Raw genomic sequence first — 72089 nt, 5'->3', positions numbered from 1 at the left:
GAGACACACAGCGTGGGCACCCCGGTATGCTGGCCTGCTTCTGGTGAGTGTGGCTGCGGCGTTACGTGGCAAAAGATATCTTCTTATTTCGTCTTTGATGCAGGTTGTTCAGAACGGAGGTTCTGGTGTCAGAGGTGTCCCTTAAATCTTATATTTAGGGGAGTTTAGGGTGTGGGAACCAGTAGCAAATGGGCTGCTAGTCCCTGTAGCTTGTCCGCCCCTTAGGTGACCACATCCGGGGGATGAACCCACTATCCTGCCATTTCTAAAGATAGCAGTAATCTAATTTTATTGTGTAGACCAGCCTGCCCACCCTAGAAGTGTTGCTAGCTGTCTGGGGTGCACACCTCCTTGACTAACCAATTTTCCACCTGTCTGGGTACAAATGTGCCTGGGGCATGGGGTAGGTTGTTTCCTGCTCTGGGAGTCTGCCCTAATGCATATCAGAGGCAGCGCAGCCTTTGGAGCTCACCACCTCGATGTGCCACTTCACTAGTCTGCTTAGGAGGAGGGAGGTGTGACCTTCTTCCTGCCCAAACCTTTATCCCTGATGACTGGGAGTGATTACACTGCCTGGCGGGAGGTCAGAATCCTGTTGTGGTGGCCGCAAATTGGTAAAAGGGGCTTGCCAGCCAAAGCACAGGGAAGCTGGGGCAACCAAGTGGGCAACCTCTAAGGTAGCCACCTGGGTACATGCCCCTTCACTCACCAAACAGGATTCATGTAAGGGATGAGAAGGCACATTGTTTGATACCAAACATGACATATTTGGGCGGTACTATAATAGAGCTGCTGACCTCGGGCTTGTCAAGGTGCCAGCCCATGTTATCGTATGGACTCTCTATCATTTATAGTGTCCTTTAATGGTAAAGGGCACTATCTGATCATATAAGATTGCCCTTATATGTCCACACCTTTTATATAAATCACCCTGCCTCCTGGGCTTTAGGAGGCCTTCATTAGGGGTGACTGGCACATTCCAGAGATTGTGCATTGCCTTTGCCACACGAGTAAAGCTCAAGCAGTTTGCACTGCTCCTGCAGTCTGCAATGCCAGGCCTGCTGTCAGTGGTTTATTTAGGTCACTCAGGGTGGCACAAACAGTACTGCAAACCCTTGGGACCCCTTTACCACCCTTGCCGTGGGCACCACTGCTACCATGTACTAGGGACTTATAAGGGGGGTAAAGTCCTTGTCAATTGGGATTGACAATTCACATATAATAGTTTTAGGGAGAAAGCACTGGCACTTGGGTCTGGCTCGTGGACTCCAATGGACTATCTGAGTCATAACCATCAGCATTGGAGCAAAAATGTTTGTGGGGGGTGACCATACAAAATGGGCACTTTCCTACTGGTCCCACAAATGGTTCTGACTGGTCTGTGTGAATGTAATGTGTGCTGTAGTTGTTTCTCAGCTGAATATTTCTCTATGCTCTCTTGTTTTACTAAAAGTATGCAGTGAGTGCAAATGCAAGTATGAATCTTAAATAGGTACAAGGGGACGGGTTTTTGAGGCTAAGGGGTCGATTATGATATGACCCGTAAATTAAACCTGCCGATCATTCCGGCCGGATTCCGACAGGCTTAGAGAGCCCGACCGCCAGTCGAAAGGTGGTAAGTAATCTCAAGGGCAGGTCTTTCTGCCCTTGAGATTACAATCATGCTTTCCGACATGGTTTCCATGCCGTCCTGTCCGGCAATGAAACCATGTTGGAAGGGTTGTTTGGGGGCCCCCAGTACGGCCCCCTTTGGTGCATGGCCTCCAGTTGGGGCCCGAGGGGACACCTATGGTGCCCCCCAGTTGATCCCTGCACCTTGGGGCAGGCACAATGAGGTGCCTGACACGGGGTGCAGGGATGAACCACACCTCCCATTTCACTATGGGAGCATGCATTACGGCGGGCTTACGGCCGTAATGCATGCTCCCATAGTGAAATATAGGAATGCGACTGAACAATGTTCGGTCGCATCCTAATGTGGTGGTCGGGACCACCGACAAGTTTTCAGTCAGTCTCATGACCGAGTCAGTGTCGGCCAAAAGTAATTCCACCCAACATCGGGGAAAAAAATGTTGTATTTATTGTACAGCAGCTGTCGATCTTGCATAAGCACTCTGGGTAGTGGATATGTAGACTATCCAATGACGACAACTGCAGTGAGCCCTTCTTTGTCTGTCTGTTAGGCTCTGCTTGTGTGATCTGAGTCACACTGTAAAAAATCCTTATTTTGAATCATCCATTAAGGCTTTGGTCTGCACTTTCTTATTTTGCTTTGGTGCCAATTATGCATCAATCCACTTATCTATCTATCTATGGATTTATAAAGTGCATGGCTAACCTAATGGGGTTCCCCAGTGAGAGGTAAGAAACAGGCTGGCAGAAGCATTGTTAGAACAGTCAAGTCTTCAGCAGCTTGCGAAACTCCAAAAAGGAGGCGCATTGCAGCAGCGTTAGAGTCCATAAAGTGGGGACAAGCAAGGAGAAAGACCTGCCGCCTAGCCAAAAATGTTTACATGTGGAACCCTGGCAAGATGAAAGCTGCTGGAATGAAGGATGTGATTGGGTACATAAGGATGCATCAGTGAGCTCAAATAACTGGGACCGTAGCCACACCAAGCTTTGTACATATAGCACAGCATTTTAAAATAAATACTTTTGGCAGCCAGTGAAGAGCATGTAAATGAGCGGTGAACAAAGTAGATTTGGGAGCATGGCTGAATAGATGGGCTGCCGCATTTTGCACAATCTGAAGCCTGTTCATCGACTTTCTGTTGGCTTCTTGATACAGAACATTTTCATAGTCGAGCCTAGAGATAATCAAGGACGTAGAATGGTTATTTGAGCAGGGAAAGGAAGATGCCAGAGAATTTATCTTAAACATTTAAGGAGACCCAAGCAGCATGCTGCAGATTTATTAAAGTGATGATCCATAGTGAGTCTGGCATCTAAAAAGAAGCCCAGATTCCTGACCACAGAGTTGGGGATGGGCAGTGATCCTAGGTCAGCCGGCCACCACTGTGGACCCCATAATGCCAACTACTAGTACCTCTGTCTTATTTGTGTTCAAATTGAGGTAGTTATTCTTCATCCAACCTGCTACCTAAGTAAGACAGGCAGAGATTAGTTGGCTTCGATTCATCATGCTCCTGCAAGGGCACAATGATTTGCGTGTCATCGGCATAAGAAAAGGTCAGGCTATTCGCCTTTACGATGTCGGCCAGAGGCTGAACATAAGTATTGAAGAGGAGCCCTGTGGCACCCCGCAAGGAAGCTGCAATACTTCGGTACCATGAGACGTAGAGAATACCTGGACCAAACAATGTTGGAGGAAGGAACTCAACCAGACTAGAGCAGAATCCTGGATTTCAATGTCAGCTGATTTCGGTATCTGTTAGACACTGTATCGAAAGCCAAGCTTAAGTCCAGTCAGTTCAGGGCAGCAGAAAATGCACTGCCCAGCTGCCATTTTAGATGCTCCACACCGCCCAGTAAATTAATGCAGGTTCGGTGCTGAATCCAGAGTAGAAACCTTACTGGGTAGCATGTAGAGAATCATGGTCCTCCAGAAAAGAAGACAGTTGATGGTTAATATGTTTTTCTAGGACCTTTGTGCAGAAAGGCAAAAGTAATGTAGAGCAATAATTAGGCCATTCTGTGGTATCCAAAATACATTTCATTAACAGGAGAGAAACCATGGCATGTATCCATACTGCGGGGACCTTATCATCTACCACAGAAGCATTCAGTAGCCGAAGAATGTGAGGAACCAGCAACAGATCCACCTTACTGATAAGGCCTGGTGGAAGACGATCACATGGAGAATGCAACTTGATGGATACTAGCAGATCTAAAATCAGTAGTCATCAGCCGTGTTACAAAATGGTAGACTGGCTGAGAGGGAGGTAGGTGCACTGCAGCAGCAGAGAGACATTGATTTAAAGTGCCATTCCATAGATGTAATTTTAGCAAAGATTGGGTTGGTTGTTCTCAGGAGATGTCAAACTGCTTTGACCGCAATCTCATACTTGATTTTACATTCCTATTAATAAAATCTAATTTCAAAGACGCACGTGAAGTGTTAAAGCTGACGTTCAAAACGGGCAAACATGTGACCTATACAAAAAGATAGGTGCCTTAGATTTACATAGCATGTTTATTGATGTTTGATTCTTTAAAAATATAATTTGCTGTTAATCAATCCTGGAAGCTGTGCCCTAAATTTGGCTGCTTCAAGGTTTATTAGTGCAGTTTTACAAACAATGTTGTTTATGCTTGTGGTTTGATATGCACATTTGCCAGTCCCATCCAAGTTCCTTTCAAACAACCTTGCATGCAGAGTAATCATAGCACTAGGTTTATTTATTTGTATTTATTATGTAGCTACTTGAGGTCGGGCAAGACAAAGTTTCCAGTTATGATGATTTACAGCTGATACATATGAAAAAAATTACATTCTTTTTAGATCTTGCCTGCACAGCATTTGCGCTGTGCTTGTGAAATCTTTTGTAATAAAAAAGAAATAAAAATCTTAAAAGGGACTTACAAACAGCCCACAGTTCACCCATTAGTTTTCATTCATAGACCTCGCCAGTCACTCTCCTTCACTTGCTTCTCACTGGTCAGTAGCAGCTTCTCAAGTCATCAGGTTGCTCTTCCTCTCTTCTTTCCTCGGCTGTTCCCTGGAGCGTGGACTAAGTACCCTTTCCGGTTGGTGGTCAGTGGCTGGTAGCTGGTGTTCTTCCACTAGCCACACACAATCACGAGGTACTTTATTTTTAATTTCATCCCCAGACTCCATATGAGTGCATGTGTTAGTGTTTCCACTGGCCATTGTGTTGTGCTCCCTTTAACCTCTGCTGTTGTTTCCCACACTCCCTTTTGTTTGTTTACCACGCTCCTCCAGCTGTTTGTTCTTTTTTTCCATTTTTAGTTAGCGCGAACTTGACGTGAAGTTACCGGAGCACTTTCTGCTCTCCAGTCACATCTCCCACCTTTGGATTGATCACCCTGCCCCTCCTCCTGATTTAGGTGTGTGTCCGCCCACAGTAACACCTGCAGGGCCAGAAACCTACTGATGTGCAGTAAAATCCTTTCTATGAGTGTCCTACATTGACCTCCGACCTGACCCCTGAACCCTTCTGACCTGCATCTTTGTTCCTTTGACCCAATCGTGGTCAGATTGATGCGTCATTGTGTAGGCATGTCAACACTTCTCCGGCCCCGCCCCTTTACCTTTTTGCGCTTTATTTTTTTAGGCTCATCCCCTACTTTCTCGTTTTTACCAGACCACCTGATTGAGGAAGGACGCCTCCTAAAGTAAGTTATGCTTTGGGTCCTTGGTGGACCTGCCGCCCAGCAGTCAGCTGCTTGTGGCTAGCTCAGCCCTTTCCCATTCAGCAGCGTCTGTTTTCCTCGGGGCTCCAGCAATCGAGTGAGCTCTGCCCCAGCCCCCCAGCCAGTTCATAGCAAAAAAGAGAAAGGGTAGATGCAGGGCTTTAAGTGGGCCGGGTCTTACCAGCGCTGAGCACCAGCACTTTTTTAAAGTGGGCCTCGAAACGGATCTCTATCGGGATCTGTTTTGTGCCCTGGCACAGGCGGTCCGTTTTTTCCGGACTTCAGTAACAGCAGGGCTTTAAGTGGAAGCTCTTTCAATATTATATACAAGCCATAGTTGCTGCTTATTTATCTTATGCAACTAACAACCATTGACAAAGCCAATAGTCCTGACTTGTTGTAGGTATGATATTAGTTGTTGTATTGTATATCTGGATGCAATTACAGAAACAGCAAAATACAAGTCGGGCGACACAATATGCCAAGCACAGATTTTTAGCTTGGGTATTTTAAGCCACGCCCCTAATTAAATCGGCTATGTCCCTTTGACAGACCCCTCAGTTTTATCACCCCACTTAAAGCCCTGGGTACATGTACTTGTGTTTCATTTTTTGCACCACGACGCCCATTTAAAAGGAGCTGCTCTTATCTCACTTCAGCAGGTGTTGCAGTTTGAGTGGCTGGGGGACGCTTTAAGTGGCACAAGTATGTGTTATTTAAAGCAGCAACTATGTCCTTGTGTAATGTACTTGCTGTTGCTCATGTAAAGCGCTCCAATACCTCTGCGTTGAGTTCCCGCTATATATTAAAAACTATTCTCGCGGAAACCAGAACGCTCCATTTATCCCTGCTAGTTATTGCACATGTAATAAAGAGTTTTGTGTGGCTAAAGCACTGGGAAGTGATTCGCTCATCAGAATACAGCGTTATGTGGCATCTGTACTACCTTTCAACCTATATATGTCAGAATCGGGAGCGTTTGTTCATCGGTGAATTGTTGTCGTTCCCGTTTCCCTCGCCACCTGACCAGTATTTTGGAGCCTCTCTTAGCATCCAGTGAATGCGTCCAGAAATTAGAGGTGGGGAGCCAATGAAAATTCCACCAGCAACGGCACAGGTAAACACGGGGGTATGGGGCGGGGTGGGACAAGGAGGGAGTCGATAGACAAAGGAATAGGTATAAATAAATAAATAATACCTTTCCGTCGTTTGTCAGCTCCAAAATACCAAAATACCTGGTAAATCACGGCTTTTCAGCTTAAATTGTGTGATCTTAGGCAAACCATTTTATTGTGCCAAAACATCATTCTTCATTATCACATATGTAAGTACTTTCAGGTACGGGAGTTCAGATCATTTGTATAAAAACCTATTGTGTTTAATTTAATAGTCTATAATGTTGCTCTATAATAATCCTGGGCCATGTGCACACTTACATGGTAACTGGCTTTACTCTTAGTTCATTAAGGAGACTTTTTCATATTTTGCATGATGTTGTATGATTTACATTGCAAATATTTTCAGGGCTCGGCTCGTGCATGTGCTGTAAGAGCCGAGCCATGCCTCTGGCTCCGCACTTGCTCTCCCTGTTAATGTGTTGGCTCGGCCACCTCTTGTTCTGCTCCCAAAGTGGAAAAACATTGTTGGCGTGTTTGCTTCTGGCTCCCGCAGTCTGACTTGATTACTTCTGGTTCATGATCTGCAATGACCCGATGCATAAACTTTTGCAGTTTACTAGCATATGTCTCTGATTCAATCCAATTCTATTCACCCATGTGTGATTCCTCTGGAGATGATCACACCCAATACTCACCCTGCAGCAAATTTTCAACCCAGTAATTTAACTGTCTAGTTTGATGTGTCGCCATTTAGGGTAATCTAATTTTGTGATGTATGATTGGCATTTCTTTAAGTTGGTAGATTAGTGTGTGATTTGTTTTTTCGGGGTATTGAGAGCAGGATCCTTTTCTTTATTTTTGTTTTTTATTTTATTTTCCTTAGACCATTGCAAGTTATTAGAGGTAAGCATTTCCATAATGTAATGCAGGGTGTGGGATCTTGAGTTGGATTTCTAGAGCAACTTCCTTCTTCCATTGACTGATGGTGACCCCACTGGCATTCTGCCACCCAGAAACATTTCCCAATGTGTGCTTCAGGACTGATTGTTCAACATGCCTGCGGGGAAGCAAATGAACCCTGTTGTATGCTTTATGATAGATTTTAGGCACACTTACCCACAAGTTTAGATGTAAATTGCCTTTATGAAATGGAGACAGTTCCGTCTATTTGCATGCTTTGTGAACATTCTTAGGAACAACAATATGTACCTACATTTTAATGTTAGATGTGGAAGGTCAGTAGGATTATCATTGAACACTTCTCGACTCCCTCCCAGCCCCCAGAGCGCAGGTTTAGTGTTACGGAAGACTTTTGCCATCTTGAAAATTCTCATTGTGGATAGGGTTGGCACAAGGAACCCATTTGTTAGGACATGTGTAAAAGTCATTCCCTCCCGCTAGCTTGTGTCAGGCATCAATGTGACAACTCCAGGCACCCACTTCAGAACACTACTGGACCTACAAACGAATAGAAGAAGACTGGATCTGCTGTCTGTGAGTAGAAAGGAGAACTCAGGACAAAGAAGTGGATTTCAAGAGTCATAAGGCGGACCTCTTGTTCAAGCTATAGGGATATGACAAGAGGAATTTCCTGCAACTGCCCAGCTGGCCAGAAGCAATTGGACATACACTAGACCCTGCTTTTGGCCTCCGTCTGATACCCTGAGAGTCTCTAAGTGCCTCCCCCGAGGTCCTGTGGGACTTTAGAAGTGTACTCCTGTGGTTGATTGGGACTTGAAGGACTAAATCAGAAAGTAAATTCTTTGACAAGGATGAACTTGCTTGAAGTATCCGACCTGCACTCCATCACGGTAAGTCTCAAATTACGCCTGGGTCCCTGCCCACCACGACCACTGACACTTTGTGCTTCTTGGCTCCATATCTACTTTAAACTTCTGTCAGGGGCTGTCAGAGGCTGGGCTGGGCATACCCTCTTTGAAATTGATGAACGATCGTCGAAAGCGTTAGTACCTGGACATATGGTAGGCACTCCATAGTTGACATATATGTATGAAGCGGAGGGGCAGACTTAACTCTACCATTTAATATTATTTATCCCTGTGTGTACTTGAATAGAAAGTCACGTAGGGTAAGACACTTACTCGATTGAGGTCCTATGAGAATCTGGGGCTTGCATTGACTGATCATATTGTTGTGTATATTGTGTATATTGATGCGTAGGAGGGTGGGCACAACTGTTTAATAGTGAGAGATAGCAAATAATTTATAATGGGCAAAAGAAAAGCACTAACAAATGATCCACTGGTTGGGAAGGATCTTAAAAAGCCAAAAAAACAGACTTTGCTGACTTATCTGACAGGGGCGATGGGAGCAATAGAAAAACAGATCACATCGGTAGAGCAGACATTAGCCGCTGGCACATTAACTGCAATAGAGAACTTAGAACAAACAAACTCTGCCCAGGTAATCACAATAAATGATGATCGACTAGATAGCATATCTGTGAATGGCTGTATTCAAGTGGCAATAGATGAAGCAATAAACAGCGTTCCTGAGTCAACTACCTCTCCACCCAAAAAAAGGAAAAAAAGATAGCTAAGAAATCCATGGAAAAAAGTGGTAAGATAGAAACAGGAAAAATAACAGTGACCAAAGAAAGCACAGTAGGAAGATCTACATCTGTAAAGCAACATAGATCAGAAAATCACGCAACGCTTTTTACATCAGTTGCGACAGGGAACATTTTAGAGCAGTGCAAAAAGGATGATGGAGTGGAAAATCTTGCCATAGCCATAAAAAATGTAGACTTATATTTAAGAGGTGCACTTGCGAACATTGGAGACAGACTAACTCAGGTAGAGACATGGTTAGAAGGATTTCTTGCTAAGAAAGAAGTAGAAGTTAGACCACAAGTGAAAGTACAACACAATAACATCGAAGTGAGTAGTTATAGGGACCTAGGAAGAAACCAACAGCGAGAAGACTGGGTTGGGGATTCACAAAGTAACCCAAATAGAGACTATCCTAAACCACTAACTGTACCGACACTTGCTCTATCTAAAAATGTAAGCAAAAAAACTTTACCTCAAGATACATTAAAAATTATGCAACCTGATAATTTCCACCCGCAAAAATTGACCCATTTGGATCTACCACCAGCCTGTACCCCTTTTACAGTTGTCCTTGCAAATGTACCGCAGTTAGGGTTGCACGACATAGAGACATGTGAAACACTTAGAAACAAGTCATTGCACTGGTTAAGTATAAAAGTGGGCTCTACGACCAGATTGTTAGAAGAATTCAAAATGGTACGTAGGGTAGGATGGGTAGGTAAAGCTAGGAAATGCCTTGCAGGTGATTGTGTGGTACTAACATTCCGCTCACCACAATTAGAGGAAAGGATTCTGAGGGAAGGGGGAAGCAATATGCTAGAGGGAGGGATAAATATTTTACCCCTGGGCTATTTTTATCGCCCACCTCCTGAGATAGAGAAATCAAACCAGCTTGAAGGTGTGTCATGGCCTATATATAACGTACCAGTAAGCAATCAATTTAGAACACTTTCCCCTCTTGAGGAATTAGATTGACTACATCAAATGGTGACAACTGGCTTAGAGGAATTCCCAGAAAGTCAAGGCAATAGTATTCAAGGGAGGAGGCCAAACAAAACAGATCAACCTGATGACTATAGTCTATCATTTAATAGCAATGAGGAATTAAATTATATATCAAAAAAGGCCAGGATACTTGAAAATGAGGTTCCCTCACTAAAAATACTAACAGTTAACGAGGAGAGGGTAAAGATTACATTTTGGAATATAGCGGGCCTATCATCTAAACTTCATAACAACCTCTTTTTAGATTTTATAAGGAAAACCGACATTCTTTGTCTTCAGGAGACGTAGGCTTTGAGAGAAATACACATAGACGGCTTTAAAACTTATCATACATCAGCCAGCCCGTCAAATTCCGGGAGATCAAAGGGCGGCTTATGTATTTATATTTCAAATATGCTGTCAATAAAAAGAATTTAGTTTGTAATGTCTGAACCAAATTACCAAAGTGTAACACTAAGTAAGGATAGCAAAAACTTCATAATCATAGTAAATTTTTATAATAACATCGCTAAGGAAAAGGTGGAAGATACAACGAACCATTTAAGATATGCATTGCAAAAAACTCAGAATTCAAACTCAGGGACTGCCCAGATTGTATGGGGCGGGGATTTTAATACCAACATATGCCCACATAATAATGATCCGACATGTGGTTTGATGGACGAGGAAACTCGTAATTTAATTCATTTTCCGCACAATGTCTATGGTAACGCTTTAAATGAGAACATATTTATGTTGGATCTGGGCTTCGCTAACACATTAGTTTCACCACCTATCACTTTTTCGCAAGCATTTAATGGGAGAGGTTTGAGTTCCATTATAGATTTTATTTTATCCTCGAACCACCTCTCACATAGTGTAATAGGATTTAAAGTGCACAATATAGCTATCAGTGATCACTTCCCACAAACTGTAACAATATCATTTAAAAACTCTAAAAAATACTCTAAAAAAGATCTTAACCATGCATGTAATATTTGGAGATTGATAGAATAAATGGATACTCACTGAAGTGGGAAGGGGTTGACCCTGATAAAATAACAAAATTAGTGGTCGGTAAGGCACTGGATCCAATAATGAATTGTCTAAATGAAAATATGTTACAGGAGATGGTCTTAGAAAATTTTCAATACATCACAACAATAATAAAAAACAGCCTAACGGTAGAGTCAAAAAGGGGAGCTATTAAGAAAAAAGGGTGGTTTAACACTGACTGCACAAAAGCCCACCGTGCACTTAAAAAAGCAATACATAATAGCGAAAAAGATAAGACAGAAATACAACGAGCTAGGAAAGCATATAACCAGGCGATAAAATCACGGAAAAGGGAGATTAAAAATTCTATTTGGGAAGATATGCAAAGGGCTAGCGTTTTAAAAGATAGCAGGGCATTCTGGAGAGTAGTTAGATCCCCTTTTTTTAGCCCTGAGGCTAAACCCTCAATTGAGATTGCGATGAAAATTAGTGGGTGAGTCACTTTTCTAAAATCTTTGGACAAGTGGAGGTGTCTGTAGGCAGACAAGACGTAACACCACCTCCGGCCAATGATTTGGTAAACTACCCTATAGATGTACTCTTCTCCCTAAAAGAAGTACAAATAGCACTGACTGAAAGCAAAGGAAGTAAAGCCCCCGGACCTGATGGGGTTCCGGTTGATATATATAAGCACAATCTAGACCTCTGGGCTCCACTATTAACCTGTGTGCTTAACGCTGCCACCACGAGGGGACTAATTGAAACCTGGTCTGAGTCTATTATGGTCCCCATCTATAAAAAAGAAGACAGGCAGGATCCATCTTGCTATAGACCAATCTCCTTATTGGATTCGCTGGGAAGGTAGCGGGCAGGATACTGTTAAATCGCCTACAAAAATGGGCGGAGGAGAAGAATATACTCTCGGATTTACAGTTCGGTTTTAGGGAAGGGTTGAGTACAATCGATCAAGAGCTCAACTTGTCTATACTAATGGGTAAATACACGAAGGCAAGGAGGGGGAAATTATATCTGGCGTTTGTCGACCTCTCCGCTGCCTTCGATTGTGTTTCCCACGAGAAACTGTGGAGTATTTTAATGAAAATGGGGGTAGAGGCATCTTTAATCGACTTTTTGAAAGCCCTATATGCTAAAGCTAAAGCACGTGTACGCTATGGGTCCAAAGGAGAATGTACAACATCGTTCCAGGTGAGAAGAGGCGTAAGACAGGGGTGCGTCTTGGCACCCTTCCTTTTTACATTATATACAAACGGCCTAGAAAAGGCAATGCTAGAGGGGTGCCGGGATCTACCCCAACTGGAAAGAAGACCAATACCCGTACCACTTTATGCGGATGATGCCGTTATTATGGCTAGGACCACATTGGCGTTGCAAAGGGCATTAGAATCCTACAATGTTTTTATGAAAAACCTTGATTAACAAATAAACGCCACAAAAACATACGTAATGCATTGTGGCAGAGGCGGTAAGAAACAGAAGGACATCTTTTTAAATGGGAGGAAGTTGGCAAAAACCTCTACCTATCCCTATTTAGGGATATTAATAGACGATAAGGGTTCTTGGGGTCAAGCCATTAATACCAGGAAGCTCTTATTTATGAGAACCATGCCAGCCCTTGTTAATTTTTCACAAAAATTAGGCAAGAGGCCCCCAATCGAACTAATCAAGATTTACAAAGCCAAATGTATAAGTGTAGCACTATACGGGGCAGGGATATGGGGCCATCGAAACGTATCAGAAATACAGAAAGTGGAGAATGCGTTTCTTAGATATTTACTAGCAGTGCCCAGAACCACATCTACCTATATTTGTCACGCGGAGTTAGGTGTCCCCTATATTTCGGACATTATAAAAATTCAACCAGTCATTCTGTGGCACCGGAACTGGAAGTCACAAAATAACAAATTTAATCAGATGGTTCTGCAGGATGCTTTAAAATTAGAATACCTTAGAGATAGAATGGATGAGATATATAAGGGATTTCATGATTGACCTAGGAAAACCAGAATATTATCATAACCCTCAGGCAATCTGCCCTATCCCAGGAAAAGAATTTAAAAAACAGTGTATACAGCACATGGAGAATATAAGATTTGTGAATGAGGCGACAAAATCTACAGTCCAATCAAATCTAATGATAACTTCTTCTCTCAGCATGCAACCATATCTCCAAAACACCTTAAAGGGATACGAAAGATTTGTCCTTACCCGTTTTAGGTTGAATATTTTTCATAGATTGGTTAGCTTTCCAATGGTCAATGATTGGTCTAAAAACGTATCAATTTGTCCGTGTGACAATGTATCCTTACAATCAACGATGCATGTTATCCTGTTTTGCAAATTCTATAATGAATTGAGGAAAAAGTGGATAAAACCGATTTTAAAAATATGGGGTCTCCGACAATGCCGCCCAGCTTATATTGCTCTTCAATTTCTTGACAATGAATGTTTAATAATAAATGTCGCCTCATTTCTAAAGAAAATAATTAAGTGCAGGAAACAACTTGATTTAGATTCTCCTGTTAGTAACAATAGGGCGTCTTTGTAATTCCTTTCTGCAGAATGTTATTTACCTGGAATGCAAATATGAGGGTCTAACTTAATGTTTCGTACCATAATCTTGGTTTATTGATCTCATAATTTTTAACAAACAATGTACTGTATAAGTGATTTTATAAGTGTTTTAATATCTTCATAGAATTTTTGATAATATTTTTATAATGGTTTTGGATTATTGAAAACAAAAATTAATTGATAATTGTATAAATGGATATGTAAGCATTTATGATTTTTAGGTGACAAAAATCGAATAAAGCACTTTTTTATTTTGATTTGATTTGACTTTATAATTGTTTTTGCACTGCATAAATATTTTACACATTGCCTGTCTGCTCTGTGCCCTAGCTATCAGAGGGTTTAGTTGAGGTTAATTTATTGGCTTTGGGGGTTCACTCTGACAAGGGTTGTGATTATTCCTTGAGGTAGGTAGTCACCCAACCCAATTAATTATCCAATTTCATATACTGTCGTTCTAGAAATAAAAACAGGCTGGCAATCTGCTGGCTCTAAATTGTAGTCTACCAAGGCAGCCTTGTTTTTCGAAAGCCTTACTATCACCACAATCACAGCAACCGTCACCGCAACTGGTCTGGGCGTTCTTTCTACCACTGGTTTTCTTGCTCTGATTGAAGAACCTACTACCCTTAAGTTTTCATCCCTGAAGGTAGACCTGGAATGATGATGACCATTCTGCAAAAGCTTCTGTTCATTCTGCTGAAGTTCTTTTTCACAACTAGCTTAGTCAGCTATTGGCACTGCCCATCCTGCCCTGCCTTGTTTTGATAACAATTCATCTGTAATTATAGCCACCAGCTTGGAAACCTCATTTGAGAGTCGGCCAAGTGGTGCGTCAGCTGCAAGAGATGCTATCAACAAGAGGGTGCACAACAAGTCGTTGCTTTCCACCTAGACAACCAATCACCAACAGTCTATTTTGCCCTTTGTACCAAAGGCTCCTTTGTTCTCTTTAGATCTTGCTTGCTTTTTTGAAGTTTGGTTTGCTTTGGAGTGGCGTGTGCCCAAACCTTTGAATCTCGGTGTCATTCATGCTGCGGTACTCCATCAAATCACTGTGACTCAACCACAGAATGGCCTGGTTCTCCTTGAGATGGTCTATTTCAGCCATTGTCTTTCCTTCATCACCTATGTTCTGCTTCTCACAAGCTCACTCAAATCTAGTTATTTTTTTAGTAATAATGAATTAAAACACTGACCTAAGCCAGCATTTTACGCTCAGTTTTCAACACAAATGTACTGCTTTGCAGCTGTAGCACTTCAAATTGTCCCTTGCAAAATGAATATGAGATGCAGGTCAAACGACAATTGATTTACGGTAATTTGCATTTGGAAAGGGGACGATTCCATTTCCCCCCCCCCCCCCCACATTTTTCAACCCAGCCACCCACCAGAAAGCTCCTTGCTGATGCCGACAGGTGGATGAGAGGGTGATTAGGTCAAAGGACAATGGTTAATAGTGTTATTATTCATATAGACACAAATACCTGGCCTTTGATGCTGTGCACTCTTACATATAGGGCTTGGAAAAGTCAGAAACCTGCACCAAATCATAGCTTAGCTCCAGTGCTTAATTTTAGCCGGTGGTTTCTGATGCTCAGCACTGGCACTTAATAATCAACACAGGCACTTTTCATGAGCACCAGTTCAGCCACATTCAATCACGGGGAGACTGAGTCATTTGCCCAGAATCACAGGATGTTGAGCAGTTCCAAAGTAGACAGCTCTGACTATTACGCCACATCCTCACCCCACTTGCATGGTTAGTAGTTAGTTCTGTTGTAGGCGGTACTATCAGGAGAAATTGGCTGGTGCAAGCTGCCTCCTGACGAAAGTCCCAAGACTTATTTTTTTACAAATTAACCATAAAAGCCCATGTGAAGTGACAAGCTCAGTGCCCTCGTTTCCTGACATCATGGTCTTAAGCGCCACCTACTTCCCAGACCACACTGGAAATCCTGGCAGCGTTAATGTAGGAAAGAAGAAAAAATGTAGGGTGTGCGAAATTCTCATCATTTGTTTTTGCGTAATTAGACGACATTCTGCAAAAATAATACGAAATTGCACGAAATGCACAACAGGTGTCTAGCCCTATATTTTAACAGAAAATGCACCCTCATGTCAATTGTGGACGTGAAGACATATTTCGTGCTAAAAAGTACTAAAAACAATATCCACTTGTTGATAATGCCAGAATTTCAGCAAATTTAAAGTAACAACCCTAACATGAAATTTGTGAAATTACGCAAGACTATCATAGTGTAACGAAAAATTCCCTGGGCCTAACAAAACAGGTACTACAGATTTTTTTAAAAAAATCAATATAGTGATTGATAAAAGAATGTGGACTATTTAGGGAAAAATCTGTTGCTTGGTCCTCTGGGGAATACATGGTTGCCTGTTTTGGTAATCCATCGCTGTTGCTATTTAAAGATCGCAGCAATCTTATCTGGTTGCACATGGTGTAGTCAGTAACATCGTAAAAACAAAATGAATGTTTGTCAATCTGGTTGAATTAAAACATTTTGCAGCCACTGTTTTTCTCCTAAAATTGCCATGTCATCGCCTCAAACTGTCTACGTGATCCAAGCCTCACTGTTGGTGCCATCCAATCGGGTCAGGCGATTCCACTACACGTTTAAGCCATGGGAGGGACAATACCATAAATGCAGTGCTTTCAAAACACTGTGGGAATGTTTAATAACAAACATGCTGGCCACTTCAAGGAGCCATGCCACAGACTGGGCTAGGAAGTTTTCCAGCGCCTTGAAGCCAGCGCAAGGGTCCGACTCCCAAAACTGTTTCCAAACTCCATTGGAAGCAGTCAAGTTACTTTATACATAATAGAGGTTATTATTAACCAATGTGGTGGTACTCATCTTACTAGTCTTTGAAGGGTGAAATGTCGACTCGCCAACAACCAAATGTAAAATCGTGACCTTCAATTTGCACCCAGATTTCCACAGAATGAAAGTATTACCATTTCTCTAAAAAAATGTCCAAAGATAAACAAAGTTAAAGAGATTAGCTTTGTTTATGACACCTCCTCGAGGTATTTTTAAAAGCATCAGAAGTTCACCTAAAGACAACAGCTAAACGGCGGCTATGTTTAGGAATGAATACCGAAAAGCCACTGGAATTCACAAGCTGATTAGGAGCCCAATCCATAACTCACACAACATCCATACAATCATTTACAAAGCTCCAAGGTCTTATTGGCTTAAACCCCTGTGCAGAGAACTGGGTACACGAGACCATCTCACAGCTCTGCGCATCTTAAAATCAGATACACGATCCTTGTATGTGTGCGCCCTATCGAAATTTTTGAGGTGGTCTTGGCTCATAAGATGCAAAACTCTTGCAGCTCTCACATAAGCAGTCTCCTTGTTCTATCATTGTTATTTAATCTCTTTTTTAATACTGTCTTATTTATATTGTATATATGTATTTTTATCCTGCTTGTTGTGGAAACTTGACAATGTTATAGTCTTACGGCTCGCTTTTTTTGATCCCACATGTTTGTTTGTATGTGCTTTTAAGATATGTTTTATCGAAATAAAGCTTATTTCAATTCAATTCAATTTACACACCACATGCAACGCTCATGACCCATGGACATCACTTAGGGGTTTCCAGGGCTCGCAGCTGCCACCCGCTGCTTGCCCCTTGCCCCCGCCCCCATGGTTTTAGTGACCACATGTCTCAGAGGTGCCAAAATCAGTGTCAAGAACACTGGGGCGGCTCCGCATTCCGTATTTTCTGCCCGTTTCTCATTATACTAACAGTGAATACCCTACTAGTGTAGTAATAAATGGAGCGCTCCTACCCGGAATTGGATCTTTGGATGGCTGCTGTGCTAAGTAAAAATGGTTTTAAATGTATGTTTTCTGCGTGCTTGTATTTGAGAGTGTGTTTATGTGAGAGAGCTTGTTTGTGTGAGCATGTGTGTCTGTACATGCAAGCATGTGTGTTTGAGTAAACAAGAGTGACAATTATAGTTAGTGAGTGTTTTTGTGTGTGATTGAGTGCCAGTAAGTGAGAGTGACAATGAGTGAATGAGTTTAAGAGTGAACCAAAGTGAGTGGGAATGCATAAGAATGAGTGTTCGGGGTGTAGGAGAGTGTGGGTGAGAATGAATGAGTTAGAATAAGTGGTAAGTGAGTGAATGTGCGTTAGAATGTGATGTGATGCTTGCAAGTTTGTCATTGACCGTTGCACCCTGAAGGTAATTCTTGCTATATAGAGACACCCAGGGCAAAACGCTAATACTGGCAGTGGCATACCTGAGGCAATTATTACCATGCCAGGTAAATGTGACAAAAACATTCTGGCACTGGCACACTGGGAATAATTCTTGGAAGAAAGTGTACCAATGGTAAAATACTGTTACTAGCATACTATAGGTAATATAAGGCACCAGTGGGAAAATATTAGCATACTTGAGGAAATTATTGGCATGTGGGTACCAGTGGCAAAATGCTGATACTAGCAAACTGGAGGTAATTTTGGCATACATTTGGACAACATGGCATGTGGCAGGTTGGCAACCATGACATAATGCTGGCCCTGACACACTGAGGTAATTTTTTTTAATAAGGGTCACCTATGGTATATGAATGGCTTAAATTGTCAAATTCTGGCATTTTGCCATATTTGTAATTGTTATTTTTTTATATAATGGGGCACCCATGGCTTATGGGGGAACCTATGGAAAAAATGCTAGCCCTGACATAAGGAAGGTAATTGTTAACATGTTGATGGCACCCATAGCACATTTTGAAAAAAAGGGGGTCAACCCCTGGGGAACCTAAGGTTTCATTTGCTTATAACACTATGAAAGTTTTCAAATATTTTATGTGTCCTTTCAGCACCTGTGACATTTTTGCAAATGTGTGTGCAAATTGTACTTTAAAATACACTATTTCACCCCACTATTTGCTAAAAAAAATTCAGGCGCAAAACCCCTTAAAAAGGCCTGGTATAATTGCTTTGCTCGCTAACTACACTCATGACAAGTATTATGCCCCCAAAATTTCAAAGATCAATATTTAAAAGCCAAGAGTTGACAAAGTCAATATGTCTGGTCATGGTGGTGCAATGGTTATTTTATACATTTGTATTGCAAACATATGCCAGTGTAAGCCACAAAATGTAAAGAGGAGAAAAAAAAGAAAATAGGTTACCAGAATGTGGTGGCCATATGCTTGCAATAAAAATTGTAAACTTAAAAATAAAATCATTGTTAGTGTTTTTAATAGAATAATATTTGCCCTTCATAGCATGTAGGTTTACTACTGACAAATGTAGAAAACCTTTTCAGCTTTTTTGTACATCACAGGAAAGTATGATTCTTAATGGAGGAAAGACATAGTACTATTGGCTTGGAGTTACTGTAGTTTGAAGACATAGTTTAAAAGCCAAGTACAAATACAAAAAAAGAAGGTTAAAGAATGGAAAGAAAAAAGCTCTAGAGAAGTAAAATATTGGGCTACTAGTCTTTGCACTGAAGGGCACGTTTACAGTCGATGTGCACGTTATCAGGCAAAGTGTCATCGTTCACGGTGCAAGAGCCAATGGCTGAAGTGGTCTGATTGACTTCCCCATGCTGTATGCTGTGGCGGGGAGCAGCAACATGTGAATTACAGTGAAATAGACCAGTGTATCAAGAGGGATGGACCAAAGCTTCTCTATGTATGAGATGCCATCAGAGCATCATTCTCAATTATAGCCAGAATGGAGGAATGGCCTGGTGACATTATGATGGGGGTTACAGACAGCACTTGGAATGGGCAGAAGGTATAAAGGATCAAGAAGAACAAAAATGAACGTAAAGGAATTTCAGTAACTATCCGCTCCACCTTTTTACAAGTACCATAGGATATAATGCACATGTAATAAGATGAACAGGCTATCTGTCAAGTTTGTGACGCAGTAACCGATCCACCAAACTCTAAATCAGACCGTCAGTCCCACTGTCAGTTAGCTATGCAAGGGCTTACCTACTTCCTGTAGGATAACAGTCATTAGGGCAAGTAGACCAGAAAGACATAGGACGTTATGTGAGCATGGGCACAGGGTAAGTGTGGTGATCGGCTCACTTCCACCAATCAGAGGTGCAAAAACTACCCTCCAGCGTGCAGCTATAATTCCACAGACATGGACTCTTTGCTTAGTTTCAGCAGGTGGTGAACACCAGCACTCATTTTGAGGACACAGACTTATTGTTCATCATCATACTTTACCTCAAACTAAAAAACAGAGATAGGAGAGAGACAAAGCAAAGAAATAGAAAAAAAAACAAGAAAGCATGAAAACAGGGACGATAAATAACCTGTAAGAGTAAGAAAATCTGGAGGGAAGTGTAGAGTGGTGGAAGAAAGAGACTTGAGGTGGAATCAAAACTAGGCAGCCTTGATATTCGGCAACCCCGCAGTTGGTAGTGCTAGTGGTAGGTTTTACAAAGAAAAACTCTGGGCCCTGTCATTATTTATTCTTTTACAAACTGAGGGGCATATTAGCAAGGGCAGTATCCCTGCTTTAGCAGCACTTTTTGCTTCTAAAGTGGCAACATTTTTATCGCCCTATTAGCAAGCTGTTGCTAACAGCTGTCAGCGACAGCTTTCAGGCGATAGCGCCTGTTTCGGTACCGCTTTGAATGTCAGCGATATTTATCACTAATGACATGCAAAGGAGGCGTTCCCAACTTGAAAGCGATTGAAAGTAGTCGCAAACACACCTTCCACCTATTACCAAGGCCCGCGAAGCGATAAAAAAATGCACGCTAACCGCGTTTATCAATTCGATTTTACACCTGGTAGAAACCTGACTTACCCATTATAGTCAATGGGAGGTGGATTCTACGGTTAAGTCCACACCTGCCTATTAGCAAGATTTCCATTAGCGATGGGATTTTTATCGCTGGATATCTCACGTTATTGTTGGGATTCGCGGCTATCGCTGGATTTAATATCACCTTTGAGATAAACGTTGGTGATAACGCGTTATCTCTGTGATAAAATCCAGCGATAGCCGGTGATAAAAAAAACAGCGCCAAGCGCGCTTTGCGATAATTATCGCAAGTCCTTGCTAATATGCCCCTATGCACCTTGTTCATGAGAGGCTATTAACAGTGCCTGGGCTGATATTTATGGGCCCAGACACTCACTCTCTACAGGTCTCTTTCTCTGGCTGCCTCACACAGTGCTATCACATTCACTGGCTAGGTGGCAGACAGCAAACAGCCACATTTGCCAAAGCTATGCCCTTTTGGTGCTGATTGTTGCAACAAAAGGAGTGGGGAAACCCAATATACCCTTGGAGGCTTGGGCGATAAAACTAGAAATAAGTAAAAAGGTGCCTACAAGGGATTTTGTTTCTAGACTTAGCTCATTAATTACTTTGTACAAAGATTCCTTTTTGTTCATCCTTGGTTAGTGATGAATTATTGATTAATCAAACAAACAAAAACAAAGAACAATTCCTTTTCAAGCGGACAATTTCCTCTTAGACATAAACACAGGGCAAACTTTTCTTCAAAGAAACATATACTTAATATATTTACAAAAGTAAGAGCAAGGAAAATACAATCAGGATCAACCAAACATAGTGCTAGAGGTATGAGAACTTAACCTGCAAAGCAACCATGTGTACATCTATTCTGTGAGATAACCAAAGAAAACGATCTGAAAAAACAGAAACAATTCCTTAAAATCAACAAATGTATGAAGAAATAGATGTTGCAGTCGACGTTTCAGTCTGTGATGGCAATAAGACCGTCAGACCATCTTCAGGACGTGAGGTTGAATGTGAAATCGAGAAATATCCCTGCATATCCAATATACATAAACATTTAGATACTGTCAACAAAGAAATCAATTCAATATTTAAAAAGAGAGAAACGAAGCACCCGTGTAAAGAGAGAGATATGTGGCCATTTAATGTAAAAGGTCACATATTTGTAACTTCTACCTTAATCCCCATTTGTTGGCAGGAAGGAGGACCAAATCACCACAGGAGAAAAAAGAAGAAAAGCTCTTACTTGCAGATGAAAGAGCAACAGATACACTAACTCCCATCGAAAAGTTCCATAAAAAGATTTTATGAAAAAGTGAGTGTTGTCACCTTAGAATTGCTTACTTCTGTAATTATTTAAAAAGGAGTCGAAGTTAATGGAAGCGTTCTCTGTCAAGTGTAGAGAATATTCGCTGAAAAAATAAATCCAACATTCATATGCAATCCGAATAAGGATAACACTAGAGGTGGAATCAATATACTAGGCAATTAATCACGTTTGTTTATGACGGAGCATGTTTAACATACTTATCACCTCAAGTTCTGTTGCTAATAAAGATACTATCAAGTAGCCTTGCTCAGCGAGACAAAAATCAAACCGACCACTGTATTTCACTAATTAATGGGCAAAATATATCGCATTTACTTTCGATAAAACTAGCTAGAACTATTTATTTCAAATGTTCTAGAATATAGGTTTTATATGTGCTCGACTTGCATGGATGTCGTCTATGATTATTTGTTTATTTTATAAAAAGAAACAAGCTGCCAGGAACGGGCTTACGTAGCATACAGAGCTTCTCATAGTGTAATGAGCAGTACGCAATTTAAAGGAGGTGTGCCCACGTCATTGTTAGTACTCATGTCAATGACCCTCTGGATGATTCCCCCTGTCATTGTCCAATATCAATGTCTGTGTCTCTATTACCCCACCTAGCCATGTCCCAGCCAAGCTCCATGTCACATTTCTAATGCCAATCTCCTCATGTCAGTTCTTAAGTGTCATTGCCCATGTGCTCATCTTAGCATCCCAAATGTAATGTACCCATGTTACCTGCAGTGTAATGTCAGTGTCTCTGTACATAGGAGGGTTCGCTTGGAAGTAGCCTTGGGCAGAACTGCAGTGCTCAGTCTCCATGCTAATGTACCCAGTGTCAGTATGAATGCCTGTATCTCTCTCAGTGTCTCCATGTCTGTGCCCTTGTGTAGTCAGTCCCGAGTCTAATTGTCCCTATGTCAGTCACCAAGTGTCACTGAACCATGCCAATCCTCCACCAATGTTTGTGCCCCCTGTCAGCATGTTAGTGCCACTGTCGCCAAATCAATATCCACATGCAAATGTATGTGCTCTTTTGTCAGTGTACCAGTATCAGAGCACCAGAGTGCAGAGTCCCAGCGTCAGTGCCATTGTGTTGCTGGTACCACCTATGGTACCCAAATGCCAATAGTAGTTTTGCATTTCCATAGTCAGTGCCTATATGGTGTGGCATTGTTCTGGTGCTGTGTCCTAGTGTCATTATCTTAGTGTCAGTATCCTTGTGTCCTAGAGTTCCTGTTTTAGTGTCTCAGTGAAATAGCCCTATGACTGTGTCGCTAATTAGTGTTTGTCATCCATGTGAGCGTTCCAGTGTCACTGTTCTTGGGTCACTAATGGTGCTCCTGTTTCAGTGTGCCCTATGTCAGTGTTGAAGTGTCAGAGTTTGTTTGCCTGAGGCAAAATCCTAGTGACAGGGTCCATTTGCTAGTACCCCATGTCAGTTTCCCCTTGTTAGTGTTCTAGAATCTGTGGCCCTTTGTCACTGTACCTATGTCAATGTGCGAATTCGGGCTCCTCTGGTAGTGTGCCAGTGGCAGTGTTGGTGGTTATTTATCGCTGGCCCATTGGCATTATTGGTGCTCCCTTGTCAGTTTCCTAGTCCAAGTGCCCCCCTTGCACTGGCCCGTGCCAGTCTCCCATCATTAGTGGTTGTGTTCCAGTGTCACTGTTTCCATTTCCATATTGGTGTTTCTGTTTCTCTGCATCAGTCTTCCACTATTTGTCTCCTGCTAGCGGTTTGTCAGTAATGATCCCAATGGGTCGGTGTCCCAGAAAATTTTTGGGTTCCCATGCGCAGAGTCATAGTGTCAGTGCCAATGTGTCAGTGCCCCATTATCCGTTTAATTGTTTGCTTATGAACTACTTTTAATTTCCTAGGTCCATTTTGAAGAATTAAGGGGCTGATGGAGCCTGAAAGGAGAGAGTGAAGATGGACAAAAGATCTGTTGAGCTAAGAAAGGAATCAGGGGGTGAGTGTTTGATAAGGAATAACTTGTAAAAAGAAATTGTGAAATAACTATTTGTCAGGGAGACTTAACATGTAACACATCCATTACCAGCCCTGGGTTCAGTTCAACTCCCGAAGTGCCCAAAAAACTCCACCATGCAGCGCGGAGATCCGCAAGCGGCGGAGTGCGTTATACTCGCAGCATTATATTTATCTCACACCATGGAATTTTTTGTAGATGATCATGCAGAAGTAGTTTCATTAGTCATTTGGAAATTAGAGTAATGGTTTGATGTTTTTTCACAATGCAGTGCAAGTACTTCATTGTAGCTTGCATGCTGAACATATTCAGAGGCAAACAAAGTGTTACCTGAGCTAAGCTTTGTTTGGAATCCTAGGACTTGATCGATCCTATCCAGGGTCTCTCTGTACCTTTTCCGTTCTTACCTGCACCCCACCTTTTTGTGGTTTGCGAATCTTGTTTTGGATGAATATAGGGGTGCCTTTCTCCTACTCCTCTCTCTTATGTGGTAACAACTTATTCTATATTGACCAGGTTGCGTCACAGATAGTGTGCAAAAATAGGGCTACACTACTCCTCGACTATCGTATATCTAGCCCAAAGGTCAGGGCACAAGTAGGTTGAAATTATGAATAGATAATCAGCTTCTTTGATATTAGGCTACAAGCCATGGGTAGTCGGATACAATTTGGACAGAGGTGAAATCCTTTTACCGCCATTCACCCTGGTTTGTCTGCTGTGACATTACATTGTAAGGGTCAAGTGCACTGTTTATGTTTTGCCTTCCGATTCTTTGAAAAAAATAATGTGGCACGAACAGTTTAAAGAACTCCATGACCCATTCAGCTCCCTTTCTGTGATGTGCAAGATCAGCACCTGAAGAAGGGGAGCCAAGAGAGAGAGACACACACACACACACGCATACACACACACACCCTCTCTCTCTCTCTCTACTGACAGTCGCCAGTAGGTAGTTAGGACCTTGTTTCTATTCAAAAAGCGTTTTTTCTTTTGCCAATATCTTTGGCGCCGTTTGACGAATCTTCACAAAATTTTCAAACGAATGGCCCGCTCAGGTCAGCTCCTGTCTTGAAAGATACGGGTGATTCGTCAAGTGGGGACTGAAAAAAAGGGGGTCCCAAAACACGTTTTCTCCATGTTAATTTCCATTGGAAACTTTAGACAAGGCTACAGCCCGAACTGCTGAACGGAATTACACTAAATTTGGTAAAAAGGTAGGTCTTGGTTCACAAAACAACCTTTGTTTTAAATGGTGTAAATCCATTCAGTAGTTCCTGAGAAATTTAGATATAAAAAAATATTAATATCTGGTGACCGTGGTGGATTCGCGAACCCTCCCGATCACGAGCTGACTTCTGATTGGCTGCCAACACTTCAAACCAGGAAATGTTGACAGCCATCTTGTGACTCGGTAGAACCGATTCCCAAGAAAAAAGGTGAAAAAAGAAGTAAAGGGGGCAGGGCAGAAACACCCTGACCCCCTAGACCTGCTGAGGGGGTCCAACAGGGACCCAGGGGGCCAAAAAAAGCATTTTTTTTAAAAGACAATTTGGCAGGAATTGCGTAGGGTCCACAAATTCGGCAGAAACAAAAAAAAAAGACAAAGCAGGGGAGCACGCAGCCCCCCGCAGCCCCGGGGACTGCCACCTCTCTAGGGTTTAATTAGGGGTGGGGGGCCCATGAGGCCCCCCCAAGCCCTGGGGACCGCCACCTCCCTGGGGCTTAATTTGTAAAGAATGTGTGGGGTGGCTTAAGCACCCCCACACTGCCCCGGGGACCACCAGCTCCCAGGGGCACTAATTATTCAAATATGGTGGTCCGTTGTGGATCCCCGGCCCGGGGACCATCACCTCCCCGGGGCTACACACGTTTTGTGGGGAGCCGAGCAGCCCCCCTCATGGAGCCCTCCATGGCCCTGGGGACTGCCACCCCCCAGGGTGGGCTCCAGCAATGTCCCGGGGTGCCCACCCCCGGGACATTGCAGTCTGCTATGGCAGAGCGGGAGCACTGCTCATGCCCTGCCAGGGGAAACATCTGCTTCGCTTCATGGAAGCGAGAGCAGTAAAACTGCTCTTGCTTCCATGAAGCGAAGCAGATTCGCTTTTGCGCAAAGGGAGCTGCATGTTTGAAGCTCCCGTTGTCTAAAAGCAATGCCGCGGAGGTATTGGGGCTCCCCCTGCGGTCCCCAATGTAAAGCCAAGGATGCGGTCCCCGGGGCCAAAAATGGCCCAGGTGGGCCTTTTGACCCCCCCCCCTCTGTTTTTACTTTTAAAAATAAAAAATTGGCCAAGCCCCCTGGGGATGGAGTCCCCGAGGCCAAATATGGCCGGGCCCCGAGGGAAGGGGTTCCCGGGGCCGATATTGGGTAATGGAACTGACGGCATTAATTATTTATTTTTCTCATCAAAGGAGTCGCGACCCCATCGCGGCTCTCAGCGTGGCCCCCCAGTGTAACGTTGCAGTAGATTTGTGGATCTACCTTAAATAAATAATTTAATAGTATATAATTCAGATTGTAGTGTTACATGTGTAAACTTTTTTATAGAGTTAGTGAGATTGAAGTTAATATTCAAATTAAATTTGATACAGTTAGTAATTATATAAAAAAATTAAAAGTTAAAGTTAAACTTGAAAAGTGTATTGTGTTGTAATACACTGAACTAGTGCTTTTGTTTTGTGAATTTGTGACAGGTTCGTAAATCCATAAAAAATGTAAAAAGAATATATATGTTAAAAAAAAATAAGATTCACTGTTGGGTTATAGGGTGGCTCTAAAAAGAGCCCTTGTTTTCATTATGACTTTGTTGGAGCTACATGTAAGTGTGGATGCAGAGCTTAAGGTTGTTGAGAAATACTCTGCTCCCTTGATCTGTGAAGTGAACTCCATCACTTCGGTAGATGTCATCCATATCAAAACATAGATTGTTGTTATAGATGGAGCCCATCCTATGGTCTCTGAGGTAAGCAGAAACAGCTTTTACATTCTTCTTAGCTTTCTCAAACTGTGGACAGAATTGATTTGACCACTTCCATTTCTGTCTTTGGCATATATTAGAGTATACAAAGACAGTTTGAGGCAAAAGCAACATCAATTGTGCAAAGTTATACTTCATTAACATTTTCAGACCTACCCCAGTCAATGTGCCTAGGTCATTGCCACCACAGTGCACAATCATGAGGTGAGGGGGTTGAAGATGCAAAACGGTTTTAACCAAAGGCATACATTGGTGCCACTTTAATCCTCTCTGTGCAATCCTTTTAATATCCACATTTTGCAAACCTAGATCTTTGTCAATACCTCTGTGTTCAGCATACTTTGTGCACCAGAAAACAAAGCTGTGCCCTACAATCCATACTGTAAGCATCCTGAAGGGATGTCTGGAAGGAATGAAAAGATGTCTGTAGCTTAGGTAGTCAGTTGGGAGAATGAGAGGTATCTAAAATGGTGGAGAAGATGCTGTTTTTGAAAAAGCTGCTAACTGATTGGCTGGTCATCAACATTGTGCACTCAAAAATAGGATGCCTTTTACTTTCCTGAGGAATCAAGTTTCTGATTGGTTATTAAAAAATGTTTGAAAGGTGCAGGAGATAGGATAAGGTAATATTTTGCAAAAGTAAACAACACCTGCTATTTGCATTTGTATTCAAGAAATGGGTAGTGAGGTTTTCACTGCGCAACATCTAATGGTTTGAGTTTCAAAAATTACTTCTTAAAGTTTGCATCAAAGGGAAATAGAAACAGTCACCACCCCACACTGTTAAATTACAATTGCAAGAAATTGTTAAAGTCAAATCAAAAGTTATTTCCCTGAGCAATTAGCAATAACTAAAATTCTCAGTGGCATAAATATTTCAAAACATCAGTTCATTGAAGGTAGACGGTATCCGGAATTCATTCCAAGCTTTATTTTCTATATCTGTCGTTTTTCATCAAATGCTTGTTGGAATCAAAATTCAATTCTTGAGTCCTACAGTCATAGAGCCAACACGTTTTTTGTCTATGGTTCCAATTTTCCATACAGACTTCCTCAGGGCTGTATAATCCAATTACCATCAATCATATCTCTAAATATATCTTAAATTATACCTCCACCAAAAAGAAGAAAGGAAAAACCGAGACAATTTGGGTGAAAACACCCAAAAGTGCACATAGAATACCTACCACCAAGAGGTGGTTAGAATGATAAGCACAAGGATTTTGGTGTTATTTGTATGAATGGTAGAAGATATGTACTTAGGGAGTCGAGTTTTATATTTCTAATTCTTTGCTTTTGTAATAGGTAGGATGTATTATCCTCTGTGATTTGATGCTCAGTAATGACTGTAATTATTATTGTTTAAACATGGCGCCTATGTGCGTTTTAAGAAATATTTTAGACATCAGGTGAGTTCGCTGGTTATGCCCATTAATTTCCTGGGAGACCTAAATAGAAGAGGAATGATGGTGCTTACATTTCACGTTTCTCTTTGCTGTTCAACTATGCGAAGAATAGTGCCTCGATTTTGGAGGTAAAATGATTAGAACAACAGGCTCAACGATATAGTGACTGTCGAGTTGTTTACGGGGAATGACCACCTTTTAAGTTTGTGTACACGCTTTTTGAGAGCGGTTCGGTGGACTGTGTATCTAAGGGTAATAGTGCCCGACATATGGGTTTTAGGAAACATTAGTATCCGTTTAGAGGAGACGCCTAATCATAAGATTGTTCATTTACAATAGGAGATATGAAATAGAAGAAGTTTGGGATACGCTGTCCATGAAAAAGATGTGCTATTGTGAATATTATGCATGAAATTCAAAACAACTGGCCTGATATATGGTGAGCAAATATACTTATACATCATAGCTGCTAATGGACTATACAGATTTGACCCCAGGCTGTCTCCCCCTCTTTTCGTTTGTCTTTCTAGACCTTACGTATTATATGTTTAATTGCTGATGACTCAAGACACTCTTTAGTAGCAACAGTGGTTATAAGGTTAGTAGGTGACCATATATTCCTTTCATTTGAATGGGGGTGTTTGGAAATTTTTCTGAAATTTTTCTGATTTGGTCACAATGGAGCTTTGTTACTTTACGTAAAATTATGATTGCTTGAACTTTGGTTAATGGTGCGTTGTTTACTGTGAGTTACACTTTTTCTTGGTGGTAGGTATTCTATGTGCACTTTTGGGTGTTTTCACCAAAAATTGTCTTGGTTTTTCCTTTCTTCTTTTTGGTGGAGGTATAATTTAAGATATATTTAGAGATATGATTGATGGTAATTGGATTATATATTTATTTATTACAGCCCTGAGGAAGTCTGTAAGGAAAATTGTAACCATAGATGAAACACGTGTTGGCTGTATGACTGTAGGACTCAAGAATTGTATTTTGATTCCAACAAGCATTTGATGAAAAACGACAGATATAGAAAATAAAGCTTGGAATGAATTCCGGATACCGTCTACCTTCAATGAACTGATGTTTTGAAATATTTATGCCACTGAGAATTTTAGTTATTGCTATTTGCATTTGTAAGCTACAGTGGCGAACTTGAAAATATGGTGAACTTGTGACCTGCCGAACCTGCCGAAAGTGGAATGTTGCAGAAACTGTTACTATGGAAACTGGGATTAAGCAGAATGCGGGAAGGGTTGAAACTTAAATGTGGATTTAAAATGTGAAATGGTAAATTAAATATAAGTGATATGTTACTAAATTAAGTTTTTCTAAGTCAGTAGAATGTGTAGAAGTAGTGTGTTGTAAAAGAAAAATACAAGTATTATTAGAAATAGGTTTTTGAACTCCCGTAAGGGTTCTCGGTTCCATCACGATACTTCACTGCGGCACCGCGGTGGAGTCCCGACTCCAGAAAATTACAGAACCAGTTTGGGCACTATTTGAAGACAGTTACAAAGGGTTAATATGTCTATTGGTTAATATGTCTAAGCAATAGAAATGTGTTTCACAATTTGAAATAATGTAGAAAGCAATGTGATTTGTTACTTACATTTATTTGTGTGCAGAAAGAGTGAGAAAATTTGCCAATACTGGTTTTACCTTGTTGAGAGTGCTGCATTACATTTATTGTGTGCAAAAGAGAATCTTTTATGAGTTTCTGATATTTCATATTCTGCAATACTATTTCAAAGTTGAGTTACAAATGTGTAAGGTGTGTTATGTATTATGCAATAGTGCTTCACTCTTTGTAGTGATATTTTTAGATTTGAAAAGCATTATTTTCAAAGTTTTGAGATTATTAGAGAAGTGTGATGTTTGAAATATGTATGAAATGTACAGATGTGTATTGTAGTTTGTTTTTTTGTACTGAAATGACGATTTAAATAGTTTGTGCATAGTAATAAGTGTTCATTGGTAGATGGATTAGTGATTATGGTAGTTTGTATGTGTCTGTGGAAAGGTGTCATTGAAGTATGCCTCATCATTTTAGGTGTCTCTTTGAAATGGGAAGTGCAGTCTGTCAAGTTTCAAAGTCTGCATGGTCTTGTGACTGAGGTATGTCTCTACTTGCACATGAATTTGTCATATGTATTATGCATCTGAAGATGTTTGATGTATAAAACAGAGGTATACATCTATTTGTATGTTTCTTTTATATATAATAACACTAGCAAAAGGTACAGACATATGCATGCATGCTTTCAGTAATATGGTGAGACTTATATAAGAGACATGAGTAGGGTTGGTTGTTTATATTTACATAGAACCAAGACACTGAGTAGTCGCAGAATAGTGAAGCTGCAAGAGAAAAGTGAGGTTTTAGACATGTTGGCATAGGCATTACTGATTAGGGTATTTTGTATGAGTCTGGTGAATGGTACAATTGAAGTAAGCCGCATAATTGTAGGTGTTTTCTTGAAATGAGAAGTGCAGTATGTCAAGTTTTAAGGTCTGCAGGGTCTTCTGACTGAGGTATGTCTCTAGTTGCACATGTATTCTCACATGTGTTATTCATGTGAAGATGACACTAGCAAAAGGTGCAGACACATGCATGTATGCTATCTGAAATATGGTGAGACTTACAACAGAGACATTCAAATGGTGGCTGCTTTATATTTGGCTAGGCCCAACACTCTAAGTAGTTGCAGAATCGTGAAGATAGAGCTCAAAAGTGAGGTTTAAGACATGTTGGTGGAGAAATGACTGATTAGGCTACTTTGTATGAGTCTATGGAAAGGTACACTTGAAGTATGCCGCATAAATCTAGGTGTCTGTTTGAAATGGGAAGTGCAGTCTGTGACGTTTTAAGGTCTGCATGGCCTTGTGACTGAGTATGTTTCTACTTGCACATGTATTGTCATACGTCTTATGCATTTGAAGATGCTAGACATATAAAACACAGGTATACATCTATTTTTATGTTTCTTTTATGTATGATGGCACTAGCAAAAGGTACAGACACATGCATGTATGCTTACAGGAATATGGTGAGACTTACAACAGACACATGCAATGGGTTGCTGCTTTATATTTGACTAGGCCCAACATCCTGAGTGCTAGTAGAATGGTGAAGCTGCAGCTCGAAAGTGAGGTTGAAGAGATGTTGGTAGAGGGATTGATTAAGCTACTTTGTTTGAGTCTGTGGAAAGGTACACGTGAAGTGTGCCACATAAATCTAGGTCTCTATTTGAAATGGGAAGTGCAGTCTGTGAAGTTTTAAGGTCTGTATGGTGTTCTGACTGAGCTATGTCTCTACTTCCACATGTATTCTCATATGTGTTATGCAACTGAGGATGCTAGACGTATAAAACACAGGCATACATTTATTCGTATGTTTCTTTTATATATGATGCCACTAGGAAAAGGTACAGACACATGCATGCATGATTTCAGGAATATTGTGAGACTTACCACTGATACATGCGCTGGGTTGCTGCTTTATATTTGGCTAGGCCCAACAACCTAAGTAGTCACGGAATGGTGAAGCTGCAGCCCAAAAGTGAAGTTTAAGACATATTGGCAGAGGGATTACTGATTAGGCTACTTTGTATGAGTCTGTGGAATGGTTCACTTGAAGTACAGCACATAAATCTAGGTGTGTGCTTCAAATGTGAAGTGCAGTCTGTCAAGTTTTAAGGTCTGCATTGTGTGGTGACTGAGGTATTTCCCTACTTCCACATGTATTCTCATACGTGTTATGCATCTGAGGATGCTAGACATATAAAACACAGGCATACATCTATTTGTATGTTTCTTTTACATATAATACCACTAGCAAAAGGTACAGACACATGCATGTGTGCTTACAGGACTATGGTGAGACTTGCAACAGAGAAATGCGAATGATTGCTGCTGTATATTTGGCTAGGCCCAACATCCTGAGTAGTAGTAGGAAGGTGAAGCTGCAGCACAAAAGTGAGGTTGAAGACATGTTGGTAGAGGGATTACTGATTAGGCTACTTTGTATGAGTCTATGGAAAGGTACACTTGAAGTATGCGCATTACTCTAGGTGTCTGTTTGAAATGGGAAGTGCAGTCTGTCAAGTTTTAAGGTCTGCATGGCCTTGTGACTGAGGTATGTGTCTACTTGCACATGTATTTTCATACGTCTTATGCATTTGAAGATGCTAGTCATCTAAAACACAGGTATACATCTATTTGTATGTTTCTTTTATGTATGATGGCACTAGCAAAAGGTACAGATACATGCATGTATGCTTACAGGAATACGGTGAGACTTACTACAGACACAAGCGATGGGTTGCTGCTTTATACTTGGCTAGGCCCAACATCCTGAGCACTAGTAGAATGGTGAAGCTGCAGCACGAAAGTGAGGTTGAAGAGATGTTGGTAGACAGATTACTGATATACGATTCCACTTGCAAAAGGCAAAGACACATGCATACATGGTTTCAGGAATATGGTGAGAGGTACAACAGAGACATGCGAAGGGTTGCTGCTTTATATTTTGTAGGCCCAATACACTTAGTAGTCGCTGAATAGTGAAGCTGCTGAATAAAAGTGACAGAGGGATTAGTGATTAAACTACTTCCTATGAGTCTGTGGAAAGGTACACTTGAATTATGCCACATACATTTAGTTGACTCCTTGAAATGGGTAGTGCAGTCGGTCAAGTTGAGGGGACTTCATGTTCTTGTGACTGAGATATGTTTCTACTTGCTCATATAGTCTCACACGTGTTATGTATCTGAAGATGTTAGACATATAAAACATAGGTATACATTGATTTGTATGTTCCTTTTATATATGAAGCCACTAGCAAATGGTACAGTCACATGTATGCATGCTTTGAGAAACATGTTGAGACTTATAACAGTGATATAGGAAGGGTTGCTGTTCTAAATTTGGCTAGGCCCAAGATTCTGAGTAGTTGTTGAAAACTGAAGCTGCAAGAGAAAAGTGAGGTTTAAGACATGTTGGCAAAAGGATTAGTGATAAGGCTACTTGCTATGAGTCTGTGGCAAGGTACAATTCAAACGCGCCGCCTAAATTTAGGTGTGTCCTAGAAATGGGAAGTGCAGTCTGTCAAGTTTAAGGGACTTCATGGTCTTATGAATGATGTATGTGTCTACTTCTACATCTATTTTCTGATTTGTTATTCATCTGAAGATGGTAGCTTGAAAACCTGGTCGGTTTGGCTACTGGTAGACAAATCTTTTAGTTCTGATCATGGTTCACGGTTTAAAGTCTTTATTTCGATTTTTACATCATAAAAGACAATTGAGAGCAATAAAAATTAGACATACAAAAAATAGGTAATTTAAAACCATCACAATTACAATTTCATAAATTTCAAAAAACATTACAGCGTTAAAAATAGAATTAAACAATATAATAAAGACCTAGTACATGAAAAAACCCGTTGAGAAGTTAAAAAACGAGAGCAAGATCAAGGTGCCTGCAGATATCTTGCTCTAATCACCCATGCCCACCCCAGGAATTTGGCTACGCCCACAACTACCACCTCAGAGGTATTGGTACGAAGCACCCATATAGCCTCAGCACTCCCTCTGACTTTAAGATGGCGGCAAATGTGTCTAATCCATTTGCTTCTTGGAGCATAATAGGCTAGACATGCAAATAGGAGATGGCCAACACTCTCCTTGTGACCAATGCACCAGGGGCAGATATCACTCGCTCGGTTAGACCAGTTCTTGGTGAAGGATCTTAAGGGCAAAGACCCTAATCGGAACTGGTGATAGAGCTTTTTGTCAAGTGTCTTAGTTATAACGTCCCAGTAATTCTCCAGGAAAGGGTCCAATTTATGGGACAAGAACCTTCCTGTTAAGCTAGTACAATCTGAGGCGTTAACTAATGCTTGGCGAACAAAAGCCCAGTAGAGTGCTTTAAATTCCTGTTTTGAAGGAAAGGTGGTTGAACCCGGGGAAACCCACAGCTGATTAAGACCCATGTCATCCAAGATCAATTTCACTTCACGAAGCCAGTGTATGCTACTAGACCCCCAAATAGATCTTACTTCCTCAAGTTCCCTAGCAAAGAGGCTTAAATCTGGGGAAGTCCAGATACGTCTCCACAGGGCTACTAGCCTGTATCGAGCCATTTCGTTAATTGGGTTGCAGCCCATACCCAGACATAGTGGTTTGATTGGAGCTGATTGGGGGAGTCCTACCAGTTTCTGCAAGAATTTATTTTGAACTTTCACCAGGGTTGATAGGTCCATATGCCCCCAAAGGTCTGCCCCGTACAGTATCGCAGAGCTTGCCTTGGTGGCATAGATCTTAAGTGTGGGTTTGACACGTTTAGTTGAGGACCTTTTTTGCTCCTGCAGAAGACAACCAGTAAGGCGAGCAAATTTTAGGTGTAATATGTCAACCTGTGGTTTCCAGCGGAGACGGTAGTCCAAGGTTACTCCTAAATAGGTCATAACCTCAACTTGTTCCAAACCGACTCCATTCATGCTCACTGAGCTCTTAATAGGGCGACTTTTAGTTAGGACTATAAATTTAGTTTTGCTCACATTGATTTTTAAATCGTTGACATTACAAAACTCCTCAAATCGGGTCAATGCAATTTGCAGACCACTACGAGTCTTTGAGAGAAGTAAGGTGTCATCGGCAAAAATGAGCATAGGGAACTTGGTCCCGCCCAAAGAGGGTGCATCAGTGGGAGTCTTAGCAAAGAACTTGACCACCTGGTCAACGAACAACAAAAAGAGTGTAGGTGCCAGAACGCAACCCTGGCGGACGCCACGTGTTACGGGGAAGCAATCCGTCACCTGCCCTTGGCCTCCCCACCTCACCCTAGCAAAATTTCCCTCATGTAATCTTACAATCATGTCCAATATTTCTAACGGCAGTCCCAAATTTCTAAGAACGGTCCAGAGTTTAGCCCTTGGCACAAGATCGAAGGCCGATTTCAGATCTATAAAGGCTGCGTAGATGGACCCGCCACCCAACAGCACCACCTTCCAGTAGATCAGACAAAATCTGAAGACCTGGTCAATGGTGCTGGTACCTGATCTGAAACCGGCCTGTAGGGGGGACAGGATACCCTCCAACTCCATCCACCCCTGAACTCTGGCAAGGACCATCCTTGCAATGACCTTTTGAAGTGAATCAATTAAACTTATGGGACGGTAGTTTCCCGGGACTGAACGGTCCCCTTTTTTAAAAATGGGGAGAATCTCCGCCCCCTTCCAGGACACGGGGATCCGGGCCCCCTTGGCAATAGCATTCGCTACCGCAGTTATATAAGGAACCCAGAGTTGGGGATTGATTTTGAATAAATCAGCCGGGATGGAGTCCATCCCTGGCGCCTTCCCCCTTTGGACCAGGCGGAGCGCAGACTCAGTTTCCAGTGGCGTGAAGTTTAACTCTTGGTTGGGAGTAAGGGTAATTTCCTGCTTGGTCGGTTCCATGTCGATTTCTAAATCAGGATCCATGAACTGACCAGAATAGAAATCAACCCATGCTTCTGCAGACACATGATTAACTGGAGTTTGGGAATCGGGGTTTCTGCCCCACTTAACAATTTCCCAGAACTTAATCTGGTTGCCAGAAGTACAGGCATCCAATAGGTCAGACCAATGTAGGTCATCCCACTCCTTTTTTGCTTCCCACTGAATTTTTTTATACATTGAACGTGCCTCTTTTATATCGCTGGAAATCCTAGATTTCACTGCTTTGACTAAACGACTATGTGCCTCCCTGCAGTTTTTATTGTACCATTTCTCACGGGATCCATATGCCTTTACTTTGCCTTGTGTGGGTGGAAGGGTTGAGAGGGCCTTAAGATTAGCAAAGCACCGTTCGTGAAGATCACAAATCTGATCACTAACATCCATGGTGGGGGCGAAAATCGAAATATCGCTCAAAGTCGACGAGACTACCTTCATTATGCTATCTAAAAGGGTCGGATCCTCCACCACCCTGGACCATCTGAGCCTTCTCCTATCGTTTGTCAAGATAGCATCACCTGTTAGATGAACAGCAGTTATAGACCTGTCGAATCCACCTGGGAGTCTCATGCTTAATGACAAAGGGTTGTGGTAACTTTCAGGACGGGACACAACTTCCATATCATCCAAGAGTGACCAATATTCCATTTTTAACAAGATGTAATCTATTCTACTTTTCCTCACCCCATTGTCAAAAGTGGGTTTGCCATCCTTATCAGAGGTCGTACGACCATTGGTTGCCCTCAAACCCCAATCCAGACACAACCCCAACCAGTGTAAAGCTGCCTCAGAGCCTCTTTTAATATTATTCAAAGACAGCATTGGGATATTCCAGACAGTGTCCTCCTCAAACCCCAGGTCCTCCCCCGCATTATAAAGAGGCTCAAAGGTGCAGTTGAGGTCCCCTGCTAGGACGAGTAGCTTGTCTCTCCCTATCCCTTCGAGGTAACAGTCTAACACATCTAGGATACTAGGACAGCGCCCTCCAGGTTGACCACGTGCATAGATGTTAATGACTACAATGTCCGGGCAGTTATCCTTACTTAATCTAATTCCCAAGAGGTCCGGGTTGTCCAGAACAATTTCCATTGGTCGATAGCCAATGGACTGTTTAACCCAGATCACTAACCCCCCGATGCTCGACCTTTATTGCCCCTTATTGCTGGTTTAAAAAAATTTAGGAACCCGGCCCTATGAATTGTATCAGAGGTCCAGCTCTCCTGGAACAGTAGGATATCAAAAGTATCAATAAAGTCCAGCCAGTCCTCTGAAGCCATACGCCCCTTCAGCCCTGCTACATTCCATGATGCTAATTTGAGTGTCACGAACTGACTGGGTGTTGTTGTACCATGCATGCTACAATGATCCACTCCCAAAGATGAGACTATATTAAATTGGGACCCCTCCACCATGTTGTCATCTTGATGATAATATGCAGAGTCCGCCACCTTCTCCTTCTCCATGGTGACACCCCCCCTGGATCGATACCTCGGTACAGACTCTGTCAGCCCCACCCACTTGGTTACCCAGAACACTCCCGCTGCCAGCTACCGGGTAAAGTCAATCGATACACTCCAGGCCAGAGAGGGGTTCGTAGCGATTAGACAATAAAGGGTACTGAAGGATGTAAGGTGTTCTATCGGCAAGATATCTCCTAACAGGTCTTCTAGGGAAGGTGTGACTAGAGGGGAACTCGCAGGATCGTTTGGGATAAAAAATACCCAAGGCCCAGGGTCTGCACATCACTCAACCTCCCAAACCTTGCTTCCCTACGCAAGAAAGCTACCACCCAGGGATCCTTAAAGGATATAATGATGCAGTCCCCCTCTAGGTCCTTGGTACAGTGGCCCACCCATTCAACTCTTCTCACAAACAATATTTCAGTCGAGGAGGAGGGGGGAAGAGGGCGTTTTTTATTTAGCCAGAATACAACTTTGTTTCTGAGGTCCCCATGTGATTCATTTGAACCCTCCTTAAGTGGGGCAACACCTGTTAGAACTATCGTGTATGGGGTGGCTTCTGAAGGTAGGTCTGTACAGGTGGGTGCCCGTTTATTTGCTTTCACAAGGGGAATAGGGGGGTTGATGGATCTGCTCCCCTTTGCTCCATTACTTATTTTGGGCTGTGATGATGCACTCGGAACACCACTCACATTATCTTGTACCCGAGTAGCCACAGGAGGTGTAGGGATGTTCGGCTGGCATTGTTGGTTAAGTTTAAAAGAAGCCTTCTTTGGCACCTGTAGCAAAGTGGCTGGTACAGGCGTACAATCATTATTCCCAGAGCTCCCCCCTGCCACTGAGCCCTTGTTTTTGTTAGGATCAGGCTTAGTGGATACTGGTCTAGCAGATGCTGAGGATGGAAGTTTACCTATGATTACATTTCTCTGACCTTTGGAATTACTCGAAGAACTAGGATTTCCCAAGGCATTTTGAGAGTTAACTATCTTTTTTAAAAAGCCAGTATTGGTGTTTACAAGAGTCTCAAGTGCGTCCAATTTTAAGGTCATGAAACGTGTTCTTTCAAGTACGGGAAGTAAAAGAGTTTTAAACAAAGCTTCCATTTTGGCCAGCAGGCTATCATCACTATTATAACAGGTAGGACATGGGTCCGAGGACCCAAAGGGGATATGGGGGGGGCACAGGGGATCATTTAAAACCAAGACAGGGTGTGAGGTGGGGATGACTTCGTGGATTATGATGGTGGGCTGAGTAGTAACACCCCCCCCTCTGGTGGCCCTTGCATCTTTTCCTTTTGCGTGGTACATTTCTCAGAGAGTCCTCATCCATGGTTGGGTCCGACTGAGATTGACTGGCCAGGAGCACACTACCCTCATCCCCACTATCTTGTGTGTCGTCAGGGTTTGAATCGCTCTCTGAAGGAGTCAAAGATAGACCTTCCCCCTCCACCTCACGGTGCACATCCACCGCGGCTTCGACCAAGTGGTTGCTCGTACTCGAGGCCAGTGCATCAGGGCTGGGTATTGTGGCCAATTTTCCTAAAGAAGAGCGTTTCCCGCTAACCAGATCTAATGAAAGCCGTTTTTCGGCCATGGCTATCTCTTTTTCAAGTATACCTGTAGCCCTGGTGATAAAGGCGTCTAAGGGGCCAGAGACTACCCCCTTGGTAGTCTGCAGCTGTACAGTGCGTTCCTTTCTAGAACGTAAAGGCATGGTTACAACAACAGGGTGAAGTTGACACAACGATATGACCAAAAAATATAAAAGAACAGGGGGGGTGGCCCAACCAAACCGCGACCGACCACGGACGGCCACAGACGGTCCCGCCTTTGTCCCGGGCTTCTCCCGGGACGCTCCCACGCGCTCCCGTGCAGCGGAAGCAAGCGCAACCAAAATAAGGGGTATGTGACGCACAGGGGGCAGGGTGGGCAGGGAGAGCGGGCCAGGTGGTGCTAATTGGCCAGGCAGGGACTCCTGGGAAATGGAGTCCCTGCAGAAAACGCTCGCAGCCCTGCAACAATGCCCCAGCACTCCTCACACATCGCTGCCCCTACACAAGGCCCCCACCAACTGTTCGTACGATGCGGGACCCGCGAAGCGGATCCGGCGAGCAGTGTTCAGCAACTAGCAGCAACCCAGCACGGGATTCCAGGGAGTGAAGGTCCGTGAATCAGAAAGTCCTTCCAGCAAAGGGTCCCACCGATGTAAGTGCAGGGGAGATCTTTAGTAACAGCTTGTGCACAGGGGGCGGGGTTGGCAGGGAGAGCGGGCCAGGTGGTGCTAATTGGCCAGGCAGGGACTCCTGGGAAATGGAGTCCCTGCATAAAACGCTCGCAGCCCTGCAACAATGCCCCAGCACTCCTCACCCGTCGCTGCCCCTACACAGGGCCCCCACCAACTGTTCGTACGATGCGGGACCCGCGAAGCGGGTCCGGCGAGCAGTGTTCAGCAACTAGCAGCAACCCAGCACGGGATTCCAGGGAGTGAAGGTCCGTGAATCAGAAAGTCCTTCCAGCAAAGGGTAGCTTGAAAACCTGGTCGGTTTGGCTACTGGTAGACAAATCTTTTAGTTCTGCTCACTCTGTGATGTCTTCTGAATGACGGTATTGTAGAGCCTCCAACATAGCTGGTTCAATACCCAGATGCCATGTTTTATGAGCAGAAAGAAATACATACACTTTTTTTTACAAAATGTAGACAGCATGCGCTCTGAAACACAAGTGTTCAACTATATCACTGTTATAAGTCTCACTAAATTTCTTAAAGCATACATACACCAGTCTGCCTGTTTTGGATACCTGTGTTCCACAGCGTATGGTCTCTAAATTTGTGTAAAAAAAAAGTCTATGTACAATTCTCAGGTTGTAAAACATGGCACATGAGTATTGAATAGGCTATTTGAGAGGTTCCATAACACCTATAGATAAAAGACATTAGAGGCTGTGCGACCGAATGATAGAAGAGAACTGAGAGATTTGTCCACCGGTAGCCAAACCAACCAGGTTTTCAAGCTACCATTTTCAGATGAATAATACATGAGACAATAGATGTACAAGTAGAGACATACCTCACTCACCAGAGCATGCCGCGTTATAAATTTGACAGAGTACATTTGTAATTTCAAGCAGACACATAAACTTATACAGCCTAATTCAATTGTCCCTTCCCACAAACTCATAGTAAGTAGCCTAATCTCTAATTCTTTTGTCAACATGTCTGAAACCTCACTTTTCTGTTAAAGCTTCAGTTTTCACCAACAGATGAGAATCTTGGAACTAGACACATTTAAAACAACAATCTAAGCCATGTTACTGTTTAAAGGTGTGCATTATTGTGACAGGTTTGCTATTGTGTAAAGTACACAATTCTAAATATTTGCATGTTATGGAGACATTTGCAATGTAATTGAAAGTATTTCTTTATTTATTGCTATGAATATTAATATATAATTATTTCAAAAGTATAAAATGATTTTATAAACCTCTGAAACGTATCTTTGTTTTTCAGATATTTACATTTTTTGGTAAAAAGCATTGTGAAAGGGAAGCAAAGATCAAAAGAGAAGACAAGAAAGAAAACAGTAAACTTTAAAGGAGAGAGAGAAGAGGAAATTAGATGGAGTGCAAAATGTTGCACAGAAGAAAAAGAGTTCTGGTAAGAGAACTAAAGAGTTTGTTAAAAGACTTTTACAGAATGTAAAGCAATTTGAAAATATTGAAAAGAAAAAGAAAAGTTCAACAAGAAATCAGAAGGAAAGGAAACAAGGAGATGATGAAAGAACATCATGTTATGGGAAAAGAATGCATGTTGAAAGGAGGCTGAAAGAATATAAAGACATAAGGAAGAGAATGCATACAAGTAGAGTACTACAAAATGTATTGAAAGATTGTAAAAAATATAAAAGAAGATCAGCAGCTTATGAGAAAAAGCAACAGATTGAAAGCGTAGTTTATAAAGCTTTTCAAATAAAAAGAATATTATTTATATTAATATTGAAGAGAATGAAAACATTGAATAAAACAAAGCTGTTTATGAAGGAGAAAAGCAAAAGAAAAAGACTGGTTTATAGAAGTAACTTTTGTAAAATATTCACTGGTGAATGGAAGTACACTTCTTCTACAGAGCCTTTTTTTAATGAAGGAAGCTGTTTTCAACAGAACACATTAGTACATCCAGTTGATACTAGTGGTCGATGCTTTGAGATGAAAGATGGTTCTCCAATTCCAAGATAATTTTTTTTTCCTAGGAATGTAGAAGCAGTAATAGCTGAAGAAGTTCAAGGGAGGCAACCACAAGCTCCTGTATTTAAGTTGGATTCTAGCAGTATTTGCATTATTCGACAGGAGTCTATTGACATATTACGATTTTTTTTTACGACAATATGCAAAAAAGTATTAAACAGAAGATTACGATGTTACAAGGACTAGATCCATGTAAAATAAGAAAATATACTAATTTGCAAGGTCATTCTCTAGCTCGTCTTTCAAGAAAAGTCTGCCAAAGTACTTTTCATCATTTAAGAATGTTAGCTGTACACCAGTCTGAAATGCGGAAGTTGGTAAGGAGACTGTACCATGTAAAAACTCCTATGTTATGTTTAAGTGAAATGAACACTACTCTTTTGCATGGTTCTGTATCAGATTTAGAGAAGGTTTGTGATGTTATACAGTTTAGCTTTTTGGATCAGAAGACGAATGTAAAGAAACTGAGAGATTGATAAGTGTAGGTGTTGAAGAACCGCAGAAAGAGATTAGTAATGATGAGTTTGCGGAAGAAATTACAAAGTTTAATACTGTTTCGTCTGAAAAACTAAACTTTGTATTTGTTGTTGTCGTACTCACAATAAAAGTCAAACTTGGAATGTTGATTTATATTTAACAAGTGAAAAAGAAAACAATTATAAATGGCAGCAATTTGGTGTTTATTTGTTGGTAGAAGGTCAGTTGGAATTGGATGTTGCTCAAGGTATTTGTAGATATATTGTTTCAACATATTAGAAAAAAAATGCCAGCTAGAGCAGTACATAACAATTTAGAGTTGGTTCCTATCCTGAAGAACTGACTGATTTAAAAACATATGAGTCTACACTTATTCAAACTGTACACCCATTTCAGGCCATAGTTCGTATTCAATCTTTACCAAAAAAGGAACATCCTGCTAATCCACATATTAAACCAGTGATTGCAAGGGAAAATGGGATTGTTCCGAAATGGGAAAGAGTCGAAAATGTGAAGTTTGTGGCGGATATAGTTTCCAAACGAGCATCAGAGATAATTATCTGTTTCTACCCAATGATTGACGATGGCATAACTACAGCATTTGAGCGAATTCTATTGGAAATTAAAAATTATTTATTACGTTCCATATGTAATGGGCATCGTATAGGGTCATATTTGGTTTGATGAAGAATGTGCGAAATCACTTAAGAACCTTCATATGGTTTTAAAGACAAAACCTAGAGACCAATATTTGGTCAAGTCCTTACGCCAGCTATGCAAGAAAGCAAGGTTATCAAGGATAAAAATTCTAAAAGATGGTGGGAAAGATTGCAAATGGCCGCTGTATTAAAAGTCTCACAGGACTTCTGCACACTAATCAATGCACCGTTTCTAAGAGATGACCAAAGAATGACAACAGATACTCATGTGAACCAGGAGGCATGGGTTGCACATTTTGAAGGCCTGTTTGGTAACACTCAGGAGGTGATTGTTCAACCCCCCCCCTTTAAGATTATCTGGTTCAGGAGAAAGTGTCCTGTTTACATTGGAAGAAACAAAACACGCTCTTAATCAGTGTAAAAGAGTGAAGGCACCTGCAATAACTGTGTGTACTTCTAGGCATTAGTGTCTCCTTTTAATCTATCAACAACTTTTAAAACTATATATCTTTTTTACTTCTTTTACCAAACTTTGTTTTAATATATGTAATTTTATATTTTAATAACAGTGGAAATTGATGTACATGTGTTTGTAGAATACTTTTTATGTCATTGTTGTGTTGACTGGTTTAGAAGAAGAACCAGTATATCAGCTGGACAAATTGAAAAAGTGGACAAGTGCAGAACTGAACTGATTATGAATATTATACAATACATCCAATGCATGCAAAATAAATAATTGGAAACAGTATTGAGTTATTTCAATTGAAAAAAGCAAAGGGAACTCCCATGAGTGTATTGGAAAAAAGTTTAGAAGCTCATTGTTTTCCCCAACTATTCCCCACAGGAGAAGGTGGACGATTTGATAAATGAGATGTACAGATTCCAGCTTCAGAGTACCGATCAACAAGAATATTTTGTGGAGATGCAAGATATTGGCAGAGCATTCCATATATATTTCATCTTCTGTTTGAAAGTGATTTGTCTGCACTTTTTTATGCAGTGAATCACGTATGAAAAACAGGACTTCATTTTCAACATGTTTCTGCAAAAGAGTTCATGGACAAAGTTAAACAAAGAGATGAGAATTTAGAATCTCAGTTAATTAATTGCCAACATGGGGCCAATGAGTATTGGTATCGTTGTCATGGAGAACTTAAATGCATGTTAAGAAACTTAGGTACACCTACATGGTTTGTAACACTCAGCTGTGCTGAATATGCATGGGAAGATTTACTTGAATTTCTACGAGAAGAATATTCAAATATTTAAAACATTGAATTGAAGACAGCTGGAGAATTGTGATCCTTGGATCCTGTAAATGTGTGCAGATACTCTAATCATAGGTTTTAAGCTATGATGTCATTTATATGCAATAAAAATAATCGATCTCTTGGAGACGTAACAGATTTTTTTGGGAGAAAGTAGTACCAAGCCAAAGGTGCTCCTCATATACACATGTCATTATGGATAAATAATGCACCAAAATTTGGATCTGATACTGATGAAACTGTGTTGTCTTTCATCAAACGGTATGTTACATGTGCCATTCCAAGATATGGAGGAGAAAAGTGCTTGAGACAACAAGTTTTACAGTTTCAAAGTCATTGCTGTGGGAAATACTGCAAACGAAAATACAAGTGTAAAAGAAATATTTATACAAAATGTCGTTTTGGATTCCCACGTCCTATGATTTCCAAAGGAAGAGTAAATAGTTTTTTTAGGCAGTAAGGCATACAATAACTTGAAAATCTCCCAAGAATACATACAACTTAAAAAGAACAGTAGCTTCAAAGTGCATTAATGACTACAATCCAGTTATTTTGAAAATGTGGAATGCAAACATGGATATCCAGTATGTTGCAGATAATTCAATTGCTGTTGCTCTCTATGTTACATCATATATTCCCAAATCTGAAAAGGCAGAGATGAAAGAAATGTGGGAAGAAATTTCACAAGAGAAAAGTCTTATCAAGAAATTGTACAGCTTCAGCTTGAAAATGCTTTCCCATCGAGAGATTGGATCCTATGAATGTTCGGATCGCTTGAGTTCAGTTAATTTATATTCATAGTCAAGAGGAATCATTTGGATAAGTCTATGTCTTGCCAACATGAAACAGAGATTTGAAATCTCTACAAGAAATCAAATACTTAGCAAAGAATGAACCAGAAAGTACAGATATTGTTAAAACTAATATGTTGGATACATACTATCCCAAAAGGAGTCCTCATCTCGAAAACCTATCTCTCTATGAAATACTTCAAAATTACAGCTTTAAAAGAAAAGTTACAGAAAATATAAAAGAAGGAAAATATGCAGTAATTGGATTTGAGGGATGTTTGGGAAAACATGCCAAAAGAAATCTTATTAACAACAGAAAACTCAGTTGCGAAAGTCCAGATAAGAGGGAATTTTTCTATTTAGCACTTCTGCAACTGTTTAAGCCTTGGCTTAGTGAAACAAAATTACTTGGAGATTTCGACTGCTATGAAGATTATTTTACTGCAAGTAAAGATAGTATTCAGTGCACAATTTTACCTACATATCTAAAAATGTTAAATGATGAGATTGAACAAGAAAGTACTATTGCAGCGGAAATAGCTAGAGAAAGTTATCAAGATAGTCAAACTTCTGATCCACTCAGTCAAGATCCACTGGAACAACCAATTATTGAAAATGAAGCAGCAATAGCCTTGAATGAGGTGGAAACTGCAATGCAACAAGCACAACAGGATATTATTCCATTAGAAAACTTAGAAGAACAACTAAATATTGAACCGAAAGAAATATATCTACAAGTGAAAGAACAGCTACAACATGGTTTGCAACATGAAAAAAAAGAATGCCAATGTTCATCATTTAAACCTATTCTTATGTACATCAGTGGTCAAGCTGGAACAGGAAAAAGTTGCTTAATTAAAGTTTTGACCAGTTATCTACACAAAACTACAGAATCACATTTATCTTGTGTTGTAACAGCTCCACCTGGATTAGCAGCACACAACATTAAAGGGATTGCTTTACATTGATTACTTATGCTACCTGTTGAACATGATAATAAATCGGAATTTCAGAAGCTATCTGGAGAATCTTGTTATGAAGTATCAAGAGTACTGAAGAAATTGAAACTTTTCATCATTGATGAGGTGAGCATGGTCTGAAACCTAATACTTGCCTTTGTACATTTAAGAATGCAACAAATTGTAAAAACAGATTACGATGTTCTGTTTGGAGGGAAACATGTTATTGTATTCTGAGATCTACTACAACTTACTCCTGTAAAAGGACAACCTGTTTTTAAAACACTTGTCCATGAAGACACTAGGAAATCTTTGGGAAGTACTGGAAACATTTGGTTACATTTTTAATATAAAAAAACGTATTAAAAATATGCCACAAGCAAGTGATGAAGATTACGGAAATATTCTTCAAGACATAAGAATCGGTGCCTTGAGGAAACATGGTAAACAAGCTTTACAAAGTCGGCTATTAAGGAACTTGTTTACAACTAGAAAAACAGCAGCTGAAGTAATGTAAAACATGTCTGGAGAAAAGAAGAAGCATATAGTTTGCCTAATGCCTATACTGCAAGAGTGTTCTACATTTAATTAAGAACTTTTGAAACTGGAAAAACGACAAATAGTGGAAATTAAAGCTATTGATAAAATTGAACACCAGGGAGTGACTATTCTTCTCACAGACAAACTACAGGCTAAATTGCATTTTTTGGAAAAGTCTGTATCTAAAACTGCATGCTTAGAAAAGACTTTACATGTATGTATAAACTGTTGGGTAATTTTACGGCGTAATTAGAATGTAGAAGAAGGTTTAATAAGTGGAGCAATGGGAAAAGTTGTTGACTTTGTCAAATTTCAGAACAGAGATGGAATAGAATTTTTGGATATAAAATTTGATCAAATTAAAGAGGTAAGACAGATTGGGCGTTCTGTTGTACATTTTTTGCATGTAAAAGATGTGTATGTTCGGAGAAAACTGTTTGCTCTGTCTTCAGCATATGCAGTAACTATTCATAAATCTCAAGGTTTAAGTATAGACAGTGCTTTCATAAATATCGGAAGTACAGTGTTCAAAGACGAAATGGCATAGGTTGCATTATCTGGAATAGGAACATTGTCTGGTTTGTATTTGATAGAATTCGATGAGAAAAAGGTTAGTGCTGATGCAAATTGTGTAAGAGAGTATATTCACTTAAGAAGACTTTATGCACCTGATTTAGGTGAATATCCCATATATGAGAAAAGTGTAGTGTGTCCCAAATGGAAATATGTTAAAGATTCAACTGAGGTTGAAAAAAAGAAAATAATTGAAGAGAAACTTTAAGGTGTAAAGAAAAAGAAAATGGAAACTGTTGATGACATTGGAGGTGACCAGTTAGAAAATAGTTCAGGTATCAACTGTCATGCTAATCAATCGTCCAATCAATAGAGGGGGTGGGATCGCACTGATCCATAAACTCTCTATTGTATGTGCATTGGAAAGGGCGGACATAGAGGCATGTGAGGCAGGTCTTTTTACTATTGGGGCTGATAGCGCCTACATTATTAAAGGCCTTTTAATATACCGTCCGCCAGGCCCCATCCTTCAATTCACTAATAATCTCAGAGAATTGGTTATTCACTTAGCGTTACGGTATGCTAAAGTGATGGTGTTGGGCGACCTCAATCTTCATTTAGATGATAGAGATAATGTCCCTGCTCAAGATTTCTGTCAGGAGATGGCCTCACTTAACTTAACGCTCCAATCCACTCTCCCTACCCATCAGTTGGGACACCTGCTAGACCCCATATTTGCCAACTGGGAAGGCATCTGGGTTGATGCTCCGATTCCGGTCCCTTGGTCTGACCACTATTTGGTCTCTTTTAGTTTTACGATCTTCAAGCCTCAGACGGTGATCTTATCAAATAAACCTCAGAGGAAATGGGCCAATTTCTCGGCCTCCAGGTTTAACCAGGCCCTACTGTCAGGAGGGCCCCCAGGAGGGAGTGATGTGGACACGGCCTGTAGTGCCCTGACTCACTGCATCAATGAGGCGTTTGATAAGGTAGTCCCTTGGGCCTCTTGTGCCCCAAGGAGACAGAGTAAAACTGCCCCCTGGTTCAGCGAAGAACTGAAGGTCGCTAGATCCGCATGTAAACATTTGGAACGTAGTTGGAGAGTGGATTTTTCCAAGGATAGGAAACTATCCTATAAATCTGGTCTCAAGAAATACCACTCTCTTATAAAAAAGACACGAGCTGCCTACTACAACACTAAGATTGAATCAGCTGTGAACTCCTCTAGGGAACTGTTCCGGATTTTTAAAGAACTGTCAATGCTGGACAGAATGTCACCCCCTAATAGGGACTCAGCTGAGGCCTGTGACAGGATTGCTGAGTTTTTCTCCGAGAAGGTGGAGAAAATGTATTCTACCTTTCCTGAGGCAGCTCGTAATGGGAAATTCACTTCTAAGTGATGGAAGCTCGACTGTGGTCTCCTGTCTTCCGAGCTTTAGCCTTCCTTCAATGACTGACTTTCATGCTCTTGCTCTAAGCATTAGGTCAGGTTCCCCTAAAGATCCTATGAAACCTAAGAACATGAAGGATGTTATGGTCACGCTGACACCTTATTTTAGACACCTCATCCAACTCTCATTTAACACAGGAGTTGTCCCACGGGAATGGAAACAGGCTGTGGTTGTGCCTATCAAAAAGAAACCCGGAATGAAGTCTAGTCAGCTGGAAAATTTGTGGCCAATCTCGCTGTTACCATTTATTGCTAAACTCGCAGAAAAAGTGGTCAACGAGCAATTGGTGAGTCATATTAATCAGAACAATCTGCTGCACCCCACGCAGTCAGGTTTCCGGGCTACCTATTCCACTGAGTCGGCTCTGCTTTTCTCCACGGAAACCATCCGCAGTTTGGTCGACGCGGGTCAGTCGGTTGCCCTGATCCTACTAGACCTCAGTGCTGCTTTCGACACTGTAGCCCACCCCATCTTGCTGCAGCGTCTTAAGGAAGGCGGAGTGGTTAATTTGGCTCTGGAATGGCTAAGCTCCTTTCTTCGAGACAGGAGTTTCCAAGTAGCCCAAGGCCCGTTCTACTCTAAGAATGTTAGGCTAGAGCAGGGGGTCCCTCAGGGATCCATTCTGAGCCCTACGCTCTTCAATCTTTATCTTGCTCCCATGACTGAGAGTATCAAAAAGTTTGGTGTTAATATCGTGTCTTATGCAGATGACACACAGCTTGTTGCATCTCTTTCCCAATCCCGTGATGAGGACGCCTCCAACTTTTCACTGTGCCTTCAAGAACTGGCCGGTTGGATAGCAAACAACTGCCTCAAATTGAACGGTGATAAAACCGAGGTACTGATTGTAGGTAGAAACACCAACCTATGGTCTCCCAAGTGGTGGCCTCAGACCCTCGGCCCTACTCCTGCCCCGAGGAAGCAAGTGAAGAACCTGGGTGTTTGGTTGGACCCTAAACTGTCATTTGACAGTTGCTGGTAAGTGCTTCGGCATTATGAAGGGCCTCCGGAAAGTCTTAGATGTGCTCCCTGTTGCGGCCAGGAAAACCCTAGTCCACGCACTTGTCACCTCATGCTTGTACTATGGGAATGTCCTCTACTTGGGCGCTAACAATAAAAGCACGCAAAGGCTGCAATATATCCAGAACGCTGCGGCCCGACTGGTCCTAATGCTGCCTAGGAGGACTTAAAAAAAATATGCCCTTACCACTCTGCACTGGTTGCCAGTTAAGGAACGAGTTTCCTTTAAGGCCCTTTGCATATGCCATCGAATTCTCCATGGTAGAGCTCCGTCCTATCTCAGTGACTTGCTGTCCCCCTACTCTCCCCCCAGGACTTTGCGGTCCTCGGGTACAGGGCGTGTTCTCATTCCTGTCATAAAAAGAGCAAGAATGGGGTGTCGTTCCTTCCGATACCTTGTGGCTAAACAGTGGAATAATCTTCCTGTGGAACTGCGTCTGGAGCAGTCCGAAAGCATATTCCGGAAGAACTTGAAGACCTGATTTTTCAGGATAGAGTAGTTGGTCTCTTTTCTTTCATGTTAGACTGATAATGCCTCTTATGATCGGTCCATTTGTATCGCAGCGCGGGGAGATACTAGGTAGTATAACCATGCGCTATATAAACTCCTTTATTATTATTATTATGATTCTGAATGTTGTGTTTTATCTACAAGATCTTCCTCATGAAATCATGGGAAATCATGACAAAAGATTCTGTTCTATAATACATCATACATTTCAACTGTTAGTAACTGAAAGAAGTAAAATCCATACTGCTTCTGGCATTCGGCATCTTTTGGATATATGTACTGGTTCATTGACATTCATTCTCAATATACAACAAGATGCGCACACATTTTTAATGCTTATGCTTGGAGTACTAGAACATGAAGGAATATAGATTGAAAACATTTCTGGACTAAGTTACAGATGGGATCATAAATGTGAAGAGTGTTCATTTACTTCCACCACTGAAATACAAACAGAACGATTCATATACTTGACGATACCAGACTGCAAATCAGTACCTTTTGACAAATTGATAAAAACAGCCAATCAGGACATGAAATGCTCGCATTGTAGATCAGAGATGCTGTCTACATTGCATACAGAAAGATTTAGAAAATATCTAATTTTAATGCTACAAGGTTGTAGAGCAAATAGAAGAAAATTAGAAACCAAAATTAAAAAATTCATGGAAGTCAGATATCTATTTTAGGAAGAACTTATATAGCAGTGACTATTATTTTCCATGATGGACCTAATACAACATCTGGACACTATACTGTGTATTTAAATTGTAATAAAGGATGGACACATTGCAATGATGCCCACTTGGAATTCAAACATAGATTGCCTTATGAATTCTCAAATTCATATTTGATATTTTTGGAACCAAAGTTTTGAATACATCATTCGGCCTATTGGGAAGATGTGATCAGAAAGTAGACAGCACTGCAATCAATTAGTATTTATAATTAGTGTTTGGAATATTATTTGCGCTAATTGATATTGCATTTGGAAAAGTTTGTTTAATAGGAAATCGTTCATATATTCGTTGTGTATATTGTACGTAAATGCAAGTCTACATTTTGGCAAATGTATTTGACATAATTAATAGAGTTAATGTAGATGAAGGAAGTAATTAACAAAGTATACATAGAAAAAACACATAGCTACATATATTGAAAATGATCATCTACACTGATTTATTCTTCAATCAATGTAATACATTTTTCACCGCTGTTCAATGATGATATCACATTGAAATCACTGTGTATGGTGAGGTTAAGTGGAATCTGAGAACAGCAAAAAAGGGAAACTGAAAATGTAACGTAATTCTTAATTGTATGTTGTGTTCTTAAAAATATAATATTATAATTTCTGTAATATATTATCATTGAATAACAGTTTTTCTTCTTCTTCTTTATAGTAGCTACTGGTGAAGTTTGAAAAGAGTTATACTGCTGTTTAGTTAAGAATACATAATATGATATGCATGATAACATGAAAAAATATTTAAAGTTTATTTATATGTTATTTGTTTCTAATAAAAATAATGTTGATCATTTACACTATTTGAAAACTACCATCATGCTGCTCATGTAATCAGCCAGGTGGTCATCCTCTCATGTAGACTAGACACTACCCATGCTCTCATCCATTCTCTCCTGTAATAATAGGATAACCCAGGCATTACCCTTGCATTCTTCCTTTCACACAGGCACTACCCATGCACTCATCCAATCACCCAGGCAGTACCCCTGCACTTATGCAATCACCCAAGTACTGCCCATGTACTCATGCAAACAATCAGGAACTATTCTTGCACTCAACCATTTACTCAGGCACTACCAATGCACTCATACAATCACTCAGGCACTACTCTTCCACTCAACCATTCACCCAGGCACTACTCTTCCACTCAACCATTCACCCAGGCACTACCCATGCACTCATTCAATGGTCGAGACATTACCCTTGCACTCATACTTTTACTCAGGTACTTCTCATACACTCATCAAATCACCCAGGCACTATGCCTGCACTCATGCAATCACCCAGGCACTACCCATGTACTCATGCAATCACCCAGGAACTATTCTTGCACTCAACTATTCACTCAGGCACAACCCATGGACTCATCTATTCTCTTAGGCACTACCTTTGCACTCATCCAATGACCCCGGGATTACTCTTGCAGTAGTTCTTTTACTCAGGCACTAACCATGGACTGATCTAAGCAGCCAGATATTATCCTTGCGCTCATGAAGTCACTCAGGTACTACCCATGCACTCATCCAATCACCCAGGCAGTACCCCTGCACTAATGCAATCACCCAGGCACTACCCATGTACTCATGCAGTCATGCAGGCACTACTCTTGCACTCAACCATTCACAAAGGCATTAACCATGCACTCATCCATTCTCTCACGCACTACCCAGGCACTCATCCAATGACCCAGGCATTATCCTTGCACTCATCCTTTCACTCAGGCACTACCCCTGCATTCATGCATTCACCCAGACACTCATGCAATGACCCAGGCACTGCCCGTGCACTCATCTAATCACCCAGGCAGTAGCCCTGCACTCATGCAATCATTCAGGCACTACCCATGCACTCATGCAATACTCAGGCACTATTCTTGCACTGACACATTCACTCAGAAACTACCAATGCACTCATCCATTCTCTCATGCACTGCCTATGCACTAATCCAATGACCCAGGCATTACCCTGGCACTTATACTTTCACTCAGGTACTTCTCATACACTCATCAAATCACCCAGGCACTACCCCTGCACTCGTGCAATCACCCAGCCACTACCCATGTACTCATGCAATCACGCAGGCACTACACTTGCACTCAACCATTCACTCAGGCATTAACCATGCACTCATCCATTCTCTCAGGCACTACCCATGCACTCATCCAATGACCCAGGCATTATCCTTGCACTCATCCTTTCACTCAGGCACAACCCTTGCACTCATGCGATCACCCATACACTACCCATGCACTCATGCAATCACCCAGGCACTGCCCATGCACTCACCCAATGACCCAGTCATTTCCCTTGCAGTCATCCTTTCACTCAGGCACTACCCATGCACTCATCCATTCACTGATGTACTACCCATGCACACATCCAATCACCCAGTCAATACCTTTACACTCATCCATTCAGTCAGGCACTATGCATACACTCATCCATTCAATCAGGCAGTACCCATGCACTCATCTAACAACCCAGGTGCTACTCTTGCACTCACCCAGTCACCCAGGCAGAACCCATGCACTCATCAAATCACTCAGGCACTACCCATACACTCATTCAATCAACCAGGCACTATCCTTGCACTTATCCATTCACTCGGGCACTACCCATGCACTCATGCAATTACCCAGGCTGTACCCCTGCACTCATGCAAACCCCCAAGCTGTACCCCTGCACTCATGCAATCACCCAGGCACTACCCATGCACTCATACAATCACCCAGGCACTGCTCTTGCACTCAACCATTCACTCAGGCACTACCCATGCACTCATCCATTCTTCCAGGCACTACCCATGTACTCATCCAATGACCCAGGCATTACCCTTGCACTCATCCTTTCAGTCATGCACTAACATGCACTGATCCAATCCCCCAGGCAGTGCCCCTGCACTCATGCAATCACTCAGGCACTACTATTGCACTAAACCATTTACTCAGCCACTAACCATGCACTCATCCATTCTCCCAGGCACTACAGATATACGTATCCAATGACCCAGGCATTACCCTTGCACTCATCCTTTCACTCAGGCACTACTCATGCACTGATCCAATCACCCAGGCAGTCCCCCTGCACTCATGCAATCACTCAGGCACTACTCTTGCACTCAACCATTCACTCAGGTACTACCCCTTCACTCATTCAATCACCCAGTCACTGCCCCTGCACTCATGCTATCACCCAGCCACTACCCATGCACTCATGCAATCACTCAAGCACTATTCTTGTACTCAACCATTGACTCAGGGACTACCCATACACTCATCCATTCTCTCAGGCACTACCCATGCACTCATCCAATCACCCAGGCAGTGCCCCTGCTCTCATGCAATACTCAGGCACTATTCTTGCACTGAAACATTCGCTCAGAAACTACCCATGCACTCATCCATTCTCTTATGCATTGCCTATGCACTAATCCAATGACCCAGGCATCCCCCTGGCACTTATACTTTCACTCAGGTACTTCTCATACACTCATCAAATCACCCAGGCACTACCCATGTACTCATGCAATCACGCAGGCACTACACTTGCACACAACCATTCACTCAGGCATTAACCATGCACTCATCCATTCTCTCAGGCACTACCCATGCACTCATCCAATGACCCAGGCATTATCCTTGCACTCATCCTTTCACTCAGGCACTACCCTTGCACTCATGCGATCACCCACACACTACCCATACACTCATGCAATCATCCAGGCACTGCCCATGCACTCACCCAATCACCCAGGCAGTACCCCTGAACTCGTGCAATCATCCAGGCACTACCCATGCACCCATGCAATACTCAGGCACTACTCTTGCACTTAACCATTCACTCAGGCACTACCTATGCACTCATCCATTCTCTCAGGCACTACCCATGCACTCATCCAATGACCCAGGCATTACCCTTGCAGTCATCCTTTCACTCAGGCACTACCCATGCACTCATCCATTCACTGAGGTACTACCCATGCACTCATCCATTCAGTGAGGTACTACCCATGCACACATCCAATCACCCAGTCAATACCTTTGCACTCATCCATTCAGTCAGGCACTATGCATACAATCATCCATTCAATCAGGCAGTACCCATGCACTCATCTAACGACCCAGGTGCTACTCTTGCACTCACCCAGTCACCCAGGCAGGACCCATGCACTCATCAAATCACTCAGGCACTACCCATACACTCATTCAAGCAACCAGGCACTACCCTTGCACTCATCCATTCACTCAGGCACTACCCATGCACTCATGCAATTACCCAGGCTGTACCCTTGCACTCATGCAATCACCCAAGCTGTACCCCTGCACTCATGCAATCACCCAGGCACTACCCATGCACTCATGCAATCACTCAGGCACTAATCTTGCACTCAACCATTCACTCAGGCACTACCCATGCACTCATCCATTCTTCCAGGCACTACCCATGCACTCATCCAATGACCCAGGCATTACCCATGCACTCATCCTTTCACTCATGCACTAACCATGCACTGATCCAATCACCCAGGCAGTGCCCCTGCACTCATGCAATCACTCAGGCACTACTATTGCACTAAACCATTTTCTCAGCCACTAACCATGCACTCATCCATTCTCCCAGGCACTACAGATATACGTATCCAATCACCCAGGCAGTCCCCCTGCACTCATGCAATCACTCAGGCACTACTCTTGCACTCAACCATTCACTCAGGCACTACCCCTTCACTCATTCAATCACCCAGTCACTGCCCCTGCACTCATGCTATCACCCAGCCACTACCCATGCACTCATGCAATCACTCAAGCACTATTCTTGTACTCAACCATTGACTCAGGGACTACCCATACACTCGTCCATTCTCTCAGGCACTACCCATGCACTAATCCAATGACCCAGGCATTACCCTTGCACTCATCCTTTCATGCAGGCACTACCCATGCACTGATCTAAGCACCCAGGCATTACCAATGCAGTCTTGATATCACTCGGGTACTACCCATGCACTCATCCAGTCACCCAGGAACTATCCATACACTCATCCAATAACCCAGGCATTACCCTTGTACTCAGGCTATTTTTTTTGTGTTTTTCTAACTCTTTTTTATTTTTTGGGTGTTTTTAAAAAAATGAGATAAAAAAACAAGGCAACAAACTGCAGTAAAGTACTGAAAACATTTTGCAATTGAAACGTCATTACAAAAACAACAACAAAACTAACAGTTATGATTTCTTGCAGCTCCAATAACTGCTGCAATAGACTGCTCCCTAGCACAAAGTAGCTTTTTGCACTTTATGCAGTGTTGCCCTAAACCAGCAAACTCAGGTACGAGCAATGATGTATCTGCTGTTAATGTAGATACCAAAGATGTACTGGTTCCTGAAACTTCAGCATCCTGTGATAGTTGTTATAGTTCTTGTTGGTGCTGTTCTCGAGCGAGACAGTTTGGATGCATTGTTTGTAGATGTTTCACCATTGATGAAGTTCCACAGGAGTATTTTTTCTCGGAGACCAGAGATAAAACTTTTTTACACACAGTGCAAGTCACTTTGCAGGCATTTACTTTCTTCTCCCCAGGTGGAATGGAGAAAAAGTCTAGACAACACTCTCCTTCCTTTTTTGACAGGTTCTTCCAGCTCCTCCACATTGTTACATATTTACACTTTTAACAAAATAATCTCTTACAAGAAATTATATATACATAATTGCATTGAGGATCATTCTCCGACAAATCACAATTCATAAATATAACTTGTTGCTGATCACGTGTGAAAAATTACAAACCAACCCCCAAACCTAGAAGCAATGTCTTCCACGTGTCTTCAAATACATTTGTGGGTGGATTTTCAGATGCCATCTCCAGTGTTGAGTAAAAACACCCAAAAAATAAATGCAGAGTGAGAGAGAACACAAAAGGTGTTTCTTCTAAAGATGCTCCTGATAGAAAGAAAAAATTGGGTGGGGTCCTCAAAGTAGTAGAATAGAAAGCTTCTTAACTAATGAAATCCTTTCTTTAGAAGTCTCATGGGATTTGCGTACCGGAAACGTATTCACTGCACACTGGACGCAATTCCGGAAAAAATGAGTAAGCAATATTATATATTTATTCCAGTTACAAATATAGTAGATTTACAAATTTGAAAGTAAATCTATTGGTATAATATATATTATAAAATTATATATATATATATATATGTTTCGCAAACATATTGCGCACCCGGAAATACATGCAAGAGGGTATGCAAGAGCATTGCGGCTTTTGTAACTTCATTATAAGAACTAAAAATTTCAAAATATTTATATTAATATCACTTTTATAATTCTTTCAATAAAACACATATGATTGACTTCAAAATTATATAGTATATAACATGAATTACATTTTTTTCAGTGAATATCTAAGGTTTTTTAAATGCTAATTCCTAACTATAACGTCACTGAAACCACTCTTTGTTTCAGTGAATAGATAGATAGTTAGATGATAGATAGATAGATAGATAGATAGATAGATAGATAGATAGATAGATAGATAGATAGATAGATAGATAGATAGATAGATAGATAGATAGAGATATATGATGTCCAGCCCTGCAGCACAAATTCTTTCCCAGATGAAACACGCTTTTGCAGATTTAGGGCCACATGGACGACTGTTTTTAGCGTTTGCAGACAGCAAATTGGGCCATTTATGACCGCTATAATGCCCTGTAGCATGTACCAACCCTATTTTGCGAGTCAGTAACCTTTACCGACTTGCAAAATAGGATTTGCTATTCACTATTAGGAAGGGGCGCGCCAAAGGCGTCCCTTCCTAATAGCGAATCGCAGGTGGATGTACGATTGTTTTGTGACCGGAATGCTGTTGCAAAACAATTGTAGCTTACTGCCTACTTCAAGTAGGTGGTAAGCCAGTCACAAACAGGATGGGGTCCTCAGGGGATAACATAAGTCAGTGGTTCCACGTACCACTGTCTACTCTTAAAAAAATGAAACAGAAACTTCATTTTTCTTTTTTAAATGCATCCCGTTTTCCTTTAAGGAGATCGGGCTACATTAAAAAAATAACCAGCAGGCCACCATCCCTGTGAGTGCCGCCCAGTCCCAATGGGTCACAAATTGCATTCTGCCTCATATATATTAAAGAGGCAGGTCCCTTTTGACCCATTTGGGAATCAGAAGCAGTGCCTGAGACACTGTTGAACATTTCATTTTGTGGTATCGCAAGTAGCCCTTAGTTCTTTTGTGAAGTTTCTGTAAGCCTGCTGTCGATTTTGACAAACTGGGGCCATATTACAGAAGTGCCCCGGGGGTGCAAGGGGTGTTTGTGCCCACTTTGTGTGCCACCGGGGCACTTTGGTATTATAGAAGGGGCTGCAGATGCTTGTGCATCCCCTTCTGTAATATTGACAGTGCTGGGGCACAAACACTGCCAGCGATTCCTCAAGAGGGCGTTCCCTTATTTACATGGGGGCTGGGCCCCATGCAAATCAGGGAATCCTGTTGCCTTTATGCCCGCGCTGTTTTACAGACGTGGGCGCAGAGGCAAAGAATCTCTTAGGAGGAGCACTGACAGTGCCCCGCCTAAGAGGTGTCGCACTATCAGTGCATCCCGTGATTGCAGCCCTCTGGAGGGGGAAAAGGGGGTCCCATGGACCCCCCAAGCATCCCCTTGCAGGCGGTTGTAGTCACTCACTGCACCCGCCTGCAAGGGGATCTCTAAACCCCTTTAAAAGTGCAGGCAGGTGCCACCTGTACTGTGAAAACACAGAGCGGCTTCAAAGTAGCTGCTCTGTTTTTCACACGAATGCACTGCCCCCAGGACAGCACCAGTTCGCAGCTGCCCCAGGGGCAAATGAGAACCAAATAGCTAATGATCTCCACACAATGATTGCACATGACAGGCGCTGTGAGAAGGGTGTGGGTTTGTGAGATCATGTCCCTCAATGTGACATCCATGACACAGTGAGCTATTCACAGGGCAAAGTCGTTGAGGGCTGCACAGTGTTGGACACAGTGAGTTTCCCCCCAAACACATGTTGATATGTGATGTGTGTCTTGCTCTACCTAGAAATGGACAGTGGTTGTGGGCAGACTACACATGGCTTTCTGTGCTGGCATCCTGCTTGTATGTGAGATGTGCAGGTACTGTGTCCCCCCTCACACCTGCTTGCATTTACGTGTGCTTTTCACATGCAGATGTACTATGTGAGATGCATTCTTGTCTCTGAAAGACATATCTGTGGATTTGGGATGAGTCAGTTTCATGCTACTGTACTGAGGGATTTTGTTACCTAACACTGTGTCACTGATGTTTTCGCCCTATTGTCTCCCATGCCTGCAGCTCAAAGTACACCAGCGTAAGGCAGTGTGGAGGGCCTTTGCGACCAAGGTGCGGGCTCTGGGTGTCTCAAACCAATGGCACACCCACTGCCACAAGAGGTGGGACGACATCTGCCGGCTGGCAAAGAACGTTGCAGAGATGACACTGGGGCTGCTCCTTCACACTGGCAGGTTGGCATGGCGCAGCATGACACCACTAATGTGCCGCATCTTGGCTGTGACACAGCCTGGGCTGGATGCACAATTGAAGCAGCGTCAGCAGCAAAGTAGGAGTGAGTATTCTGGGAAGAGTGACTTTGGCTGTGTGTGGCTGCATGTGTACACAGCCTGTGCCAGCGCTGGGCTATGTGATGTTGGTAGTGTGATGCAGTGGCTTGTAAGTGGCCTCTGTGCTGGGTGCGGCTGTCATGCATTTTTCCTACCTGTACTTCTTAAGGAAATTCGAGTACTGGGCATTTCAATAGCATTCTGGGTCGTGGGCTTCAGGTCTGAGCTATTTGTGTTACTGTTTGAACAGAGCCACAAGCAGGATGTTGTGCTGTGTGGTCATCACATGGCTCACTTTTGCCTGGTTTTCTTGTTTACAGGCACTGTTTGAGTAACAAAAGTGTGTTTGCACAATGTTATTGCACAGGGTGGCGTGCAACATGAATATTTAGTCATCTTCAGTGTTGCTTTGCTTGCATATGTTTGTTCTGTTGCTGCCACTGAACTGACCCTCTAATCTCTCTCTCTCATGCAGCATCTCCCGTGGTCACAGAGGGACGGGGACAGACACCAGTAGTGGGGAAACAAGCACAACAGCTGCACAGGAGCCCAGTGACACAGATGTGAGCAGCGCCTCAGAGGGGGACAGGAGTCTGCTGGAGGAATCACGGCCAGAGACGCAAAGTTCAACGTCATCTGATGCCTGCTGTGACGCATCCATGTTGGCGGGCACAGGGAACGGGGACTCTGCATCATCTTCAAGCACACAGCAAACAGTGCCCACCTTCCCAGCCACTGGTGCTGCCCGTGTTCGCCCCAGTAAGAGGGGAAGACTGTCCTTCACCCCAGGCACCACTGCCTCTGCCCCTGTCCCCCCTCCTGCCATCAATGCTGAGTCTGTGGACCTTTTGCGCCAGCTGTGCATAGGCCTGACAGCTCTCCTCAATGCATTCATAGACCACGACAAAAAATTGGCACAGGTGGTTGCTTTCATGGAGGGCATACATTCAGATGTGGGTGGGTGGGTGGGTGGGTGGACTGTCCAGTCTTTGTCCTCCACAGTGATGGCAGCCCTTCAACTGGCACAATCTCGAAGCCCAGCTCCAATCCCTTTGTCCACCTCCATGCCACTGGCCACGTCTGACGATAGTGACCATGCTCCACAGACCTCAAAGTCACGATACAGCACACGTAGCACACAGCAGCAGCAGCAGCCCAAGCGGTCCAGGGCGCAGACACCATCCCCACTGAAAACCAAAGCCACCCCATAGCGCAAAGACAAAAGCCCGTCAGGCGACACCAAGGGCCAAAAATCAAAGAAGCAGACCTCAGGGTCACATGCCTCAGAGCCATTCCCAGCCAAGGACTCTCCTGTCCCAAAAGCGTCTCGCAAAGACAAGCAGACAATTTCCGTGCCCACTGAGAAGGTGGTGCCTGCCAAGGGTAGACATGAGAAGGGCTCCAAGGCAGGTTCACCCACTACCTCAACTCCCATTCCAAGCCCAGTGAAGCAGGGAAAGGATGGCACTGTAGGGGGAACACCTGTTAAACAGGGGATGGAGGGGCAAAGGCAAGGCCAGGCGAAGCGTACCGCTGGATCTAGCACGTCCCCAGAGGGAGGGCCAGTGTCTGCACCTGCTGCAGCATTGGTGTTGAGTGTGCTTGTTGTGTCCACACCACTTCCCATTAATCCAAAGTCAGGCAAGCCATTTAGAATCCCCAAGAAGTGGAAAGGCACCCCTCCACAATCTCCCACCCACACTGTATCTCCCGTCAGCATGACTCCACCTCCACGTGCCACTACACCATCTGGTCCAAGCAGCCCTTCGGCTTGCCAAGCCACTGATAGCTCTACCTCAGCTGGGCCTCTCTCCCCCCAGTCAAGTGCTCCAACTGTGCCCGACACACAACCAGCTCCCAGTCTGACTAACAGCCAAGTCTGAATGTTAGTCACCCTCACACACCTGTCTCTCCTACACCAGGGCCTGTACTGCCCATCGTGACAGCCCTAACTGTGTTGCTGACCATGGCAGGGTAAAGACGCACACATTCCCTGTGCAGCTTCTCATGGACTCACTCTGCACTTTGTCCTGCCCACTGGCCTTGTCGTTCACTGCTGTGTGCCTCCTGCCTGTGCAGCTTCTCATGGACTCACTCTGCACTTTGTCCTGCCCACTGGCCTTGTCGTTCACTGCTGTGTGCCCCCTGCCTGTGCAGCTTCTCATGGACTTACTCTGCACTTCTTTTTGGACACTGGCCTTGTTGCTCCTTGCTGTATTGAACTATTCCCTATGCAGCTTCTCATGGACTCACTCTGCACTTCGTTTTGACCACTGGCCTTGTCGTTCACTGCTGTGTGCCCCCTGACTGTGCAGCTTCTCATGGACTCACTCTGCACTTTGTTTTGGCCACTGGCCTTGTTGCTCCTTGCTGTGTTGAACTATACCCTGTGCAGCTTCTCATGTACCTCATCTGCACCTTGGACTGGCCACTGGCCTTGCTGTTTATCCATTGCCTGTGCAGCTTTTCATGTACCTCATCTGCACCTTGGACTGGCCACTGGCCTTGCTGTTTTCCCCTTGCCAGTGCAGCTTCTCATGGAGAAGCTCTGCATTTTGTGCCTTGCTCTTCTCTAATGTTGGTGCCTATCTCTGCAATTTGTGAATTAAGACAGTTGCTCCTGTTGTCTGTTTTGTCAGTGTCCTTACTGAATAAAGTTTTTTCTGTGTGTATATGGTTTACTGTGACACATGCCCTGTGTGCCACTTCAACATTGCCAATGGCTTGTCTAACTTGTTAAATTTTTTACAGGGGTGACAGGGACTTCAGTTCTTCCTGACTCTGATACTTGTGGGTGCAATGATGTTGTTTTTAGATGGTACGCCGTTATCATTTTCATTCTTTGTTCATGTTGGCTATATTGTACACATGTCAGGTTTGGGGCACTGCCAGCACAGTGTGGGATTCTTTCCACAGGATTGCAGGCAGGCTGGCCAGGGTCATCATGTATGTGTGTTCTTACTTTCTGTGTGCCCAGCAGTGTCGGTGTATAGTCATCTTGTGATGGTCAGTCATCCTAGTCACTTGGCTTGCTTTCAATGTGTGCACTTGGGTGATCAAGAAGTGTGCAGTGTGAATGGGGTGAATTTGTCGGGAGTGTTGATGTGTGTGTGCCCCTGCAATGCCAACTACACACGTGTCACCCAGGAGTAGAGTGCCTGTTTGTGTGATTGTTCAGCCCTGTACTTGTGATTGTGTGCACATGTGTGAGTTGTATGTTGTGCACTGTGCAGTGTGTTGGTGTGTCCTTGCAGTTCTGGCTGACTCCTACTTGTTGCTTTTGGCAATTTTGAGTATGCAGAGTGTGTGACTGGCAAGTCAGTGTTATGTTTTGTTGATCAGCCGCGTGTCTTGATACTGTTTGTACTCACTGTGCATACCTGCTCAACCACACTGACATTGTGGGTGGGATTTTCTCATGCATTGCTGTCACATGCTTCTCTATTGCCTCCAGTGTGGCATGTGGTGTCATACCATCCCCTATCTGTGCTTCAAGATGCCTAGCCAACGTGAGTCTGCACTCCCTCTATTTGTGTATGGTACACTCCTGCCATGTCCACTACTGACGTGCACACCACTTCACTTTGATGTCAGCTGTCCCCTTGTATTGCCTGTGTGTGTGGCTCCCCATCACTTCATTTGTGACACTGTGCTTTGTGGTGCAGATCTTTGCCCGGGAGCAATGTGCTACTCAGGACATTTCCCCAATTAGTTATCTGGATTGTTCTTGTACTGTTCAGCAGTCATGGTTGCTCATATGCAGTTCAACTATTTGTGCTGCCCAGTCTTCTGGTCAAGTTGTTTCCACTTTTGTGTCCCAGACTTGTGCATCTGTGGGTGTTGGGTTAGGTGTATGTGTGTATGCTGGGGTACTACTTGACTTCCTGAGTGTGATGTTGTCAGTGTGCTGTTTTGATTGTTGTTGTGGGTGTTCATGGTGTGTCACTCATGGCTGTGTGGGACTGTTATGTTTTGTGTGCACACACTGCTTGTTGTGCATGCAGTGCTGTGGGTGTATGTTGCCTTGTCCTTGCCTGGTGTGCATCCCCTGATATCCTGCTGTGTTTGCTATGTGCTTTTTGTACCTAGGCATCTGTTGTGTGGTTGATGTGGCTGTGTTGTTCTGTGACGATGCACTTCTTGTCTGTGTTGTGATATGTTGTCTGTGCATTGTTCCTAGTTGATGAGGTTGTGCACTCCTGTTCTGTCTGTGCTCCCATTGCCTTTCCACAGTTTTGCAACACAGGGCATGTCTGGTCTTGTTGTGGTTGTGTGTGTTTCTGTTGAGTAATGTGTTTGTCTGTTTTTTTGTGCAGACATTGGTTCTGGCATCCCTGTGTGTGTGTGATGTTTGTGGATACCCCCAGGGAGTGTGATTGTTTGTCTGTATATTGACTGGACATTATTGAAACTCTTCTGTGTGTCTTTCACTGGGGATGTGTGCTGCTGTTGTGAGGGGTTATGTGTGAAGATACCTACTTGTGTTTGATAGTCATGGAGTGTGTCAATGTGCCCTGTGTGTTGTGCTGCTGGCATACTCCTGTGAAGTAGTTGTATACATATGTGTGGCTGTTCACAGTTTGACTTTAGGGCCTTCCTTTCATCCCTGTGCCTATACATGGGTTGCCTTACTGTCTCCCTGAGTTGTTGCACTGAGGTGACTGTGGTTTGACTTCAAGCCATGTGTGCTTTGATGGGCTGAGGGTGTTGTTCTATGTTCCTTGTCTTGCATGTGATGTACCCATGCTTGTTGGTTATCTCCTTGGCCTTCCATTTGTGTGCACCTCACTTTGGCGCTTTCATATATGTTGTGCTCCATTGCTGGTGGCATGTGGTCTGTGTATGTGGCTGTGTGTCAGTGTGGGGTATGTCTGTGTGACTTGGCAGGCTGTGTGTCCAGTAGGGTGTTTGTTCATTGTATGTGTGTGTGTTCATTTTGTGCTTGTACTCAGTTTTCTTTCCATGAATGTGGTGTTGTTGTGGTGTGTGGGCTGCCCTGGGCCTGTGTTTCTGTGCTGTGTGTTCCTCTGCAGCCACTCCTGCTGTAGCTGTCTCCCTAGTTGATTGGTGTGTGGTGCAGGGTGTGGATTCACCTAGCTTGTTGTTGTGCATGGGGGTGCACAGGGGGGGCACATGGCATGTCCCTTCAAGTTGGGGGCGCTAGTGTGTGGAGGGTTGGAGGTGTGGCCCTGTGGTCTTTATGCCCTGCCCATGCCTGCCGCTGGCCCTGCCTTCTGCATTGTGAGCATGTTTTCCCGTGTCTTCAACGCTGCGGTGACGTGACCGGTACATTACTTGGAGATCGCAGAAATGTGTGACCTGGCTGCGGAGGAGTGACTTGGTAGCAGGTAGGACTTGTGTCTGTGTTCCTGTCCCCACCAGGGTGTCTGGTGTGGCCAGAGACCCTGTATCAGCCCATGAGTTGTGTGTTGTGGTAGTGTGCGGGATTGTGATATTGCATACCTGCGGCGGCGTCTGCGATGGTCCATGAGTTCCTGGTGATGTATCAGGTACAGCACCGGAAAGACGTGAAGAGCTGGATCCATTGCGGTCGGAACAGGGAATCAGGTTTTGCACTCCGCTGTCGAGCTTCTGCCATCCCTGGTTGGGCGGTTTCTCCGCTGCGGGGCAACTGGCTGTTTGGAGCATTCTGATTTGTACAGCGGACGGAACGTCATTCCACATGGCAGTAAGTCTCCATTGGCTCCCACCGCCCCGGTGGCGGGCGCACTTTGATGGAGGTGCGCGTCGCATCACGGTGGACAGGAAATGGGCTGTGTTTGGCCATACTAATATGGCGGCGTGTGGTCCGCTGCTGGCGTGCGGAAAAAGGCATTTTCCGCCACCGCAGGCACCGCGGTGGTGCCACCGCCCACCATCTTATTAGGCCCCTAACTTGCCATAACCAATTAATTTTGTTAGAATGCCCTAATATTGCACAATGGTTGTAGGACTTCCCTAGAACCTCGCCACTCTATGTCCCTTTAACAACTCCATTTGAAAATGAATGCATTTTGGCCAATCAGGGAAGACTTCAAAATATATATTTAAAAAAAAATTCTTTGCTGTACATTCAATGTTTTCTAATCTATTCTCTCCCTTAATTCCAACAAATAATTTGTTGTACCAAGTAGCTATTCGAAAAGAGCTTTAAAATATCACCTCTTTCTTACATTTTCTTTAGAAGGATTCTCTAAGGAAAGCCTGTCAATATCCCAAATAAAATATCTCTGAAATTAAGTATTCTAAAAAGTCTTTAAAACTGAATGATTTGCCTCGAATTTCAACCAACGGGGGCCTCCATAAACAAACGGTGCTGGGGCAGGTGGGGTCTCTCGGGAGGCGTCCTGCGGTGGGGAGAGGGAAATACAATATAAAAAAGGTTTTTAACGTGCCTTTTGCGCCTCCAGCGCCATGTCGTGTCGCACCGCCTCTCCTCTTCGGCTGCTGGGTCTCAGCAGCCCTTGGGACAGACTCCCTGTCCAATCCCCTTGCTCAGATTGATCTGAGCAGGCAGAAAAGATGCCCTGCTCAGACCAGGGAGTCTGTGGGGTTTCACCCGCCCGGCTGCTCAATGCAGCTGGGCTGGAGCCAACCTAAGTGCACCTGAGATGGCCGGCCAAAACACATATGCGCACTTAGGGAGTGGAGTGTATGTAGCACTTCTCCTCCCCCCTCCCATGCCTTGGCACAACCCCTCTCAACACTGCTAAATAAGAGCCGGCAAATGTAACATAAAACAATGCAAGAACATTGTTTTATTTTACATTTGCTGGCTCTGAGCCAGGCAGTGGGGCAATGCTACTCCGCCACTGATTTCAACAAATGGTTCTCAGCAGATCCCTCGCCGCGTTGACGCATGCAAATGGATTCAATTATAAAGTATTTTCACTTTTTATATTAAGAAAATTTAATTTCGAATTTCCACTTATAAATGGATTGGTGTAATCGTGCTTGAGTAAATCCCCCTGGATAAGAAATGGGTGCTCCAGGGCAGACTTGTCCTGAAGATTTGGGAACATCCACAAATGGCATGCATAAACTTCTTCAAAAACAATTTCCACACTGGAAACAGTTGATAAGTTGCTAATATTAAAGAATACAATAAGTGATGGATGAAATGCTTGAATCTCAGATGCTAATAATTATTTGGGGACACATCCCAGTCCATCGTACTTTTGCCCATCATGCCACTGCCATTTGGACCCAGTCATTTGAAAATCAGGCTTGACCCTACTTCAATGGAACAGTCCAGCCTAAACAGCCATGCCGGGTCTTCTTTGCAAGAACAAAAGCAACCCATTACCAGTTTCAGCCTATTTGAGCATATTCAATAGGCTTGAGCTTGGCCCTAGTGACACAGTGAGCCCATGGCCCACATCTGGGCATGCTGGTCGCACTTATGGCATCACAGTAAAGAATACAATAAAGTGATAGATTGAATGCTTGAATTAATCTCAGCCCCTGGTAATTACTTGGACCATATGATAGTCCCAGACCATAGTTTTTTTGCTTAGTTACACTTTTTAAAGACAGAAGTAACTTTCTGGCACATGCATCAACCAAAAATCAAGTCGCAAAAATACCGAATCGCTAAAATCACCCGTTAGCGAGTGGCAAAAAACGATTCCCAATGCATCAACACAAATCGGTAAAAAATAAAGAATCGCAAAATAATTCCCCGCTAAAATAAAGAATCGCTAAAAGAAGCCCCGTCAAAATAACGAATCGCAAAACACAAAAATCGCAAATACCGAATTCACTAATAGCGTCCGGCAAGTGCCAATCGCAAATGACTTATCGCTAATGAATGCATCAAAAATCGCAAATACCGAAAATCCCCAAAATCGCTATTTAGCATGAGCAGATTAAGGGGAATCAGAACCTGGAGGTAATGTTTCATTTAAAAAAAAAATTTACCAAAAAAATACTACATGTGCCACAGATGCTACCAATCAGTAAGCCATACAAATAGGGCCAGGAGACCCTGTTTCCTTGCACAAAATGGCAGCCCTCTACGTGCTTGCAAGGAGGATGCGAATTAATGCAGCAGGACAGCGCAGGAGAAGGGTCCAGTAGAGAGTCTTCAGAGTGCGCATCACATTGCTAGGACAAAATGAGGATGAGGTTTACGACAAGTATCGTCTCAATCGTGCCATGATCATGCACCTGATTGCAGACCTTGAACCACTACTGCAGCACCAGACACGTCGGACCAATGCAATTCCTGCGCACGTCCAGGTCCTATGCAGCCTGCACCTACTGGCCTCTGGAAGTTTCCAGGGGGTCATCGCCGTAGCGAGAGGCGTATCACAAAGCGCACTTTCACGCTTCTTCCACAAATTCATCAATGCCATGCTGACAATGATACATACCCACATCAGCTTCCCCACAACCCCACAGCAGTTGGACCACACCAAACAGGCATTCTACCAGGTGGCCCAATTCCCCCATGTTTTAGGAGGCATCGACTGCAAGCATGTCCCCATCTGTCCACCCTCAGCCAATGAGTACATTTTCCGGAACCGGAAGTCCTACCACTCCATCAACGTGCAGGTCGTGTGCGATGCCAAGCACATCATCACGGACCTAGTGGCACAATTTCCAGGGAGCACACACAACTCCTACATATTCAGACACAGTGGCATCCACAGGCGCCTACTCAATGGAGAATTTGGGGAGGGACTCCTGCTTGGTACGTATACATACCTCTTCAAAACATGAGCATCACACATGTATAATCATCACTGTTGCTAAGCCTTTGCTTCCATCTTGTAGGTGACAGTGCATACGCCCTGCGTGAATATATCCTCACCCCCTACATCAATCCAGCAACACCACAGGAGCAACGCTACAACGTTCTCCTCCACCTCACCACGGCCTGTCCCTGTGGCTGTGGAGCAGCGCGAACTGCGCCTCCTGGTGCTGGTCTCCACCACGGATACGCTGCTGACACTTGAGGCAGCCTCACTGCCGTCCTCCCCTCCCAAGGTGCTGCCATTGAAAGTTCCGCTCTGCAAGTGTTCCACTGCAGTGGTCACCTGGCCTAGGGCCTTTGCGACGTCACCACAATAATGGCCCAGGTCCACCTGCAGTGACACGGAGCGTCGGGCCAATACAGCAGTGCTGTTGCACAGCCTAGTGATGGCCTTGGTTGATGCAGTGGAACGGAGCAAGTTCTGTCTGTGCCTCCGTCGCTCACTGTGATGCCCTGCCCTGATGGCACGGGTGAGTTCCTGGAGGTCCTCACTCAGTTTTCCGTTCCCCTCTGCCACTACAGTGGTCATGTCCCGCACTGCCTCTGTCAGGGTACACATTTGCTTTGCAAGGCGCGACATGTGTATGCTAATGGTCCCCATGTGTCTCCCCTGCAGGCGCTGAACACGCAGCATCTGTGCCTCGATGCCACCATATGGGGAGCTTGCCTGGTCGGCTACATCCGATGTACTGCGCAGGGACCTGCGCCGCTGCGTGACTCGGCCACGTGCTGGTGGTGGTGCTGGCGGTGTGACAACTGTTGGACTTTGGGGAGATGGTGTTGCAGGACTCGGGCATGCACCCATCACCTGCATGGAGGGGACTTGTGCCCTGCGTCTTCGCAGTTTGGTTGCAGTTGGCGCTGCAGGTGCTGGTGGTGGTGGTATGGTTGCTGGTGGAGGTGGGGATTGACCCTCCTGCGGAGTGTCGCCATAAGAATCAGCTGGTGTCTCCGAGATGATGAGGCGGCCGCTGTCATCTGAATCGCCAGGAGATGCATCTGTGTGTAAAACAGTGCATGTTTAGTGGGATTATTACGACATCAGTTTGTAAATTTTCATACATGTCCTTCTATTAATTACAATATTTGAGTCTATGTTTGGCTTCTACTGCTGTTGGGAAATATTTTTGCTTTTATGACTCTACTTGCACACCGGGCTGACATGACTACGACTCCCATGATGCACTACTGATATGAGGGAAGATGTGTGGTGCACTTCTGCCTGCACACTGTGATCGAGTTGGGGGGATGGGAATGGGTATACGATATGCAGGGTATGGGCGCAGGCATGCATCTTACCTTGTTCAGTTGTGGCTGCGCCGGAGGTGTCCATCTGCGTGACTCCCACGACGGCCTCTGGCTCGATGGTCCCCTCGACTAGCTCCTCCAGGGCAGTGTTTGCAGGCATTGTGGATGGTCCCCCTCCTGTGCCAGCTGCCTCCCTGACCCTTTCTGCGATCCTCTCGTTGGCCCTCTTCCTGAGGTCGTACCACCTCTTCTTTAGTTCGTCGATGCTGCGGGGCGTCACTCCCACGGCATTGACCCTCTCCCTGATGCGCAGCCATATGGGTCTTTTTTCTGCCTCTGGCTCCTTGAGAGACAGCTTTCCAAACAGACTATCATGTTTGCTGCTCACCCCCTCGATCAGGTGCTCCAGTTCCCGGTCTGAAAACATTTGCTTCCTCTTCCTGGCAGTTTCAGCGCTGCCTGGTGCATCCTTGTCCATCCTGGTGAGGGTAGGGTGGAAGTCTTGTCAGTGGGGTTTCTGTAGCCTCAGACTGTGTCCTGTTCCTCCTCCTGTGAGCTCCTCAGGCGAGTGAATGAGGGTGGGGACGCTGTACTTCCTGGTAGTGATGTCATAAGACCGTTCCCAGAGCGACCCGTTTTTTGCGATTTCGCTATTACCGATTTCGCTAATACCGATTTCGGAATTACCGAAATCGCTATTACTGATTTCGCTAATACCGAATTCGCATATTGCTAATCGGTGTTTGCTCTACTCGCTATTGTGGATTCGGTAAATATTAGCGATTTTTAAGAAATTGCTCTTTTTTACAGAATCTGTTGATGCATTCTGATAAGCGATTCCTTAATACCGATTCCTTATTTCTCGCTATTAAGGAATCGCTTTTCACAAAGTTGATGCATGTGCACCTTTGTTTCTAAGGCTGTATGGGAAGGGAATATTCCCAAAGCTTGTGAAGAAAACATTTAAAAAATGGTGCCATTGTTCTAATATGAGGACAATTTGCAAGGACAATAGTACATATTGTAAAGTTCTGCATGATAACTGTCTTCGCATGCATGCAATTGTGAATTAACAATATCTTTTAGAGAGAACTCCAGGAAACCTGAGACAGTTACAGGTTTCCATCAATATGTTAGAAATATTTTGTGAATTTAAGACCTTAGGAAATCTCCACCCAAGCAAGGGAGTAAACGTATTGTTCCACATTAATATTTTTGAAAGACTCTGGCCCATTGTATTGACCTGTAACTTGGCTAAATGAATGCTTCTCGGCAATGAAGTGATTTGAGTGTAATAGAGTGAAAGGAAGAAAAAAGCATACCTGCCTATGTACAGCATTGCTAAGGAATAGAATTACTTCACAAAGGGGGAGATTTACTAAGATTTTGTGCCGTGTTTGTGCCACAAAATTGACGCAAAAATACGCAAATATTTTTTTCCTAATCATCGTTCCAGCACTTATTATGTTTAGCGCTGAAAATAACGTAAAAGTAATGCGAAGCAGCGCATTGCGCTGCTTTACATGACTTTGTGCCATGAGGGAGTACCAAGGGAGGTGCATGGGCGTTCCCATGCAACCACCCCAGGTTTCTCACGCTAAACCCAATTTACTAAAAACAGTAGATTGCGTTTAGCATACGAAAACTGTGTCCTTTTCAACTAGGTGCAAGGAAGGAGAAATGAAAGCATTTCTCCTTCCTTTTCCGACTTTGCATGCGTGCTGCACTGTGCAGCACGTATGCAAAGTGGGAAAAGCTTTGCATCATGTCTAGCATAGTTTTTGTACAGAAAGTGTGCCCATCCTATACAAAACCTATGCTACACTCATGCATACACCCTAGCGCTATGGCGCTAAGGTGTGTGCATGGTGAACGGCAGCTGAAATCAGCGCCGGCGCAAGGGAAAGGGGAGGTGAGAGTAATATCTTTCAAAATCGGGCGCTCTCCTGCTCCCTCCTTGTTGCGTAACGCAGTGCAGCCTCGCGGGGGGCTGCGCCCTGTTGCATGGAGATTTTGTAAATCTGCCCCAAAGAATTCAAAAAATGACAGGTATTCTCTGTCTTTGCTTAAACTTAAAGAAGTAGGCTTCTTTTGAACCAAGCTTCTCCATTGCAAGTTCTATGACACTTGGAGAGCATTAGTTGAAGACTCACCTCTTTAAAGAACATTACAGCACAAGGCATTATGAACTGTCCAAAACTCAGCGTTCTCTCTCATTATTCGCCGACCTTAAGCTTGTTTTTGGCCATGTACAGCACTCCGCTGCCTTTGGTAAAGTTCGCACTACAGAAAGACCACAAGCATTCATACATACATACTTACACTAGCCCAATGCTAAACTTTGGTGCATGATGCAAAGCAGTGCAAACAGCGGTGACAATAACATTTTGCATTGAAAAAATACTTTGTGATGAATGTTGGTGCGGCTGCAGGCACAAAAACACACATTGACCCAAATTTACTAATGTTCATGCAACAGAGCAACCAGTGAATAATCGCAGTGCTAAATTGCACGTGAGAGAACTTTGCATAGAATCAAGTCTACTAAGAGCCGTCCATTGATAATGTCATCAGTGACATTCATACAAAAAATGGCAGCTTAGCATGACACTAAAAAGTGTGCTACAGATCAAGCGTGAGGTAATGGTGTCTTGTGAGGAAGGTGTTCTCACAGTACCCTTATGATAACATGTACAGAGGGCGTAACTGGGCAGACAAGGCAAAAGGCCCTAGAAGTTGAGACAAAGTCATTTAGCCAAAGAATGCGATCTGACTGTGCATGAAATCCTAATATCAAATCACACAGGGTAAAAACAATGATGAGAAAATAAATGGAATATTGTGTGCGACTATTTGTGGATTTGTCACTATATTTTTCTCGTTCACGCAACTCAAACCACCTATTTTTCACGCATTGCTCAGTTACGTGAACAGTAGTAAATATAGAACTTAAGGCCTGATGTAGAATTTGGCGGACAGGTTACCTCATGACAAACGTGATGAATATCTCGTCGGCTCTATTACAAGTGCCATAGGACCTAAATTTCAGTAGTGCCCAATATAAGTCCAGAAGGGCTACATCCATGCCACATTTTCCGGATGCCAACTAAATATGTAAATGAGGTCTTTATAGGTGCATAGGGCCACTCTCGCAAATGGAATTGTAAATCTGTGCTCCTAGAAATACAGTTCCTCGCGGGTGCATATTTATGATTTACCCAGACTTAGATGGCCATCAGACTGAATTTAGATGCCAC

At 43.1% G+C, this 72089-nt stretch overlaps 1 long non-coding RNA gene across 1 annotated transcript; it reads left to right on the top strand.

Moving 5' to 3' along the window:
* Nucleotides 1-23582: 23582 nt before the first annotated feature.
* LOC146811121 (uncharacterized) lies at nucleotides 23583-59772 on the top strand. Its single transcript, XR_014965780.1, has 3 exons — nucleotides 23583-23674; nucleotides 58561-58831; nucleotides 59302-59772. It is a non-coding gene; the product is annotated as an uncharacterized LOC146811121 (long non-coding RNA).
* The last annotated feature ends 12317 nt before the right edge of the window (nucleotides 59773-72089 follow it).

The sequence above is a fragment of the Triturus cristatus genome, chromosome 7, assembly GCF_964204655.1.
Source record: "Triturus cristatus chromosome 7, aTriCri1.1, whole genome shotgun sequence".
NCBI lineage: Eukaryota > Metazoa > Chordata > Amphibia > Caudata > Salamandridae > Triturus > Triturus cristatus.
The sequence above is the reverse complement of the archived record's forward strand: the minus strand, read 5'-3'. Positions and strand labels throughout refer to the sequence as shown.